The 72089-nt window shown below is 32.2% G+C and overlaps 3 protein-coding genes across 3 annotated transcripts; 2 read left to right on the top strand and 1 right to left on the bottom strand.

Annotated features, from left to right (window-relative positions):
- The first annotated feature begins 28630 nt into the window (after nucleotides 1-28630).
- Nucleotides 28631-37897, top strand: LOC130817582 (uncharacterized). The gene is made up of 5 exons (XM_057683373.1): nucleotides 28631-28753; nucleotides 28905-28964; nucleotides 34908-35860; nucleotides 35942-37010; nucleotides 37180-37897. Exons 4-5 carry the CDS (start codon nucleotides 36758-36760, stop codon nucleotides 37761-37763), a joined length of 837 nt encoding a protein of 278 aa, XP_057539356.1. The 5' UTR covers nucleotides 28631-28753; nucleotides 28905-28964; nucleotides 34908-35860; nucleotides 35942-36757; the 3' UTR covers nucleotides 37764-37897.
- A 621-nt stretch (nucleotides 37898-38518) lies between these two features.
- LOC130818468 (protein MAIN-LIKE 1-like) lies at nucleotides 38519-39190 on the bottom strand. The gene is made up of 2 exons (XM_057684640.1): nucleotides 38864-39190; nucleotides 38519-38770 (listed from the first exon to the last, which is right to left on the bottom strand). The coding sequence occupies exons 1-2, from the start codon at nucleotides 39188-39190 to the stop codon at nucleotides 38519-38521; spliced, it is 579 nt and encodes a 192-aa protein (XP_057540623.1).
- Nucleotides 39191-67490: 28300 nt separating this feature from the next.
- LOC130817581 (uncharacterized) lies at nucleotides 67491-69398 on the top strand. The gene is made up of 2 exons (XM_057683372.1): nucleotides 67491-67737; nucleotides 68938-69398. The coding sequence occupies exons 1-2, from the start codon at nucleotides 67671-67673 to the stop codon at nucleotides 69177-69179; spliced, it is 309 nt and encodes a 102-aa protein (XP_057539355.1). The 5' UTR covers nucleotides 67491-67670; the 3' UTR covers nucleotides 69180-69398.
- Nucleotides 69399-72089: the final 2691 nt, after the last annotated feature.

The raw sequence follows: 72089 nt of genomic DNA, 5'->3' as shown, positions 1-72089 counted from the left end.
ATACATTTCAACATCAAAAGTATAAAACAATCAGAATATTTTAAATAGAGAAACAAATTACTGGTTTTCGTTCGGACGAACTGAGGTCTTCATTCTTCAACAATGGTGGTAGTGAAGGAGATATACCGGTGGAGCATTAGTCGTGGTAGCGGAAAAGGGTGTTGTGTGTTTTTTATTTTTTATTTTTTTATTTTTTCAATTTTAATGTTATAAAGTAATTTCATTTTATCAATTTACCTTTTTTTTTTTGCAAACGTGAGCTATGAAACAAGTCATAGGTCGTCTTGGGTAACTTTTAGCAAATACAATCAAATGTTGAGGTTATTTAAGATTAATTAAAAATTAGAATTATTGTTGAAAAATTTGTAAAAAGTTGGATTATTTATAATAATTTTTTTCTATTTTCTATTATCATTTTCTTTTAAACTATCATAATACTTACCACACCTCTTATGGTGATCCTCCGATCCTATTTTTGCCTATTTCATCGTATTTTATTCTTGGTCACTCGATCTTCCACATTAATACTATGGTAGAAATTTTTCGCGCACGCAAAATTTATTGTGGACCGCACTACAAAAAGCGCTTAAATACCGACTACCCAAACAATCGTGTTGGACCTCTTGAGTTTTGATGATGACTACACTTTATTTAAACAAATGTATTTTTAGAGATTGTTTGCAGGTCAATATCCGGTCTTGATTAAGATCGTTGATGGTACCTATGACTTGGTCTATGAACATGTACTTGTCAAAGGAATCCAAAGAAGTTAGAAGAAGTATATCGCTTAGGATGTCAAATGTAGACAGGAGGTCTATTGTTCTCAAGTTTAATTTGATGTTCTAACGCTGCTGGAATTTGGAGACTGTATACTGTTCCCAGACTGGAAGTCAGAAGATAATGCGTCAGCTGAAATTCTGATTATTATTATATCTTTTATTTTTAGTTGATGTATTAATTAAAATTAATTTGTTGCATTAATTAATTATTAAAGTTAATTGACAAAATATTTTCTAAAAATATTTAACATATGACTTTCTAAAATTGTTTTTATAAACTTTTTATTCCAGATCTATTTATTTTATATTCATATAAAATATTTTATATTTTCAATTTCTGTATTTTTTTTCAATCCCATCAATTTCTTTTAATAGATGGTTTACTCAATTTATTTAAAAAGTGGGAGGCGGATCATCGTAATACTTCGAAGATCTGTTATTAACTAACCATTCCATGAACCTCCCCTCTCAAATATATTGTGTACACATGCAAAATTAATTAATGTGTAATGCAAACCATTTTGGAACCGTCACCTCACATTCATTATAAACACTCCCCTCACGTCACAACCCTTCACTTCATCATTCCAACTTTCCCAACAAGCAAACCGCAAATCTCACACTCAACCACGCTTAATCTTTTTCAACCCAGAAACTAATCATGAAATCCCCAAATCATCTTCTAGCAAAAAGAAATCCAACAAAACATCGAAAATCACCCAACCAAAACCATTGAAAATGGTTCATCCATCACCTCTGATTGCAGCACCTCTGTCATCATCTCAAGAACAATCGGGTACACCCAGTGCACCCACGATGCATGTGAGTAGCAAGAGACCCATTGACATTACAGTGGACAAATCATTGTCAAAATCCGTTAAAAGGGCAAATAATGCTGATCCCAACAGCGCAGAGGAGGTCTCAAAAGAAATGACGGTGGGTTTCAGTCTAGATAAACAAACCATGTTTGAAGTACTTTATGCGAGAAAGTGCCAAAAACGCATATAAAACCGTAAAAACGCAACATAGCACGTAATTTCAAGTATATGACTATGATTTTGAATTCTAATAATTTAAACACAATAGTGTTGTGTGCCAAGTTTCATGCAAACAAACCAAGTAAGTGCCAAAAAAACATAAATACTTCATACCTTGTGAATCACTTAATTAAAATTTATTCCTTCTGTGTAATCTAATCGCGTACAACCAACGTTTACATCATCTTCATCCATAGATTTTGGATTGATAAAGGGCGAGGAGTCTTCAATAGCATCATATTCTTCCTCATCCTCAACATCACCTATACCAATGATACTTATTTTTACCGGTACAACAATAGACCATTTTCTATCAGACGGGTCTACAATGTAGAATACTTGATTGGCCTGTGCGGCTAGTATAAATGGCTCCTCACTATCACGCAAACGAGTTAAGTCTACAAGAGTGAATCCACAAGGTTCATCATTTTTTACGCATCGTCGATTACTATCTACCCACTTGCATTTGAAAACACCAATAGCGAAACTAGAGTAGTCAAACTCTCATATTTCATGTACCCGCCTGTAGTATACTATTTTAGCATCAATCGACGATTGATCCTTGGCACTTTGCAAAAATGTAGATGACACTAAATAGAAACCCCACTATTCTGCAGAGAAGATGACTTCTTATCTTAACCTTTAGTCCAAAATGTGAACCCATTGACATCGTAACCCTCATATTTGTTGACATATGACAAGGACCAAAAGCTAACCACTTAACAGTTTCAAATACACCCTTGAGTTCTTCATATATTACTCGATTATGAAACCAATCAATAAACGTCTGATTATACAACTACATCAATGTCCTATCCCCTTTAGAACGATATTTGGCGCGCAATATATCAAAATGCTCATTCAGAAAAGGATGGACTTCTGGAATATGATGCAACACATACAAGTGTGCTTGTAGAAGACTTTCTCGAGGAGGTGTGATTTATTTAGAGCCAATTGTTCCTTTTCCCTCAAGCCATCCTTCATGTCGAGAGGTGGGAAGTCCAATAGGCTTTGCCATGGCCATATACTCGGCTATAAAGTTACCAATCTTATCGCTTACAGTGCCTTGAATCATACTCCCCTTGGGTTGTGCTAGATTCCCCACTTTGTTTTGTAAAACTCCCATGTGTCTCTCAAAAGGATAACACCACCTTAAAAAAATTGGACCCAAAAGAATGATTTCACGAACGAGATGGACAATAAGATGAACCATTATGTCAAAAAAAGGTGGAAAATACATCTCATACTTGCAAAAAGTTACAATCATGTGGACTTGAAGAGCATCAAGCTTAAAGGGATCAAGGACTTGGCTAAAAATTGTGTTGAAGAACGAACATAGCTCGGTAATAGCATATCTCACATGTTATGGTAGTATTCTACGGATTGCAATTGGTAAGAACACTTGCATGATTACATGGCAATCGTGAGATTTCATGCTTCCCAACTTCAACTCACCATTTAGGGTCAAAAATCTCTTCATGTTGGATGAGTACCCAGATGGAACCTTAGTGCCATACAAAGACTCACAAAATACCCGCTTCTCTGCCTTAGACAAAGTGTTGCAAGATGGAGGTTTATAATTTTTTTCATTACTCATCTTATTCTTATTGCCCTTTGCCTTGTTACTGCCACCAACTTCATCAGTTCTATTTCTTTTTTTACTCACCTTAACCTGTGGCCACAACTCCGGACGAATACCCTTACATTCAAAGTAATCTCGCACGGCCTTAACATCCTTTGTCTTACCCAAAATGTTTATGAGCGTCCCAAGTATGGCATCGCATACTTTTTTCTCTATATGCATAACGTCAAGACAATGTCTTACCTGTAGATCTCTCCAATATGCAAGCTTCCAAAAGATTGATTCTTTTTTCCATAGTCGGTCTTCACCCTCTTAAACATGCCCTGTTTTACCAAATACAGTCTCAACTCCCTTAACTTGTTCGTAAACCTCATAATTGGTCAACGATCGACGAGGTACACGTTCCTCAACCTCCCCATTAAACATCTTTTCCTTCGTGCGATATTGGTGATCTCGTGGGAGGAACTTTTGATGGTGCATGAATATGTGCTTGCACTTCGGAATCCACGTGGATTCCATGTCATTGATACATATTGGGTATGCTTTCTTCCCTTTGTTCTATACCCTGATAAGTTGTCATATGCTGGAAAATCATGTACGGTGCATAAGAACATTGCACGCAAGGTGAACTCCTTATTAGCCTGCGCATTAAATACGGAAACCCCTTCATCCCACATCTTTCTCAAATCCTCATTGAGGAGTGCAAGATATACATCTATCTCATTGCCAGTTTGTTTAGGACCCGAGATAAGAAGCGAAAGCATAATGTACTTACGCTTCATACACAACCAAGGTGGCAAATTATAGTTCTATGTTGAGAACTAAAATTGCCGAATGGGTTCATTCCACTCCGGAGAATCAAATGGATGTGTGAGCAAGTGACCTTTCTTCACCCTATCTACATGCCACCTCAAATTTAACGCATTTTTCTTTATAGAAAACAAGCGCTTGAATCTAGGTATTATTGGAAGATACCACAACACCTTAGCCGGGGGCCGTTTAGCATCCCGAGGCCCTTTACACTTGTAGCGCGATAACCCACACCTAGGACACTCTTCTAAGTTCTCGTTTTCATTCCGATACAACACACAATCATTCGGACACGCATGAATCTTCTGGTACTCTAAGTCGAAAGGACACATAAGCGTTTTGGCATAATATGTCGGCTTTGGAAGTTCATTTCCCTCAGGAAGCATCTCACCTAACGCTTCTAATAACATTGTGAAACTAGCGTCACTCCAATTGAACTTTGACTTAATGTTGAAAACTGTCAACACTGCTGTTAGTTTGGTGAACTTAGTACATCCAGGGTACAAAGGCTTTTGAGAAGCCTCTGTCAACAAGTCAAAAACACGAGGACGTTTTCCTAACTCATCCTCGACTCCTTTCATCATCTCATCAACACGATCCACATCCTCATCGACATTCTCTTCATCTGTCTCATACCCATCAACATGATCTACTACATCCTCATTGACATCGGCCACATTATTGACGTCCTCAACAACACTTTTCTCTTTGTAAACTCCCTCCTCACCATGCCAAACCCAAACATGATATTGACGCCTAAACCCACGTCGAATTATGTGCTCCCTAAGGATATCAACACTATCTACCTTCGATACATTGCCACAATTGACACATGGGCAATAAAAACCAACTCCCCCCCGTCCTAACTGGATGTTCAACCGCAATACTACAAAATTCTAATACGCCATCAATAAATTCCGACGATTCAATACTTTCATACATCCAAGAAGGATCTTTTGTCGTTTTAATTAGAGTGATTAATTGATTCAAAACAAAATTAATACACAACTTTTAAACATATATACTTATTTCTAACAAACATATTTAACCCTAAAAAAATATACTTTGAATAATTAACATTGTATAACCTTAGAAATATAACATTCAAAATATAAATAATAAAATTAAATCATTTAACATTAGAAATATAAGAATTCTAATTCTAATAATTAAAGACAAGTATAACAACAAACTTCATTTCTAACAAAATATGCAAATAGCTAACAAACCACACAAACGTAATGTTTGGTGATTGTTTTACGCTCCATTTCATGATCTGTTTACAGGGTCAAGTTCTTGAAGAACGGAAGTCGTATGGAATGAATATTGCCCCACAAGTTTCATCTTAATCATAAGCGTCAGCTAACAAAGAACATTTCCAAGTTCTTTACGCTTACTGCAGTATAACTTGAGCCATTCAAAAATAATTACTAAATATGCAAATAATTAACAAACCTCATTTTTAACTAAATTACTAAATTACAAGTGAAACTATAACAATATAAACTTGCAAATTTACAAAACAAATAAAACCTAATTTTCGTATGTTATGAACTTGCAAAAAACTTATAGATTTGAGAATTTAAAAAGACGAATAATACCTTAATTCATGAGTCTTGAAGATGAACAAGACCAAATGCCTTTGGTTTCAAACGGTTTTGAAGAATTCGAAGTTTGAAGTTTGATGATGAACAAGAAAAGTAGAATGAAACAAGCATGGGGTTTATGAAAATTCGAAGTTTGAAGTTTGATGATGAACAAGAACAGTAGAATGAAACAGCAGATGGAGAAGAAGAACCGCTGTATGTGTTCGTTTGTGGTATGTTGAAACAGAAGGTTTTCGTCTTATGAAAACAAAGATGAAGAACTTTGCTGTTACCTTTGCGAAGATGAAGAAGAGGAACGAAGCAGATGAAGATGAAGATGAAGATGAAGCGTTTTTTCAATGGGTTTGAGAGAATAACGTTTTAAAGAAAGTGTACTGTGTACGTCGAGTTTCTGAAAAAAGAAAAATACTGAAATGGCGGGTTTTTAATTTTAGTCCAACGGTTATTTGCTGCGGGTCCTTGTTAACCGCAGCAATAAAGTGCTACTGAGTATGCATTGTTGCAAATAGAAACATGCATTGGGACAGTTATTTGCTGCGGTCCCTATAAAAACCGCAGCAATTGATATTGGTACTAAGTATTTGCTGCGGTCACACCATAAAACCGCAGCAATTAATTGTTTTTTTTTCTAAATCTTTTTCCTATTTATTGCTGCGAATATACAAAAACTGCAGCTAATGATAAGCAACAAATACGTTTTTTTCCACTAGTGTACTTTGCCTGCTTTTTTAGAGTTTTATTTCCCTTATGCACATGAAGAGTGAAAGATGGGAAACCCTTCCAAGAAGGGGTGCCCCTCTTTTCATGCTGATGCAAAAATAGGGAGATTATTCTCTTGTTAGAGTAACTATATGTACTGTTTTGTTCAAGATTAATTAAATTTTTTTCTTATTCCAAAAATAATAATAATAATAATAATAATAGTAATAATAATAATAATAATAATAATAATAATAATAATAATAATCAATGTACTAATATTGCGTTGAGAAGAGGAAAATAATCAAAATTAATGGGAAAGAGTAGGAGGAGTACTTCAAAGGGTAGTTCTAATATTTTTGATGTACATACTGAATGTCTATGTGATATAGAAGTACCAAAAAAACGGGGAGGCGATTAAGGAGGGGGGGTCTTGGGCTTTAGCAGGCTGGTACAACGGGGCTCCACAGCCTCTAGTAGCTGTCCCAACCGCAGCCATACGAGCATTCTTTATCCATTTTCACTGGCAGCAGATTAGTGTTACTGGTTTTTAAATCCCATCGGCTGCGATTAGCGTTCCATCCTTTTTGAGGTCCATTGATACCGTACTGGCGACAGGTGAGGGTTAGCCCACTGAAAGCCCTGGTGACGGCCACCAGGGATCGATGGGCCTGGGAAGAGCCACTATTTTGGTTAGCTTCTTGTACACGGGTCAAGAATGTGTTACGGGTTAAGTATCAACAACATAGTGAGTTACGGGGCTACTAGTGAGGTTGTGGGTCATTATTTTGTGTTGAGTTTTCTACCTTTGGTGGTGGTCGTTAGCTGTTGTGCTATTATTTGTTGGGTGTGGTTTGGGTTTTGTGGTATAGGTGCTATTATCTGTTGGTTGTTGTTAGATGTGTTTTTTTTTCGGGTGTTTTAATTTTTAGTTTCTTTTCCTGCTGTCTTTGTCCCGTGTTGTGCGAACGGTGCTTTTTCTTTTGTGGTGCTTATAAATGGCTGCTGTTAGGATTTCGTGCCCATTTAAGGGACGTGATAGCTGTAACAGTGGTGGTGGGAAAGGGCTCATTAGGAAGTACTTCATTGATCACTTAGGGGCTCATCATTTTAGCTCAGATGAGTCTAAGGTTTATCTTAAGGATAATATTGCTGGTGATTCTAACTTATTCTCTTCCTTAGATGCAGCTCTTAAAAAAGTAGGTATTTGGCTTTGTGGGGTGTGCTTGTGTACTCAATCCCTTAGTAAGAACTGTACGCATTCTAACGGCAGGGTGATTCTTTCCCCTACATCGGTTAATGTTTCTAGTGAGGCTTACGAGGCTCCTCCCTTGGGTTCTTCAGCTGGATGTTCTTGCTCTGGTTTTGATGTTGAACTTCTTGGGCGTGTTCTTTTGAAACCCCTTCGGACTGTAAAAAGTATTCCTCCTAAACTGCACCTAGGTGTGCTAAGGTTTTCCTTTCGACCCTGGATGCCATTTTTGCATGTTCTAGCGACATTTCAGCTTGGGTACAACTACTTATCTTGCCTTATTGTGTTTTGGGCACCTTTTTGCCTAAGAATAGAGGTGAATGGAGGTCAGGCATAAGGGAGCGTTGCTAGTTTGATAGTATTTCAAGTGCTGTTTCTAGATGGCGGGATCCTAGCAACAGGCTATGTTTGGTTTTGGATCGTTTGGCAGAAGTACCCCTCTCAAGTGCTAGTGCTACAAAGGTTTTTAACCTTGAAGAGTCCAATTTGTATCAATGCAAGTGTACGCTTGGATATGGACAATTTTATCGCTGCCATTAAGGTTCTGTCTTCATCTGGTGCTACACCTTATTCCCCGGAAACCCTTCAAGCTATAGAATCTAAGCACCCTATCGCACCCCCTTCGGTTTTACCCTATGTTCCATGTTATCAAGGAGCTCTAAGTGTGACCAAAGATGAGGTGTTGGGCATGATTCATAACTTCCCCTAAGGAACTTCTTGTGGCAGGGATGATCTTAGAGCACAACATCTTGTGCATATGCTAGGAGGTGCTACTATAGCAATTGCTGATAGCTTGTTGTGCTCTATCACTCAAGGCACCAATAACTTCAACAATCTCCACCTTAACTTGAGTTCCCAAGTCAAAGCATTCATCAATCCACTTCATCTTACAAGAATATAAACAAGAATAAAACGACATATGCACCTCACATGCCCCAAGGGCATCACATAAAGCAAGGAGCTAGACCAACCAAGTTAACACACAAATCAAACTTGGTTTTAGGCAATGGCTTTGTCATCATCTCGGCTGGGTTATCTTTAGTATCAATCTTCTTCAAACCCACTCCTTTGTGTTCAAGTTCATCTTGAATGAAATTATATTGGATATCAATGTGTTTGGACCTTCTATGAAATGTATTTTGATTCCTAGCTCGCCAAGTGAATTTCACTTTGACTATCACAATACACATTTACCGAACACACCTTGTTGCACATCTCACAAACTAGACGTTTGAGCCACTTTGCTTCTTTAAATGACTCAGCAACGGCTATGTACTCCATTTTGGTTGTTGAAAGGGCAACCACATCTTGTAGTGATGATTGCCAACTCACCGCTGATCTACCCAAAGTAAAGACAAATCCAATTGTGGATTTTCTAGCATCTAGATCACCTCTATAGTCCGAGTCACAAAACCCAGTTAGCTTGCTTGAATTCTTCCCATACATGAGACAAATATTATAAGTACATTAATACCTCAATAACCACTTTAGTGCCTCCTAATGTCCTTTCCCCGGATTAGACATATATCTACTTACCAAAATCACCATATGAGCTATGTCGGGCCTTAAACATACCATGACATACATCACACTACCAACGGCACTAGTGTATGGAATTCTTACAATTTGCTCTTCTTTTGCCTTTGTTTGTGGACACAACGTCTTGGACAATTTCAAATGAGAGGCAAGAGGAGTAGACAAACCTTTTGCATCACCCATGAAGAAGCGTTGCACAACTTTCTCAATATACTTCCTTTGGCTAAGGTACAAGACACCCTTAGCCTAGTCTCTCAAAATCTCCATCCTAAGAATCTTCTTGCCTTCACCAATATCCTTTATATCAAATGCACTTGAAAACAACTCTTTCAAGTTCTCCATCGCAGACAAAGTATTACAAGCTACCAACATATCATCAACATACAAGAACAAATATAACAAAGAACCATTTGCTTGAGTCATTTGAGGTGATAGCCTCCTTGTACGTACTTGGTTCATGCAACCCTTCCACTTTGCTAGCAATATTGAGAGCATATGCAACATAATCATACTCTTCAATGTACCTCCTTGGAGCCACGATCTTCCTCTTTTTCCTTGGTGTGGACAAAGGAAGAGATATTTGTTGAACGTCATCATTTTCATCTTCATCAATATTGGGAGGTTGTACTTCCTCTTATGTATCAATGGGATCAATTACAACATCATTCATATCATGTTCGATGGATTTTTCTACACTAGAGACTAACATGCTATTCTCATCAAATACAACATCTCTAGAAGTGATTATTCTTTTGGACTCATTATTAAAGATTATTTCATTGTTTAATACGCCTAACTTAGAATACTTTTCAAAGTGTTCAACTTGTAATCTCTATTGAGAGATTGGGATTTGCATTTATTAAAGAGAATTGTAAGACGTTTCTTCAAGAGGAAGAACGTGGTGAGAGAAGATAGTGAGATCTTCTAGTTTGTCTTAAAGTCGGATTGATAAAAGGCGTTGAAATCCGACGGGTTAAAAGAGAACCCATAGGCGAGGAGTAGATTGTTTAGAACAGAACCTCGTTAACATATAGTGTGTTATTCTTTAAGTTTATTTTCCGCACATATGTTATTGTTTTAATTACTCGATCTATAAACTGTCTCAGAAAACAGTTTTTGAAAGGTCACTCAATCTCTTGAGATAATCTTCCAGAACAAAAAGTTTAAGCGCCCATACTCTCTATTCACCCCCCCTCCCCCCCTCTAGAGAGTATTTGACCTCCTATTAACTTTCAATTGGTATCAAAGCTGAGTTTCACATATAAAGACTAATATCTTGTGATTTATCCGATAGGAGAAGGTTTGTTTGCTCAAGGACGTTCGTGCTCTAGACCTCCGTTGTTTTGTGGAACAAATTTCTCACATTGGAAAACTTTGATGAAGATGTTCATGATTGATCAAGATTTGGAACTTTGGGACATCATAACTAAAGGACCTAAGGTACCCATGAAAAAGGACACTCAAGGAAATGATGTGTTAAAAACCGAATCCGAATATTTACAAAGTGATTTGGAATCCATTTCCGAGAACTATAGGGCAATGAATCAATTATGTTGTGCCTTGAATGGTACTGAGTTTAATAGAGTTTCTTCATACACAAATGTTAAGGAAATATGGGATAAGTTAGTTGTGAATTTTGAAGGAACAAGTAAAGTAAAGGAGACTAAGATCAACATCCTCATGCATGAATACGAAATGTTCAAGATGAAAAAGGATGAGAATATTAATGAAATGTTTACTCGTTTTACATTGATTATTAACAGTTTGAATTCTCTTGGCAAAACTTTTACTAATGCAGAAAAAGTCCAGAAGGTCTTGAGGTGTCTTTCGAGATCCAAATGGAGTCTAAAAGTCGCCGCAATCAAAGAAGCTCAAGACTTGAGAGTTCTATCACTTGACGATTTACTTGGAAAACTCACAACTCATGAACTTACCCTACATGATGATGGAGAAAGTGATGTAATACCTTCAATGAAAAACCTTGCACTAAAGGCAAAGAAACATCATGAATCTTCAAGCGATGATGAGGAAGATCCATTTGCCTTGATCACAAAAGGTCTAGAAGGAATGATGAAGATGCGCAAAAGATTTAAGAAATTTAAATCTAAAAACGAGGGTAAATCTTCAAACTCTAACTATAATTCTAAAACTAACAAACTTGCTTGCTATGAATGTGGATCTATAGAACGTCTTGTAAAGGAATGCCCTAAAAAGAAAAGGGAATCTTATAAGAAAAACAAGAAGAAACAAGCAATGGTTGCTACATGGAGTGATTCCAAAGGATCAACCGAACCTGAAAGTGAAGATGGTCAAGCTCACTTATGTCTTATGGCTAATGATTATAAAGATGATGATCTAGAACAAAATCATAAACAGGTACTAGAATTTCTTAACTCTTGTTCTAAAGATGAATTAGTTAAAGCTCACTTTAACTTGTTTCAAATTGAAAATATCTTAAAAATTGAGAAAAACATTCTAAAAAATAGAATTCGTCACTATACTTAAGGTTGTGAAGACCTTATAAAGAAAAATGAATCGCTAAAGGCTGAATTAGTAAAATTTGAAAAGACTGTCAAATTCTTGAAAGAACAGAATCTAAGCCAGACGAAACAACTCGTTGATCTTAAGAATGAAAATAATGATCTTGAGACCAAGCTCAAGACTCTGAAACATGAGTCTGAGAAAAATTTACAAGCATTAACAAAGTTAAATGAATCCAAATCTAAATTCAAAAAAATGCTTACACGCCAAAAAGGATTCAATGATAAATGTGGTATCGGATATAACAATATTACACATAACTATAAGAGTAAAACCACATTTGTTAAGAGTGCATACAAACATAGACGTACACCTACTTGCTCATATTGTTGTAAAGAAGAACATATTAAGTTTGCATGTCCGTACAAACGTAAGGACAATTATATTACTAAGAATTTCTTTCCTCTTGAATTACGTGGACAGATAAAGCAAATATGGGTTCTTAACGGGACAAGACCACCCAACATGGTTTACCCTGAATGTGGTCCCAAATTTGTCACTTGGATAGCCAAGTAAAGTTGAGAAAGGTTATTTTTTTGTTTTATAGGTAAAGCAAAAGTGGATCTTAGATAGTGGATGCTCGAGACATATGAGTGGTAAAGATTCTTTATTTTCTGAAATTAAAGAAAAATGCAATGACTCGATCACCCTAGGAGATAAAGGTAAATGCAAAATTTTAGGTGTTGGCAAATTTGGTAAAAATCTGTCTAAAACTATTGGTAATGTTTAATTAGTTGAAGGTCTAAAATTTAACTTGCTAAGTGTGTCTCAACTATGTGATAAAGGTAATCAAGTAATCTTTGATAAACAAAAATGTGCTGTTAAAAAACCCTAACACCGGAGGTACATTTATTACCACCCTTAGACATGATAATGTTTATGCCTTGAATACTAACGAAATTGCAGCTCAAAATTTCAAGTGCTTGAAGGCTATGACAGATGATCCAAACAATGGCATAGACGTCTTGGTCACATCAATACTCACACCATGCATGAGTTGGTAAGTAAAGATCTAGTTAAGGGACTTCAAGCTCTTGACTATAAACACAGTCTTACATGTGACGCATGCATTAGAGGAAAACAAGTAAGAAGTTCATCCAAACCGAAGAAAATGGTAAGTACTTCAAGACCATGTGAACTCTTATATATTTATCTATGTGGTCCAATGCGTATACGGAGCATAAGAGGTAAATCTTACATTCTAGTTACAGTTGATGATTATTCTAGATTTGCGTGGGTTGATTTTTTGAAGGATAAAAGTGAAGCCTTGAAATCGTTCTCAAGACGTTGTAAACAAATGCAAACTTAGTTAATCTTCCAATAGTCTCGATTAGAAGTGATCATGGGAGAGAGTTTGATTAACTAGGCTTTGACTCCTTTTGGGCCAAGGCTGTTAACACAGCAAATTATGTCTTAAATAGATGCCTCAATAGACACATACTTAAGAAAACCCCCTATGAGTTATTCAAAGGAAGAAAACCAAACATAGCTTATCTTAGACCATTAGGTTGCAAATATTTTATCCATAATAATGGTAAAGATAATCTAGGTAAATTTGATGCTAGAAGTGATAAAGGTATATTTCTTGGATACTCATTGAATAGTAAAGTTTATAGAGTTCTAAATAAGCGTACAAGTATGGTTGAAGAAAGTATACATGTAGTATTTGATGAATCTGACAATGGAATATTAAGTGAAGGATTTAAAGAGTTAAACCTTAAATAAACATTTCGATGATATAAGTGATGAAGAATTGGATGCTAATGGTATTAGTGAAGTTAAAAGGAAGAACATGTAGGATACCATACAAACTCTTGATGAGGTTGCAGAAAAACAAGTTGTAAACATTGAAGACTCACAGCTAGGGATGGTCATGGGCCGGGTCTGGCCAGACCCGAACCCTTTTATTTTTTATGGATCCAGACCCGAATCCGGACCTTAAAGGTCCAAAATTTTCAGACACAAACCCAGACCTTATGGATCTGACGGGTCTAGGGTCCTTAATGGGTCTTATACAAAGCCTCTTTGATTTGTCAAAATTGAACCTTTTACGAGTCGTTTTGTATTTTTGTAAGCAACTTATTATCGTATTACAAACACTTCTTCGAGTCCATAAAATTCAAATACAAAATAATTACTAAAACGTAAAAACACTTGTCTAAATACATAATTAAAAATCAAATATAAAAGACTAAATGAGATCCATAGTTAATATTCCATAACATTACAAAATAATTACTAGATTGAGATTAATGAGAAGGCAAATCAGGCAATCAATATTCAAGGCATTATATATTAATAATAAAAAAATTAATATTAGAATTTAGAAATCAGAAATTCATAATATAAAATTTAAAAGTTTAGGGTCCGGGTCCGGGTCCGGGTCTTCACTTTAGGACCCGGACCCGGACCCGGAACCGTCAAATATTTTTTGGATCCAGATCCGACCCGAATCCAATGGGTCTCAAAAATTAAGACCCAGACCCTTAAAAAAGGGGCAGGTCCAACAGGGTCCTGGACTCATGACCATGCCTACTCACAGCCTGATCTTGACACCCAACCTCAAGATCTGGAAAAAGCTCCTGAATGTACTGATTTAGATACACCAATTAGAAACTCCTCAATGGAAGTAGGTACAAATTCTTTGAATGATTACACACCATCCATATTATGAAGAACACTTAGAATGTCATCTCAACATCCTCCAGAAAACATCATAAGTGATCCAAACAAAGGTACGCAAACTCAATCCTCTCATAAAAATTTATGCGCATTTTCTGCTTTTGTTTCTCATGTAGAACCAAAGGATGTTAAAGAAGCAATACAAGAACCAAAGTGGATCATTGCTATGCAGAATGAACTAAATGAATTCGAAAGAAACAAAGTTTGGGATCTAGTTGAAAGGCCTCCAGATCGTACTATTTTTGGAACTAGATGGGTCTTTCAAAATAAACTGAATGAGGATGGAGAAATTATAAGGAATAAAGCAAGGCTGGTAGCTCAAGGTTATAATCAAGAAGAAGGTATAGATTACAACGAGACTTTCGCTCCAGTTGCAAGGTTAGAATCTATCTGTATTATGCTTTCTTTTTGCTTCATACATGAATATAAAACTATAACAAATGGATGTAAAATGTGCTTTCTTAAATGGCTACTTACAAGAGAAAGTGTATGTTAAACAACCACCTAGCTTCGAAAATTCTAATCTACCTAATCATTGTTTAAACTAAATAAAGCGTTGTATGGCTTGAAACAAGCTCCAAGAGCTTGGTATGACAGATTCAGCTTACATTTACTTGAAAATAATTTTCAACGAGGTAAAATTGATAAAACGCTTTTCATTAAAACTAAAGGAAAAGATATTCTTGTTGTTCAAGTATATGTTGATGGTATATGGTTTGGAGCTACTAATGATTCTTTGTGCAAGGAATTTTCTGAGATTATGCGCAAGGAATTCGAAATGAGGATGATGGGAGACTTAACATTTTTTTCTTGGACTACAAATAAAGCAAAAGAAAGATGACATATTTATTTGTCAAAGTAAATATGTTAGAGATTTGCTAAAGAAGTACAATATGGATCAATGAAAAGTTGCTAATACGCCTATGAGTGCAACACTAAGTCTAGACCAAGACATAAACGGTAAGAGTGTTAATCAAAAGACTTATAAAGGTATGATTGGCTCTTTATTGTATTTAACTGCTAGTCGTCCTGATTTTATGTTTAATGTTTGCTTATGTGTTCGTTTTCAAGCTAACCCAAAAGAATCTCACTTAACAAAAGTTAACAGAATCTTTAGATGTTTGCATGGGACTAAAGACTTCGATCTATGGTACCCTACTTGTGGAAATTTTAGTTTGATTGGTTTTTTAGATGCTGATTATGCTGGTTATAAAGTGGATAGAAAAAGTACTTCAGGATGGTGTCAATTCTTGGGAAATTCATTCATCTTATGATATTCTAAAAAGCAAAATTCAGTTGCTCTATCTACAGCTAAAGTTGAATACATAGCTGCAGGTGCATACTGTTCTCAAATCTTATTGCACAACGACTTCGAGATCTTGGAGTTCCTCTCAAAGGTATTCCAATAAAATGTGATAATACAAGTGCAATATGTATTACTAAAAATCCTGTACAACAATCACGTACAAAACACATTGAGGTTCGTCACCATTTCATAAGAGATCATGTTGAAAAAAGTCATATTACTCTATCTTTTATTTCTACAGACATATTTACAAAACCTTTAAGTGCTGACCATTTTGAATATATATGTATGGAACTTGGCATGCTAAATGATGTTGCATGAATTAAGGGGGTGTAATGATATAAGAGTAAAAGGGTTTAATAGTAAATGTTAATTGTTACTTAATACCAAGTATGTGTTAAAGGGGATCATTACATATTAGTTATATGATTTGATTGCGATTATATATGTATGTTTATGCATGTGTTTGAGAATTTTTTTTCAATTTCAATTTCTTAAAAATCATTTATCTTATATGAATATACAAAAATTGGATTTATAATTAAGTGCCTTTAATCAATAAAGGATATTTAATTATCTTAAAATAAAATTGTTTCTTTAATATACATTTTTAGACGTCAACCATGCAATAAAGTCTTGTTCATGATTTTAGTTCAAATCAAATTGAGTTCATGACTACACTTCCAAACCACACATCCCTTCACGTCATTTCTACAACCGGTTAAGCTACACTCATTGTGCATTCCCTATGTTGTCAAATCTCTATTAAATGAAGTACAAGTGCATTGTACTATATTTCTTTTATAATAAATGAAACGCTTTCCTTGTTCCATCACCTCTTCTGTTTCTGTTTTACCCTCTCACACATCTCTTTCACTTTTTCCTTTTCAAGCTTTTAAAACCATTTCCATGGCCCCGAAAGAAAGATGAACTGATCTGCCATAAAATTAAAAAAGGTGAAACATCAAGATCACCAATACAGAAAACTCCAACCCCGACCATTCCCTCACCTCTTACTTCTTTAGAAGTACCTACATCAAGCACTTGTTTGAGAATCACACTGCTTTTGGTCGTTGGATTGATACATTTAAACATCGTTCATTATCATATGTTGATATTCTTGACTACAATTTCTTCTTATTTGAAGATTTTGAGATTAGCTCTTCATTTATCCAATCAATTCCCGGTAAGTTTTGGATCCTGGCTCTACTTCTTACCCTATTCTTGTGAAAATCTTTTATTGTAACTTGTCATTCACATTGATTAATGGCTTTCAGGCCTTGAGAAGTTTTTTAAAGGCCAAGAGATTATTATCTCTAAAACCCTAATCAACAATCTTTTAAAATTCTCAAATGTTGCTGATGATTCTACACCAAACATTTTGGCCCTACAAAATGCCAAGGATATGTTTATCCTTGATTCTTATTCTGACTTCTCTTCTACCAAACAACTGATCCACAATGCCTCTAATCTTCTTGTCATAATCGTCTTCTCAAGGAACTCTTCTTGTAAATTAGTCATAGATGCCTATCTAATCTTGATGTGGAAAATTGCTTCTCTTAAAAGCGTTGATTATGCCTCTCTCATTTTTTCAACAATACGTTTTTGCAGTTCTCATGTTCGTAATTGCTCACTTCCTTATGCTAATCTTTTGACATTGATCTTTGATCATTTTAATTTACTCTCTTGGAATTTTTATATCTTTGTCTTATATCTGGTCTTATATCTTTGTCTAGCAACATCCTTTGCCCTCTTGGAATTTTTAAAATCCATGGCAAGTATGAGTTATATTCACACTTGTTTTCATCTGAAAAAGAGGATCTTCAAAAGATCCATGGTAAGCGGCTCTCTCGTCTTGAACCTCAACTCAAAGAACACACCACTCTTTCACGCTTCCAGTCTCTTGACTTAGAGGTTAGTGAAATGAAAACTTCTTTACTTGATTTGCATGATATGATGTCTACTTTGACTTCTATGTTAGACACGTTTATGAAAGAAATGAAAGGTATGGTAGTTGAAGACGTGGTGGTTGAAGAAGAAGTTGATAAGGGTAATGCTGCTGAGCCACAAGAGGATGCTGTGATGGAGGAGGTAAAGGAGAAAGCTAGAGAACAAGAGGCAGTTGGTGAGGAGAAGCAAGAAGATAACAAGGAGGATGAAGAAAATCCAGATGTAGTTGATGCCACCCTAATTCAGACCATGCAACCAACCATTGAAGAAACCACTTCCCCTGGTAAACCAAAACCTTCCAAGCAAAAGGAAGACTAGGTCCAGGAAGTAATTTTATTTGTTTTTGGTTGATAAAAAAATTTAAATTTCGGCAAATAATTATTTCTTATTTTGATTAACAATCCCAACAATTTACTCCTGATTTACTTTTTGTTGAAAGTCAAAAAGGGGGAGAAATTATGTACATTATTATGCCTTATATGTTTTGCTTGTGTTGCATGCATGTTGCATATTGTTAACTCTGTTAATTGTTGTTGCATATTAGTTTTGCTAGATGATGGATAATGATTGTTCATTGCTGGATGCATTCATGTTTCATGTTTGTTTCTGTTTAGCTTTATTAAAAAAGGGGAGATATTATTTTAATAAAGGGAGAAATACTTATTGATTTGTTGCTTATTTTGTTGATCATTTATCTTAATTCTTAAACATAGTTACTTGATGATACATGTTTGATGATACAATTATAATTACTGATTATTGTTTATGGTGATATGTTCTTAGTTGTTGATTATTGTTGATTATTGATATTCATATTTATTTTGATAATCATAATACATCATGATACATTTTGTTTTTAAAAGTCTTTGCATGTATCGTGATTGGATATTTGTTTGCATGCATGGATAATGAAGCATGAAACCTTATTGGTTTGTGATAATAAGAAGCATGAAAATTTATTGGTTTATACTATCTTGTTTTTATACTGTTTTGTTTTGAAACTGTTTTCAAAGTCTTGAAAACATTCAGGTTAATGATATCTTGTTATTCTTATCATGTTTTTCAGTTCATGTTAACTTAGTAATATGATTTAGGAAAATATGGTTTTCACTTTCATCAAGGGGGAGATTGAAGACTCAACTCTCTTAAATGCTGAAAATTCAAAACACATATTAATTAAACAAATAAATTAAGTAATTACATTTAGTTGTTTAAGTTGATCTAAAATAATATTGGATATAAACTGAATAATTATTATATGTTTAAGTCCGAATTATTGGAATATGCTTAAATGACTAAGTTTATCTTATGGTTAAATTTATAAGTCTTGAAATTAGTTTCAATGTCTTGAAAGTGATTACGTTTATAATAAGATTAGTTTCGTAATTATATTTGAAATATTTTAATAGGTCAAGGTTCATTAAAAATTAACTTTGAAATATTTTAATAGGTTAAGATTTATTAAAATTAACTTTGAATTATTTCAATAAGTTAAAATATTGAAACTAAGTTTGAATATATTATTACACGGTTTGTTATTAACGTTTGAATATTTGAATTTGAATATAAAAAATATGTGCTTAAAATACTTGGATGATTAAATATCTATAGTACAAGCTAATACACGTTTGGTTATATATAGTACACGTTAATATTTGAATTTAAATATGTTGTTAAGCTAATTAAAGACTTTCTTATAAATAAGATGGTAATTTAAATCGATACTAAAAATAGGAAATGACTAAATTTGAATTAATTCTAAAAATAGGAATTAATTTGAATAAGTATTTACACGTTGATTAATCTGGTTTTGCTTAGTTTTCATTATCTTGTATGAGTACTAACGTGACAGCATAGCATTGGTTATTAAAAACAAATTACAACACACAATGACGGAATTATCTTAGCTGTCAGTACACGTCAGTTTGAAATAAAGCTCAAGGTCTTGAAGACTGGCACAAAATATCCAGATCAACAAAATTAACGAATGAAGCTTTCTTGCTCTTCAAGGAGATGTTGAGGCGTAACATCTATATATAAAAGGCTTCATTTCAGAATTAAGGATGCACCTCTTCTTACAATTTTCTCTCTTGACTCAAAATCTAATATTCTCTAAGTATTAAAAAGAGTTGTAATTCTTAGTTCATCTAGCTCTTACAATTTATAATAGGCTTAAGTGTTTAAAAAGAGTTAGATTATTTCATAGTTTAATACGCTTAACTTAGAATACTTTTCAAAGTGTTCAACTTTTAATCTTTATTGAGAGATTGGGATTTACATTTATTAAAGAGACTTGTAAGACGTTTCTTCAAGGGGAAGAACGTGGTGAGAGAAGATAGTGAGATCTTTTAGTTTGTCTTAAAGTCAGATTGATAAAAGGTGTTGAAATCCTACGGGTTAAAAGATAACCCATAGGCGGGGAGTAGGTTGTTTAGAACAGAACCTCGTTAACATATCGTGTGTTATTCTTTAAGTTTATTTTCCGCACATATGTTATTGTTTTAATTACTCGATCTATAAACTGTCTCAGAAAAAAGTTTTTGAAAGGTCACCCAATCTCTTGAGATAATCTTCCAGAATAAAAATTTTAAGCGCCCATAATCTCTATTCACCCCCCTCCTCTAGAGAGTATTCAACCTCCTATTAACTTTCATAACATTATTAAAGTAATTTTTATTTATAAGTAATAATATCCATAATCCCATTTAATATTTAACCATGATTGGCTTAGATAACTCTAATTCCAAGCGTTGCTCCTCACCACCAATCCCCTAGTCTAACTTATAACGAAATCCATATAATTACTCCATAATTTTAACAGTACTATTAACAAACAATCAAGTGATTATTCAAACTGAATAAAACCAACCTATAATCCTGAGATAAAAAAGTAAAATAACGACTGTAACTAGCCATATTAATTCCTAATTCAACCTTACTAACCTAATTAGGTAATTCTCAATTAAACAAGACAAACTCGCAATTCAACTAAACAAATAATCTCATAATCCCAAACTAACAAAATCTGCTCAAAGATTCTAATCAGAAAATATTAAGTATCATAAAACACAAAATTATCAACCAAATTAGTGGCATACCTAGAAAATAAATCATGGGGTTTCGGAATAGAAATACGGAAAAATTGTTGTGAATAATCCAACCTATTTTTAATTATCTGCCAATAATCCCACCTATTGAAAATTTTTTAATAATCCAATCTTTGCTTTCAATTCATTGCCAATAGACCCTTTAGAAAATAACATGCTATATCAAGTTACCTCTTATTTTCAATTTCTTTATAATAATCAAACATATTTCCCATTACCTGCCAATAATCCCATCTTTTAAATTTCTTTTAATAATCCTACCTTTGTTTTTATTTTGTTGCCAATGGACCTTTCAAGAAACTAAATACTCAATTTCTTTGCCACTAGTTTATAATAATCTAACATATCTCATCCATACTTGTTAAGTCTCTTTTAATTTCTTTAACACATTTTCTCTTCAATTATTATATAAAAATCCACAATTTTTAAAATACTCGATTTCTCTTTCCAACGATTAAAAAGGGTATTTTACTTTGAAGGGAAGTGAAAAACTTAGACTATTATTAATTTTTTATAATTGTATTGATTATAAAATTTTAACGTGCAAATTTCAACTTGATAAAGATAATATATAACAGGTCGGTGGGTACCCGACTCAATGTATTTTGTAGCCCATGTCCCAACCCGATAAAGGCGGTTTGGGGATTGTATTATTTTTTAAAAAATTGACACGCCATTTAGTCAAGCAAGCGGGTCAGCAGGTCGAGTCAAGCGGGTCTACAAGTCGGGTCAAGCGGGTTGGATTTTTGAACTCCCCTAGTTGATGGGATAGATATGTTTGTAAAGAAAATTACTAATTGATGGGATATGTATGTAAAGACAATTACTATTAATGCAATGATCAACTTCATAAGCTTGGGAAATAATAGAAATTTTATTTGGTTTCTTGAAGGGTCCATTTGCAACAAACAGAAAGTAAGGTTGGATTATTGAACAAAATTTTAAAAGTGGAATTATTGACAGGTAATGGAAAATAGATTGGATTATTATTAAAAAGGAAGAAGATGAGAGGTAACCAGATATAATAGGTCATTTCTTTGAAGGGTTCATTGACAACAAACTGAAAACAAAGGTGGAATTATTATAAAAATTTCAAAAGGCGGAATTATTGGCATGTAATGAAAAATAAATTGGATTATTCACAATAATTTTTCCTAGAAATAAAGAGAACATTCAAAATTTTTAGTAACTTTATTTTTAAGCCAACAACTCAAATTCGATAAAAAATAAATCAATAATATATGTAATAGTAATACAAAAATTATTAAAGTATTATTTGTTATATAATAATCTAACACCATAATATTGTGTATCGCTATAATCTAAGAACATCAGAATTACTAAACTTGTAATTTTTGATAGGAACATAATACAATACAAGTACACAATAATGGATCCCAAATATCAACTATGAAAATTCAAGATGAACCAACTGTGAGCTGATTTTATAAAAATAATGAATATCGATATTCAATTATAAAAAATTTGCAACTGTAGTACAGGTTTAAATTTTATAATTTTACTAATAAAGTAGCCTTACACAACAAATTTAAATATTATAAAAAAATTAAGAGAATGAATTAAGAACAAAAATATTATTCAATTTATTTGTAATACTTAAATAAAATCATACTCATATTAAAGTTAATTGAAATTGTATATTAATCATAATTGTATTCAAATAAGAAAGTGCATTTAAGGAATTAGATTTTATTCAAATTATTGGAATTTGGAGCAATTACAAAAAGCATAGAAAAACAAATTAATTAAGTGTAATTATATAATAACGGATACAGTGTTTAACAAGGAAAATGTAAATGGCTTAGTCGTAATCCAATTGATTTCCTTACTACTCCTTGAGGCTCTGAGTTCAAATGATTTTTTTTTTTTTTTTTTTTTTGATGGGGTTATACATGGAACCCCTTATTTCAAGCTAGGTCCACCACTAAACTAAATAAGAAAGCACCTACAATATATCAACTTTATAAAATTTGAACAGTAGTATACTTCATATCAAAAAGTTACATTATTTTTATTCAGTTTGAAAGCCTTTTCATTATTGTTCATAATAATAACAAAATTTTATATATAATTATATTTCCTGATAATAAAATTTGTACTTTTTCTTTCTTAGTTAGATTTGTTTTGACTTCGAAACTATTTATCAATCAGATCGATTTTCTTATCATCGTTAATGTAAGTTAAAACATAGCTATGTGATATATTTATTGAATTATCTTGATCCCAAATTTTCTAATATACTTGTTTTTATAATTTTTTAATCTGCATAATTAGAAATATTAATAATTAAAAACGTATATTGGAGAGTGTAAGATTTGATTCAAAATTAGAATAGCTAATATTTAGGTGTTAGTAATTTTAGTAAGTTACTAGATTATCCCCGTGCGATGCACGATTTTTTTATGTAAAAAAAAAAAATTGAATAAGTCTGGCATAATATAACATTAATATAAATTATTTCTTAATACACATTTTATTACATTCATGAAAAATGAAATTAAAACTTTTGTACAGTTATCATTATAATAATGATAAAACAGTGGGCCATTGTAAATTATATCTATAATATAATTAGCATTTTAGTGAATTTTTTCAAAATATATCTAAAAATAATATAATTAATTTGTAAATGAATGAATGTTTTTTTAAATAAATATAGATCAATGGTGCATTGTAAATCTAATATCAAAGATAATATTATGTGCATCTTTATTACATACTAGTACACTATTATTTACTACATTGTTTTTCAAATTTATTAGTATATGTTATAGTCCCAACTAAAGTTTTTAATGATGTCAAATTTATCATCTTATAATCATCTTTAACATTTGATATTCTTATAGTCATTGTTATTCCTTATTCAATGACATCATCTTTGCTTAAAGGAGGGAAAAAATCTTATGAGAAGATGGCACCTCATTAAATTTTTGAGTTACTTATGTCAGTTGTGTTTTGTTTTGATATATTATATAGATTAGTAGTAGTGGGTTATATACGTTCACATATTTAACACTAAGTTAGTGGCTGATTTTTAGGAAATTTAGTTATTTGCATATCTATTTAAAATCTCTTTGTTACTTTTCATCAATACGAAGAAAAAACAATGTTGTAATTTTAAGTTTTATGTTTCTCATTCTATTATACTTTCTTTCTTTAATGTTCTTTTTATAGAAGAGAGTGTGAAAAGCAAATGTATAGTGCAACTGGAAAAACAAAGCAAGTAATATACTAACCAAATTGATATTGAATCTTTAATGACTTTACTTAATACTACATTGGATTTACATTTGAGTCAATTCAATTTCATAAAACAATTATTTTATATCTAAACTGTATTGATTTCACCCGATATAACCGGAGTCTAAATTATTAACATGATCCAACCTAATATCCAACTGGAGTATGTCTTATTTAACGCGATGTGAATTACTGTAATACACAATTGATAAAGATCAATAGCGCATTGCGTGAGCAAACAATTTGTAATGTTGTTGTCGACTAAAAAATAGCGCATTGCATAATGAGCAGACTGTATTCTTATCGTCGACAACGTATAATTGGACTATACGATGTGGAAGATTCCTGTTAAATTTGCATTGCGCTTTCTATCAATTTTTTTTTTTTTAAAAAAAAACACCTATATAAATCTCCACATATATATATATATATATATATATATATATATATATATATATATATATATATATATATATATATATATATATATATATATATATATATATATATATATATATATATATATATATAGAGAGAGAAAATTCTATAAAACTACCTTTTCTATACCTGTTTTTGCAAAAAACTACCTTATGTAATTTTTTTTCCAAAAAACTACCTTATGTAATACTTATCTTTGCAAAAGAGTACCATTTGACGGATTTGAATGTTTGACCGTCAATATAGACGTTTGACTTTCACGTGGCAAGCACGTGCCCCTTTTATATCTATCCCTTCCTTCATTTCAGAAATTCCATGCCATTTTTCCCCTTCCTCCTTCGAAAAAAGCCCTAATTTTTCCCTTTCCTCTTCGAAATCCCCCAAATTACTCCCCTTATTCTTCAAAAAACCCTAAATTAATCTCGTTTTCCTTCGAAAAACCTTAAATTTTTGCTAGTAATTAGTAATGTCATCTTCTTCCTCAACCCAAAACTCGAAACCTGAAATCTGTGGCTGTGGAGTTCCCTTTACGATACAATGTTTTGGACTCAAACATATCGCCTAAAAGTAGACTCTCGTGATGAAGTTATTTTATGGTATGTTAGGAAATGATAATTTTATTTAAAAATATAGATTTGACTTAAGTTTAGTGTTTGACAAATAATAAAAAGAAAAATTACCCTGAATAATACAACTTTTACTCAATTTTCCTACAATAATCGATTAGATTGAAAATTAATATAAAGTTAGATAAAGATTTAAAAAATTTACATAAAAAATTCTAAAAATATTTTAACATTTTTTAACAATTTTTTCGACGTTTTATTTTGATTAATCTTCTTTTTAAACAATAATCGATTAGACTGAAAATTTATATAAAGTTAGATAAGCATTTAAAAAAATAAAACTTGATAGCAGGTCATGCGGTTTACCCGAGTTTGCTCCAAGAAAATACCACATAAAGTTAAAATTATGCATGGTTAAACAATAGATGAGATTATTGAAAAAAATATAATAATAAAGTATTAAATAGTGGTTGACTTTATCACATTAATAAAAAATTAATCATTGATTAATTGCAATATGAAATTTGAACCATATATTTTCTAACCAGTTAAATCGAATAAATGACAAATTAATTTTTAAAAAATAGAAAATGAATTGTTAAAAACTTAATTCATCTGTTCCTATTTGATATTCTCATATTCTCATAAAAAATAGGGTTGTGTACAGATCGTTTCAACTCATTTGGCAGCTCGGGTCAATACTCATGTTAGCCGCCTGTAATTTTAACTTCATACCATCTTCCTCCCTTGATGTGCATGAATAACCAATATATGTTTTTAATGGTGATTGTCCTTGGACCTAGCTATTCAAAACATAAGATTGACTTATACCTAAAGCCATTGATACACGAGTTGAAGCTATTGTGGAAAGATGGAGTCTACACATTCGATGTATCTAAGAGGGAGAACTTTCTACTTCGTGCGGTGTTGATGTAGGCAAGCAGCTCAAATTTTCTGTTTAACTTTTTCGACTGATTTCCTAGTGATAATTAGTCGGAAAACATTCGAAAAATAAATTTAATATTTAAAATTTAAATAGCTGATTTTTGGAAAATCAACTCAAATTTGGATTTTGATACTTTCCGACTGTTTCCTACTTAAAGTTAGTCGGGATTTTCCGACTAAACTTTAGTAGAGAAACAGTCGGAACATCGACTAAATTTCTACTAAACAAAACAGTCGGACTTTCAAGTAGTACCTACCAACTAAAAGTTAGTCAGAAATCCGTCTAAATTTACGATTTTTAATATTTACCTTCCAACTCTATATCCACTAACTAGTATAGTCGGAATTTAGTCGATATAGAGCTATATCGACTAAATTCCAAATGTATTGGCTAATCGGTGGACACAAGTTTTTTAGTTGAACTAATATTATCAAAGATAATATTAATATTTTCCAAACTTTTATTTACTTACTAAATATTACCCAAATAAATATTACTGAAAAGTAATTTATTGGTCATTTAATTACTCCTACTTCACAGGAATATTTATTGAGGAACTAAAATTGCAAAAAAAATAAAATAAAATAAAATAAAATATCGTAACGTAAATAGTCTAAAAAATCATTGTGTGTTTTTTATTCATAGGATATCTAGTTTAATTAATTGTGGCGACGAGAGGATGATGATTCTTCAACCAGCACTAATGCAATAATGCTGCCTGTAATCATGCATAAAGGCCGATGTGTACATCAGGTTCCTAGGCCCTGTTTGTACAAAGATGGAGATGTGAGATAGAACGGAGCCATATGCAAATCTTTTCTAAATTACGTGTTTGTGTTTAGATCTACTCTTCTTTGTTGTTTCTTCTGTTTTAGCATTTTTGTTGTGATCTGTAGTTTTTGCTTTGATTAAACTCAGTGTCTATAATCAACGGCTTTATGTATTACCTGCTCTGATTTGATCAATGGTCGTGGATTGGCATGTGAAAAGTGATCTACAATGTACATTATCTTCGGAGGAAAACCTAAAATACCCTTTTTATATTTATTTAATTATTGTTTTAATCATCTCAAATACATAAATACTATTTTTCCGAGAGTAAACAAATAATAAAAGGCCAAATATATTAATTGTTTCAGAATCTATGAACCAATGAGAAAGATGTTAACAACTTATGTTTCTATTAACTGTTTCAGAATTTATTTTTCAAAAATCTATTGCCTAGTTTGATTGTAATTTTAATTAAGAAAGAGATTTTATCATGAATCATTATTTAAAGTTTTTTTCTTATAAAATGTAAGGGTCTATGAGATAGAATGGCATAGAGGCACCAAAATTTTCGAAACGGCCTGCTTGGATCTCATATCTTCACGTGATAAATGTTCTTTTTGAGAGGCGCTAATTAAAAATTTACTCCTAAATTCAAATTGAGTTATCCTAACGCATATGATATTCAATTAATTCAAATGCTATTCTAAATGGTTGTAATATCTAAATTAAAAGATAACCAATGTTGGGAAAATGTAAGTCGTATAATAGTACCAAAATCTTATAATCCAAAATATTATGATTCTTCAACTTTTCTATGCCTTATTAAACGCGACCTGATCCCGTCGTCAATTATTGTACTACATTACTGCTGCTCAGTGCACATCATTGGAAAGCTTGATAGAGAAAGGCATGAGCAATTATAAGAATTATTTGTACCCCATGACGGAGAACGAACGTAAATTTGGCCTATATGAGGAAGGCTTTATTCACCATTTTTAATTAACCTCATATATTCATCTTTAATATTTTCTTTGTTTATTCACCATTTTTTAAAATATTAACATTAGAACATTAGGGTTAAAGATTATTTTATTTTTGAAAATAAGTTTATAACATTTTGTATATTTTTTATGCATTTTAAAGCAGCTTACAACTATTTTTATTTTAAAATATTGTCATGTACTCAATGATGAAATCTGTTATGGTATTTTAATCCCTAGTCTTAACTTAACTAGGGACTTATGTTGAGTTTTAGGATAATATTTTCGGCTAAAGTGAAAAGTTTAGGCAAAGTCTTATAATGATTCATTGGGGTGAGAAACATCCAAACCCTAGCCTCTCTTTTTCTCTATTCCCCGTTATTTTGGTTTGATTTTGCTGAATGAAGTACTTTCTCAGTTTCTAATACTCGCTACATTTGAATAGTATTACTATTTTTCTTCAATCTTGTTTTGGTAATTTCGACTCATGTATAAGAAATACTATTCATATAAGATCTTGTTTTATTCTTCTTAAAACCTAGTTTTTTAATATGTAATTTTCATAATTTTTTGTTTAATCTTATAATGTAACATCTGTTTTTTTAAAATAATAATAATAATAATAATAATAATAATAATAAATAAATAAATAAATAAATAAATAAATAAATAAATAAGTAAATAAATAAATAAATTTAAAAAAAAAATCCCCATTAACAAATAACTTCCCACTCCTCTTTCTAAATCTTATAAACAACCTCACTTACCTACTATAAATTAAACCAATTACCCTTAATTCATTCATATTATTACTCACACTTCCTTTTTCTCCTACAAACTACTTCCTCCATCCTCCAATTACTTAAAATTTAATCAAGAAAAGGCAAGATTTTGATATTAAAGGTATGTAATTTCATCTCTTTATAATATTTTTCTACCAATTTCAATCCAAATTACACATTTTGTATTTGATAAAAAAAAAGAGCCTTTTAATTTATTTATTTCGATGGGTTTATCGGGGTATTAAATTAAAATATATTATTTTCTCGTGTAGACAGCGGATTCGTAGACAGAGATTATCAGGAGCGTACGTTGTCTAGGATCGCGTGACAAGGTAATTCTCAATGTCCATCTAATTAGGATTATCCCATTAATATTATGTGCTAAGTGATAATTAATGTGTTTAAATAGAATGCATGATTTAATATGATATTATTTTGTATGATATTATGTTTTATATATTCTCAAATTATATTTACTATTATTTTTGTCAAACTTGAATTTATAATTACTATTTTGATAAAATTTATATTAGTAACAAAATTAGATACGGTTTAATTTGAAAGAGAAATATTTATAATATTATTATTTTGATGAAAGTTATATTATTATTTTAATAATGATTTTAAATGCGATTGAATTTGGGAGAAAAATATTATGATATTAATATTGCAATTGAATATTCTTGAGATATATATTTTTCTTGGGAAAACCTATGATCATAAAATAAAATATATAATGTATGTTTGATTATATGTTTGTGTGCTTGCGACTAATTATTAAAATATATTAAATCACGTAAAGTGTAATACGAGGGAAATGAAGCTCTTATATTTGTTGTGATCCAAGTATAAGGGTGATGAACAGGTTGTCCTGTTTGGTTAGTATAGCTGCCGACAGGTATTATTATTTCTGATACTTGATACGATGTTTGGTCTTCCTTCTATTTGTTGTGATCCAAGTAGAAGGGGTGTGCACACTAGGGTTTCCTGAGAATACTTCGCTGGCCTTGAATTATTTGGGAAACGACCTCTTGATGAAGTAGGTATAGGGGTAAAGCCTCGGCCTACTAGCGTTCTCGTTCCCTCAAATTAAAAAAAAATTTATTTTGTGTTTGTCATTATTAAATATCAAATTAATAAATTGGTTTATGTCATATTATATATATTGTTTTCTCAAATTGTTTTTCTTTTAAACTTAGCGATATGTATATTTTTTTTCAAAATTATTTTCAACTCAAATTATGTTTTATTTTCTTAACTATTTTCAGGAGTGAGGATCACTTAGAAATATGGCTTTTATTAGAGTCGTATTTCAATTTAATTTTTTTTTTAGTTGTTTAAATTTTATATAGATATAGATTGCGTTTCAGTCTTCTTTTATGTTGTAAGACCCTTTGTTGCATTTAAAATTATTAAGATATTTCTTAGTCGTTAAGCCTTACATTTATTTTATTAAAAATAGATGTGGCGGTAACACTCGCATAAGTAGGTTTTGGTTAATGTTTTTCATTAAAGGTGTTTTCAATAGTTCGACCTATTTTGAGGGTGTTACACATAATTATCATCATCATCATAAACCCAATATATTCCACTCATAGGAAAACTATGATCAAGGTCTAGAGGGAAGAAAGACGATAATTTATACTAATAAAAGAGAATGTGGTCAAAGAGTTTTTAAAGGAGTGAATCTATCCGGAAACCTGCAACTTACAACACATCCTTACCATTAACAATAATTAAAAAAAGAATAAAAATAAATAAAATACACAACAAAGAAAAAGAAGTAAAAATAAGAAGTAAAAAAGATAGAAAAAATAAATAAATAAAAAAACGACATGTAAAAGATAAGGAACAATAACAACGATAGATAAGAGAAGTAGCAAGTAACGGGTAACGGAGGAAGTACAAGTTATTTGCTCCCATCCCTTCAACTAATGATGAGTCTCAGAAATGATGCTATTTGTATAAGGGTGATTACTATTTTATTGATATTTTAGATCTTATAAAGAATGATTAGTGTAGGTACAATAATATTTTTTTTTTGTTATTTGAATGAAATTCCCTTTTCCTATCCCCTCCAAAAAAAGTTTTATAATGAGTCTTTGATTTTCAAGACTGGAATTAAGACTTTTGTGGATCCAAGACTTTTTTTCACAATAATAACTCATGTACAAGCCATAATTTTATACTAATTTAGTTTTTTACATAAAAATAATTGTGAATTTGTTCAAGAAAAGGTGTAAAATTAAGAAATGTTTTTATGACTTTGAATAATAAAAATTGGTTGAAAGTTAACAGAAATTTAATGTGTAGTCTCAAAAAAGGATTTTGAGTCACGAGATATAAATTTAGTATTTCATAAATGACCATCACATGAGCTACTAACAAGACTAATTCTATTATTTAATTTACATAAAAAAACCATCTTAAATAACCAATTTACTTTTCGATTATCTAGTTTTCACAACAACAAAACATAGACTTTTTAGATGATAATCTAATAGATTTTTGATGGATTCACGCGTCTAAAAGTTTTTTTTCACTTCAACATAAGTTATTTTTAATGGAATATATTTAGTAACATTTAATTTAGATGTTACTACTTAAAATTTTTTTTTGGTATATATAATGAATTTAGTGACATTTATTTAGACTCTTTAACAGTATAATAAAAAATCATAGTAAAGTTTTTCCCTTCATAGGATCTAGTGACATTTTTCATAAATATCACTATATGCTATAGTAGCAATTATATATGTCATTAAAAATCAAATAAAGTGTCATTAAATCACTTTATAGTGAAGTTTAAAATAAAAGCAAATATTTATTACATTAAAAATATAAATAAATGACATTTTTTTAATTGTCGCTAAAAGTTAATTTTATTGTAGTATTTCAAGGTTTCTAATATCTTCTAAAAACTTTTCTTCACAAATCTTTCGATGCCATGTTTTAGAAAGTTTTTTCCGTTTAAATTAGGTTGTTTTATCATTCTTTAATAGTGTTTAAAATGTGTTTACGCGAATAATCAAAACAAGGTAATTCTAAGCTTTGTCGCTTAGGTTTTAGACGTGTTTAAGTTTAGAAAGAATGAAATTTTATACGTTTATATGCATCTCTAAGATTTTTAGACATTTATTGGTGTTGAATGAATTTAGGGTTTTTCTTTTATGTATCTTAAAAAATTATTGAATTTTTTTGGCGTTTGACAAATTTAGAGTTTTAAGACGTTTATGTGTCTTAAATTTGTGTAGACGCTTTATTGCGACAAAATAGTTCTACAAGAATCACTACTACGCCCTTCTGATCTCTTTGATCAACAACGCTGTTTTAGTTATCCTCCTCGTCTTATTGTCAGAGATGTATAAAATCAGTTAATGAAAAATATAAATGTGAATTTCCCTTTGCAAAGAGTATGAAAAATAGAATAGAAATATAAATTGTGCAACTTTAAAATGAATGAATACAGTTATATTATGTAGATTTTGAAAAATATTTAATGAAAACGATTTTAGTCGGTAGAGGAAAAAATTAACTAAACACATATTAAAAAAGTTATGTTCTATTTCATCATGCTATTTATTATTGTAAATTATTAATAATAAACCAATATTTACTTGATTTGTTGAAAATAAACTCACCTATTAATTATTTTTGAATAAACCAACCTTTTAATTATATTTGTTATAAGTAAAGCGACTTATTGTTTATAATAAACTACAAAGCTTCTTTAAAAGTCAAAAATTATGAACAAAAAATAGTTAAATTTATTTTCAGCAGTTGCACTGAATATGTAGAATTATTTAAAAATAAAAAATAATTGAGTTTATTTAAACGCATCGAGCAAATATTATTTTATCTTTTACAATTTTTCCCTATTCATTATTTACTCATTCGTTTCCCTGTGTGTATTCACAAAGAAAAAATTGCATAACTGTTGTGCGATTAAACCCTAGTAAAATCGCATGATATCGCAGGGGGCCCAATCACATAACTTATGTGGTATTGATGTTGTGCAAATTGCAATCTTACTTTTCATGCAACTGCTGAAGGTCAAAAATAGCATCAACTATTCCTTTTTGTCCTTTCCATGTTTTTATCCATTTTCTTACTCCCTCCTATTCAGCTTATGTGTCCCATTTTTTATGGTTAATTCACATTAATTGTCCCATTTCTATTTTTGGTATGGGTTTTTGACTTTTATATCCTTAGTAACTTTATCCTATTTTCAATTATACCCTTCAGTACCCATACTAATTTTCTCCTTTATATTAAAAACTCATAATACCACTCTTTTTCCTACCCTTAGGGTCCCACTTTTGACTCTCTTTAAAATCCTTGAAAAGTCAAATGAGACTCCTAAGGTGAATAGGAAGAAATATTATTTTTTAATTCATTAATTTCACTCTTATTATTATTATTATTATCAATATTGTTGATGTTGATGTTATTTTGTGCTATTTTCATTAACATTATAATATATATATATATATATATATATATATATATATATATATATATATATATATATATATATATATATATATATATATATATATATATATGTATATATATATATATATATATATATATATATATGTATGTATATATATATATATATATATATATATATATATATATGTATATATATATATATATATATGTATATATATATATATATATATATATATATATATATATATATATATATATATATATATATATATATATATATATATATATATATACATATATATATATATATATACATATATATATATATATATATATATATATATAAGTTCTAGTGCGAACAAAACTTATATGAGAACTGTGAAAATAAACCAATCAACATGATAAAAAACTAATACTTTTTTACGGAAAAATGTGCTACTTTTGGGCAACAAAATGTTACTTTTATTAAAAAAAAAAGTTGTTACTTTTTAGCAAAAAACTGTTACTATCAGAAAAAAAATTTTAAAATCAAATTACACAAAGTAACACGTGTTTTTCCGAAAAGTAACACTTTTTTAAGTAAAAAGTATCACCCTTTTGTTAGTTTTGTTCAAATTTTTTTTAAAGTAACACTTTTTTGTCAAAAAGTATCATCTTTTTTTAACAAAATAGTAACACTTTTTTGGTGTAAAAGTAACACCTTTGTAATAGAAAAGTAACATTTTTTTGTTCGATAGATTGGTTCTCATATAAGGTGGTTCTCACTGGAACTTTTATATATATATATATATATATATATATATATATATATATATATATATATATATATATATATATATATATATATTATGGGTTATTTGAGTAAATATTTGGGTAGTGTATTATGTGATGGACCTCCATATCATAAACTTGTGGCCTTGGCTCGGGTAATAATGGTGGTTGTGAAGGATGTATAGATGTCGTAGGACCTTTTGGGTGTTAGTAGAAGAAAGATGGTGATGTTAATAGAATTGAAGCAGATACCAATCTAATGGGTATTATTAAACTTCACCACCATTTTCATTTTATCGCCACCCCTTGTATAATGAATTTCCAATATTGCCTTTGCATAATTTACGAACTCAAAAACACTAAATTACGAACTCAAAAACACTAACATCTCTCTAAAAAGTCTCTAAATTAAAGGAAGCTAAAACTTGAAATCCATTCACAATGTCGAACCTTAATGAAGATGAATACTATTCGGTAAGTAAAATACTATGCGGTAAGTAATTCAATCCATTCGATTTTTTTTTAAAAAAACAAAAAGATGTACAGCAGTCACACGCGACCCAACCGCGGTCCAGTCGCACGTTTCATGCGACTCATCCGCGGCTCGTTCGCGTGCGACTGACCCCTTTTTTTCTTTATTTTAATATTATTAATATATGTTGTAGTAAATTATTTTATTTTATAATTTTATAATATTATTATTTAATTATTTTTTATTTTTTATTTAAATTATTGTTGTAACTTATAATTTATGTTGTAGTGATTTACTTAATTTATAATTTATGCTGTAGTAATTTATTTAATTTATAATTTATGTTGTAGTAATTTATTTTAATTATTTTATATTTCATTATTATGTAAATTATTTTATTTTATATATATTTAATTTAGTTGAAATTTTAATTATTAAAATAAATTATTGCTTTTTAATATTGAATATTTTTATTATTAATGTTTATTTATATAATATTTTATTAATCTAATCTATGTTTTATTTTATATTTTAAATAATATTTATTAACGATCGAAAATTTATTTTATATTTGTAGGACTTTGAAAACTTAGGGGACAATGTAGATTACTCTGGTAGATTTGTTACGGATAGAAAATTTGATTCCGTAGATGAAGTACTTGCTTGGGCCAACGAGATAGCAATAGGAATTGGTTTTCAATTTACACGTGCTTCATATAAACAAAAAGAAGGACATTATAGAGTTAGTTTGTATTTAAGATGTCACCGCTTTGGTAATATTATGGGTGATTTTCATAACTTAAATAATGCTACCCGACCTGGTTCTAAAAGTAGAACATGTAGGTGTAAATTTATGATTGTATGTTGTAGTCGTAAACCAGGGGAAAAACCTTGGACGATGAGGGTGTGTCCTGGTGAAAAAGAAACACATAACCACCCGTTCTTAGTTTACAGAGATGGTCATGTAAGGGCAAATAGGTTGACTGGAGATATTTGGCAGCACATACGAGAACTTAGTGCAACCGGCATGCAACCTGCGTTTATCATGACCTCAATTAAACAAAATTTTTCTGGTTTTTTTTGCTAGTATGAATCAAATTTATAATGTAAGACAATCAATTAAGAGAGAAGAGATGGAGGGTAGGACTCCGCTTCAACACTGTCTTTATATGGCCATAGAGGATAATTACGTGGCTTGGACAGACTTGGATAGTGAAGGGAAATTGAGTAGATTATTAGTTGCAAATCCTACATCCATCCAGATGATACGTACGTGGCCTTATGTTTTGTTGATAGATATAATTTACAAAACAAACAAACAAAAGTGGCCACTTTGTGAAATAATTGAAATGATGCCAGCCAATCACAACTTTTTGGTTGTATTTTGTTTGATGCGAGATGAGGCGGCTGTGTCATATGCGTGGGTGTTGGAGGGATTGGGAGATATTTTTGGCAGAGCTCAGACTCACAGCGTAATCGTAACTAATCGAGATGAGGGTTTATCTGCAGCTATTCGTGATGTCTTCCCAGGTAAAAGGTTGTCTTGATTAATTATTGTCATTCTATTTATTGAATATATATTAATTATGTTCAATCTTTTGTTTAATGTAGATGTGCGACATTTATTATGCGTATGGCATATTGCCAATGATGTAGAGAACATGGTGGAAAAATTGTGTGGCGGGAAAAGAATTCAACAAGGGCAGATATTTAGGAAAACTAGATGGAACCCCCTGGTTAACAATTCTACATACGCTCGCTGAATTTGAAAACAGATGGGAATCGATTGTGGCTACTTCGTCGACTAGGAATACTAGGGTCGTTTGATATTTGCCTGGAACATGGATTTCACACAAAGAGAAATTTGTACGTGCATGGACGAATGACTGTTTACACATGGGCAACCAGACTACCAGCAGAGTTGAAAGCCAACACTCGTCTTTCAAGTACTATCTTGGTAGCGGTAATAGCTTATTTGATACCCTGTTTGAAAGGGCACACACACAAATAACAAATCAGCAATCGAGGATCCGACAAACGCTATAGGAATCCATGAATTCTGTTTCAAGGTTTTTGCGATATAATTTCTTAAGACCGTTATATCGACATGTATCCATTTTTTCCTTGGAACAATTACTGCTTTAGCATAATCGTATGTTAGAGTTGGGTGATTATGTATTTGACAAATGTGGTTGTGCACTTCAAAGCATCCATGGATTGCCCTGTGCTTGTTACTTCTTTTTTTCGATCAAGATACAAGGTTCGTTGTATTTGGATGACATTCATCCATTCTGAAAAACCTTAACGTACATAGAGGTAGAAGCTGACACCAACTAAGGAGTACGGCACGCAAACGCCGATGATAAAGAGTACTTTTAATCGTTGGTTGATGAAGTGTTAAAAGTCGATCCTGCAGTTGTACGACACATGTCTCGGGTACTTTATGATGAATTGCATCCTGATGGTGCTGATATACCTGAGTCACATGCAAGTCCACCAAGAAAGGGAAGACCAACGACAAGCAAAACCCTCAAGAGAAACAAAAGCGCTTTTGAATACAACAAATCGTCCTCTAGGTGTCGCGGATTGAGATCTTCATCACACGGGAGATCTAGTGGTAAATCTAGTGCTAGATCAACGCAATCGTCTGTTGGAATTAACTTTAGTTTCAACTTATCTGGTATCTGACTTTCCTTTCTATTATTCACTTTAGTTTGTTAAAATTGAATGTTACTAACCTTTTTTACTTACAGATGGTTTAGCAGGTCGTGATTTTTCACTCTTTTCATGCCCCAATCATATCCCGTATATTCTTCCTTCTTATTTGTTTGATTGGATTAATGTTATAGGCGATGGTAACTATGGATTTAGAGCTATTGCCATCACAGAGTTGGGAGGCGAGGAGGAATGGCCTCTTTTACGGCGTGCAATGTGTATGGAAATGCAAACGAATAAAGAGCAATACCTACATGTGTATCTATCGACAGAGATGCTAGATAATGCTATATTCAGAATTGGTTCACATAGCAAGGGACCTGCACCATTTATTCACTGGTTGGAAGCACCAATGGGATTGTACTCTGCAACAACGTTTCTTCACATTGGCATGGCATATTATGGTTCTCCTGACGGTAATCCAAACTATAGATATTTAGTTCTTCCGTTAAGGAGAACAGCGGGTGTGCATGGTGTAAATAAAGTTATACATATGTGTTGGGTGAATAGAAATCATTATGTTCAACTTTTAATGAACGATGATTCATCTCCACTGCCGCCAATCCAGCGATCATGGAGAGAAGCAACTAACAATTCATGTACACATTTAGAAACACATTTTCGAAGCAGGATTTCTCTTTGGAATAGACCATACGGGGTTCAACCACCACAAGGTAATAACACTGCTGAAGATGCAGTCAATTTAGATAGTCCATAGTGTAATTATTGTGTACTTAAATATTTAGGTTACCTTTATATCTAGATAGCATTGAATATGTATAAATAAATATGTAAATAAAAAAAATGTAAAAAGCATTGCTGTAAATTAATAGAAGCAATCCGAGTAGTTTAAAAATACAACACTACTCTAACAATTAGTTTTTAATTACAAACACAATTAGTGTATGAAGGGCCTTGCCCTTTAAAAGCTTTCCATTAGGAAAATAAATCTCTAAGTTCTTCAATGTATGGATCGGTAGTCTGTCTTTCCTGGGGGCTCATATCCACGATAGCAGGCATCCTCAGCAATGGCGTTATTTGATCACCAACGCGGGCATAATAAGGTAACCTACTCCATGCCTCTGTGTAAATAGACAGAGAAGCAAAGGTCACGAAGTAGGTACCTTGGTGCCGGTCGCGGAGCATGGGTAGGTCTCATAGGACAGGGGGAATAGCCTGCACAAAACCCAACTATCTAGCTATTCTCGTAGGCAAATACACCTCGACGATATCAAAACAGGTGATACCCCTGATATAGGCGGTGCGATGGTACTTATTTAATAATGCCCTAGGAGAAGTATGTATGGAGTCCATTCCACCTGCTCACAAGCAAAATTTACATAAACAAAATAATCTAAAATTAAAATAAAATGTATAATAATGTGTGCTGTGATGTGCAAAAACTTGAGTTTTCGTCATGGAGTCCAATATACTTCTACAGTCTCTCAGCTTGCTGAGCTTACAAACTGGCTTCTACGTGGACCACATCTCAGCCCTCATCTTGTTAGGCATATCAGCTTGACGAAGATGGGGGCGGAAGGCCGGGAAGTACCCGTAGATCCACGTCTGCAACAATGTAAGACAACAAGTAACAGTCTTGCACCCAGCCCTAGACACCATACCCAGTTGCCAATACAAATACGCAAGAGTGACTGCACCCCAAGCAATCTCATCCTTATAGGCATTCGAAGTTAGTGTAGGGTGAGGTCGCATCCCAGTTCTAGTCTAATCCACCAACAGTGTCGAACCCACAAGATCCATGTAATAGGCTATAGAATGTGTCTTTAAATCTTGAGACCGACGGCACATGTGCATAACTTCACTAAAGTTGATGGTCCCGCTAGTAAAGTACCCCTTCCTACGCAGCTCGAACATTGGCTCACTAAATAGACCGGCCAGCGCGAGCTTCCAATCACCCTCAGTGGGTACAGCCGAGAGTGAACCTTCGATACTAACACCTAAAATGCGTTGCACGTCGTGCAACATAATGGTCATCTTCCCCCACGGCATGTGGAAGGTGTTGGTATCCGGCTGCCACCTTTCCACAAAGGCCGTAATCAAAGCACTATCATTGTGCTGGTGCATAATATGTGCCAGACGACCAAGGGGAGTGGCAGGTAATACTCCGTACAGCTCATCAGACATATACTACATTCTGATAATCGCGTCCAACGGCTTCTTTCTACTACGGCACTCTAATATCGGAGGCGTATGCTCAGCGCCCTCAAAAATTACCTTAGCTATGTGCCCCTCGTAGCTGGGTATCAAGCGGGCTTCAGTGGGGCCCCCAGGTTGGGGTGATGTTATCAGCTAGTCTGTTTCAGCGAACTGTTGGCGCTTCCTCCCTAGTGGAGCTGCATCGTCAACCTGGTTGTCTTCTGTATGATCAGAAGCGTCTGCTATACTAGGGCCTGCCTGTGTAAACTTATCGGCATGCCCTCGCACAACCGTCCAGTCAATTGGCTGACCAACAGAGCCGATGTAGTCACTATCATCATCATTAGAGCCCCTCGAATTACTCTGCAAGCTCGTCTGGTCCTCATAATGAGTACATACTTGGTGCAGCGTACTCGAACGTTAGACTTGACTATATCTAGCCGCCTCTTCATGCCTAGCCCGCCTAACTGAACCTGTAACCCCCCTATATTGAGGGTCCCCTCTTAGTAAGATCGGCCTAAAACTATTTCCGCTCAACATGCCTCTAAAAAAATCCTTTCTTCTTCCTTGGTTACCAGCCATTTACTACAATTTTGATAATTTAATTAACTATCAATAATAAATTACAATAATAAAATATTACTTTAAGTTAATTAAATGAATAAAAATATAATAACTAATGACCATATTAATTCATGATTGGTAACGATTACGTAATTAGCATTAATAAAATCCAGGCTCTAAAAAGATTAATTTAATATACATTTAATAATCTAAATTATTAACAAATTATATAATTCATACATATAAACTAATAAGCAATCAAAATAAATATTATTAAATTAATAAACATTTAATTAATATATTATGTAAGTTAATAATTATTAATTGAATATTATTATTATTATTATTATTATTATTATTATTATTATTATTATTATTGTAATTAATTTTTCTAAAATAGTAATAATAATAATAATAATAATAATAATAATAATAATAATAATAATAATAATAATAATAATAATAATAATATTAAAAGCAAAAATATATAATTATTAAATCAATATTCTGATTATTATTATAATTAATTTTTCTAAAATAATAATAATGATAATAATAAATATAATATTAAAAAAAATTAAAAAAATAAGAAGATTTGCACGCGACTCATCCTCCTAACTGTTTTTTTAAAAATTAAATTCGTTTAGAATTCGTTTAGAAATTACATCGAATAATTGTTTGCATATTGAATTCCTTAGCTTTAGCCCCACAAATTTTAAGTTTTGATTTAGTATTTTTAGAGTGATAAAGGTGTTATTTGGTGAGATTGGAGTGTATATAACAAATTTTAACTCCAGGGGCATTTTTGTCAATTCATTAAAATAGGGGGGGCGATAAAATGAAAAGGGTGGTGAAGTTTAAGGATTTAGAAATTGCAAGTTTGCGTTTAGAGTTATTACTTTGTTTTATTTCTTCTGTACTGAGATTAAAAACTTAGATTTTAATGTTAATATTGACGATGATCAATGATTGCTATGTTTTATGCGTTCTGATTGTATCTGTTTTAGCTCTATAAACTTCCGTTTCAGAGGCACATAGCCACCAGCTTCTCCTCGTCTCCTTCATTTTATTATAATTATTAAATATAATTTGCGTATGATCAAAACTATAAATCAAATCTCATATTTCTGAGTTATAATGATTTAGTCATGTGCATCGATAAAATGAGAAATGGGTTATTTGGTAAATGACTGTTGGCTGTTAGTTATTTTTTTTAATTTGTTTATTTGACTAGCTAAATTGTTGGTTATTTAAGTTGGTTTTTAAATTAACAGTACATATCATCTGTCTAAGGAGGTATTTGGTAAAATTAGATATTGTCAAACATGTTTTATTAGAGGAAAAATGTATCAATTACCCAAAAATCATCAAAACAAATTGAGGGCAATTCGATGTGGTAGCTCTAAGGTATCGATTTTCCACGTGGTAACCAAAGCTTTTCAAAATTCACGTGGTAACTAAAGCTTTTCAAAATCCACGCGGTAACCATGTGGTTTACAAAATTCTTTCTCCGTGAGCTTTTTAACCCAGAAAACTTTTAACAAACATTAATTGCAAAGCTTAGTGTTCCAGTACAGCAATTCAATCCGATGAGATTTTATCTTTCCATATGAACTCTCTCTCTCTCTCTCTTTCTCATCATAACATTTTCCCCATTTCCCTAAAGACCTAATCTTGAATCCCAAAATTTGATTTCAAATACAATGAAACCTATCCAAAAACATCACAAAATAAAGCTTTAGATCGATAAAGGTTAGTAACTACTTTTTGAATTTTAATGAACTAATGAATTTTGCACTCAAATTTCCATGAACAGATGAAATAAGATTCGAATTTCATTGCATTAGTATTCGAATTTCAATAAAATGATGAAATTGTGATTCCATATCTGTATGTCAATTTTTTCTTTGTATTCGAATGCCAAATCGATTTGTTGTGAAGTTTGTTTAAGTGATACTAGATGAAGAATTGAAAAGATGGTAGAGTTAAGTTTATGTTTTGGGGGAAATTTATAAAACTGGTGCAATTTCACATGTTGAAACGCATAAATAGGCATACAACACGGTTTAAGCTTCAAAATTAACGTTTGCTAACATTTTCTGTGCAAAAAAGTCACGGTAAAAGAATTTGGTAAACCTCAGGTTACACAAGGATTTATGAAAAGCTTTGGCTACCATTTGGAAAACCTAATACCTCAAGGTTACTACGTGGAAATTCCCAAAATTTTAATTTAAAAGTTAGAAAAATCATTATAAATAATTTTTTCTGGATATTTTTACTAACCAAAAAATCAAAATCAAAACCAAAAGTCAACTAAAAAATCATTGGTCAAAAGCAGGTCAATAACTTTATTTACCGGTAGTAGGGTTGGGCACAAGTCATTGGTCAAATATTGTTTATATGGGTTATAGGTTACACGTAGACCAAAAAAGATATTTAACTTTATTGTTTCCCATCATAACGATATTTGTTCGGAACGACGTTAAATATCTTTTTCGGTCTACGTGCCGAATATAGGCAAGTTTGTACTTGTTTCGACCGAATTTTCGAAAGAGTTACCCTATCAGCATAAGCATGATGTTCGTTTTTGAAAAATATTGTTATGATGGTAAAAATGACGTTAAATATCTATTTCGGTTGACGTGCCGAAAAATAGGCAAATAAGTACTTGTTTCGAAAGGATTTTCGAAAGACTTACCCCATAAGGATAATTGTGACGTCCGTTTTATGAAAAAATATCGTTATGTTGGGTAAAAACGATGTTGAAGTACTAAACACAAGGAAAGTATTGGTAATTAGGAATGTTAAATGTGATTAAGATGTCAACAAAAGTCAAAGGTGATTAATAATGGTCAATGGTCATTTAGACTGGCCAAAGGTCATTTGGGTTGGTTAAAGCTCACTTGGTCTAAATGGTGTAGACTTTAATACTTTGGTGGTTGTAATTCGTAAAAAAAAACTTTGAGGTCGTAATTTGCAAAAGTTCTAAACATGAAGATTGTAATTTGCGAATTACTCTTTTATTATACATATATAGAAATATTAAAGATTGAATTAGTGCATTTCATTGCGTGAAAAAGCAAATCTTGCAAGTATTTTGGAATTAAGGAAGTGAGTTACAATTATTTGTCCTTCACTAATTTAAACGTTAACTAGTTTTATATTTTGCATTGTTTGATTCGTTTCGATGTGAATTTTATTAAAGTCTATTATAATTTTTAATTAAATACAATTTGAGATATTTACGATGGACTATGTGCATTAACAAACATTCAAAAATTAAATGGGACAATTATAATGGATAGAAGGAATTATAATACTTTGAGTACATCTTAAATTATTGTTTTTCGAAAAAAATAAAAAAATACAATGTCAATTTAAAGAATCACCATTACTTTGCATCGTCAAGTAAGAGATTGAACCTTCATTAGGGAAAAACAAAGTCCTTTATCATGAAAAACAACTTGATAGGTGTGCGTATGGCTTAACAAAGGATTAAATGGCTTGCAAATTTGTCGCCTGGTACAAATGAGAATTCTCATAACACTGTTTTATTAGAGCAAGTACCTAATTAACCAAGAGTGAAGGTGATGGATTGATCACTCAAACAACACACAAGGTGTTGTTAGCAACACAAGAGGATCTTCGGTGTGTCATAGTGATGGTGCAATGAAGAACATGAGTGTCGTGCATAAGGGATGCATTGGGCAACGCAAGGGGGAGCTTGATCAATGCATAAGAGTCACTAGTGGAGAAAAACGTATATGCTGTGGTTTTTATTAGACGCAGCATTAAATAGCATAAAAGAATCACGCAATAGTGCAAATGTTGCGGTTCTTGTATGCCTGCAGCAATTAACCTTCCTCTAAAAAATTAAACCCGCCTTTTAACGTTCCAATATTGCACAAAACCTACTGCATACGCTGCTGCTTCATTCTACGTACTGTTGTATTCCAAAGCCCTCCTTAAACCTCTGCTTCATCATCATCTCAACGCGAAAAAACTGCTGCTTCATTGTTGTTCTTGTTCTTTTTTAAGCTTCATTCTTGTTCAACACGAAAAAACCCACTCTGCTTCTTCAACCCACACCAAAAAACCCATTCTGCTTCATCATCATCTTGTTCTTGTTCAAGCTTCATTCTTGTTCGTTCTTGTTCAATCCACACGAAACTCTGCTGTGTTATTCATCCCACAAAAATTCTCCCATTGTTGTCTTCTTCAAGTTCTCAAACCCACGAAATTTGGGCTTAGTTCTTATTCTTCTTCAACGTATAATCTTTTAAAGCTTATTTTTAGTTGTTCTAGCTTCATTGTGTTTTAGGGCTTAGTTTTTTTTATACTAATTTTGATTTTGCTTTTTATTGTATAGGTTACATAACCCAAAACCCATGAAAATTCAAGGTATAATTTTTATTTCGATTTTGTTTGATATGTTTATCTGTTTATATATTTGATGTTATAATTAGTTTGTTGATTATTTTTTAAGTTTTACATTTTTTAAAGTTCTTCAAGTTCTTAATTTAAGTTCTTTAAGTTGTTTAATTTTAAAGTTTTACATTCTTTTCATGTTGTTATATTCAGTTTGTTAATTATTTTGGTATGTGTATTTTGTTTACTTATGCATGTAGTTTGTTAATTAATTATGTATGTAGTTTAGTTATGTATATGTATGTAGTTTAATTAATTTTATATGTATTTTAATTATGTGTGTAGTTTACTTATATATGAATAATCACAATAGTTTACTTATTATGTATGTAGTTTGTTAATTAATTAAAATACACATAATTTGAATAATTTAAATAATATAAAGGTTAAATAGGGTCAAATAGGGTAAATTTGGGTTAACTAAGGTTAAGTATATATATAGTTATGTATGTAATGTGTATTAATTTTGTTTTGAATTAATTAATCACACTTAGGATGACAAAAGCTCGTTCTTGGATGTATGGTAACATTGAATCATCAGAATTTATTGACGGCGTATTAGAATTTTGTAGTATTGCCGTTGAACATCAAGTTAGTATGGGGGGAGTTGGTTTTTATTGCCCATGTGTCAAGTGTGGCAATGTATCAAAGGTAGATAGTGTTGATATCCTTAGGGAGCCCATACTTCGACATGGGTTTAGGCCTCAATATCATGTTTGGGTTTGACATGGTGAGGAGGGAGTTTACAAAGAAAAAAGTATTTTCGAGGATGTCAATAATGTGGATGTCAATGAGGATGTAGTTGATCGTGTTGATGGGTATGAGACAGATGAAGAGAACGTCGATGATTATGATGGGTATGAGACAGATGAAGAGAACGTCGATGATGATGTAGATTGTGTTGATGAGATAATGGAGGGAGTTAAGCATAAGTTAGCAAAAGGTCCTCGTGTTTTTGACTTGTTGACAGAGGCTTCTCAAAAGCCTTTGTACCTTGGATGTACAAAGCTTACCAAACTAACAGCCGTGTTGACAATTTTCATCATTAAGTCAACGTTCAATTGGAGTGACACTAGTTTCACAATGTTATTAGAAGTGTTAGGTGAGATGCTTCATGAGGAAAATGAACTTCCAAAGTCGACATATTATGCCAAAGAACTCATGTGTCCTTTCGGGTTAGAGTACTAGAAGATTGATGTAGTGTCCGAATGATTGTGTATTGTATCGAAATGAAAATGTGAACTTAGAAGAGTATCCTAGGTGTGGGTTATCATGTTACAAGCGTAAAGGGGTTGGGGATGCTAAAGGGCCCTCAGCTAAGGTATTGTGGTATCTTCCAATAATACCTAGATTTAAGCGCTTGTTTTCTATAAAGAAAGATGCGTTAAATTAAAGATGGCATGCAGATAGGGTGAAGAGAGGTCACTTGCTTACACATCCATCTGATTCTCTGGAGTGGAGGAGTATTCATAGGTTGCATAAGACATTTGGGGATGAAGTTCGTAATTTAAGGCTCGGACTGTGTACGGATGGAATGAACCCATTCGGAAATCTTAGTTCTCAACATAGTACTTGGCTGGTACTGTTAGTGATCTATAATTTGCCACCTTGGTTGTGTATGAAGCGTAAGTACATTATGCTTTCGCTTCTTATCTCGGGTCCTAAACAACCTAGCAATGACATAGATGTATATCTTGCACCGCTCAATGAGGATTTGAGAAAAACGTGGGATGAAGGAGTTTCCGTATTTAATGCACATGATAATAAGGAGTTCACCTTGCGTGCAATGCTCTTATGCACCGTAAATGATTTTCCGGCATATGACAACTTATCAGGGTATAAGAACAAAGGGAAGAAAGCGTACCCAATATGTATCAATGACATGGAATCCACGTGGATTCCGAAGTGCAAGCACATATTCATGCACCATCAAAAGTTCCTCCCACGAGATCACTAATATCGCAAGAAAGAAAAGATGTTTAATGGGGAGGTTGAGGAACGTGTAGCTCGTCGACCGTTGACCGGTTATGAGGTTTACGAACAAGTTAAGGGAGTTGAGACTGTATTTTGGTAAAACAGGGCATGTTCAAGGGGGTGAAGACCGACTATGGAAAAAAGAATCAATCTTTTGGAAGCTTCCATATTGAAGAGATCTACAGGTTAGGCATTGTCTTGACGTTATGCATATAGAGAAAAATGTATGCGATGCCATACTCGGGACGCTCATAAACATTCTGGGTAAGACAAAGGATGTTAAGGCCGTGTGAGATTACTTTGAATGTAAGGGTATTCGTCCGGAGTTGTGGCCACAGGTTAAGGTGAGTAAAAAAAGAAATAGAGCTGATGAAGTTGGTGGTAGTAACAAGGGAAAGGACAATAACAATAAGATGAGTAATGAAAAAAATTATAAACCTCCATCTTGCAACACTTTGTCCAAGGCAGAGAAGCGGGCATTTTGTGAGTCTTTGTATGGCATTAAGGTTCCGTCTGGGTACTCATCCAACATGACGAGATTTTTGACCCTAAATGGTGAGTTGAAGTTGGGAAGCATGAAATCTCACGATTACCATGTAATGATGCAAGTGTTCTTACCAGTTGCAATCTGTAGAATACTACCAAAACATGTGAGATATGTTATTACCGAGCTATGTTTGTTCTTCAACACAATTTGTAGCCAAGTCCTTGATCCCTTTAAGCTTGATGCTCTTCAAGTCCACGTGATTGTAACTTTATGCAAGTTTGAGATGTATTTTCCACCTTTTCCTTAACATAATGGTTCATCTTATTATCCATCTCGTTCGTAAAATCATTCTTTTGGGTCCAGTTTTTTTAAGGTGGTTTTATTCTTTTGAGAGACACATGGGAGTTTTACAAAACAAAGTGAGGAATCTAGCACAACCCAAGGAATCTAGCATAGCCGAGCATATGGCCATGGCAAAGCCTATTGGACTTCCCACCTCTCGGCATGAAGGATGGCTTGAGGGAAAAGGAACAATTGGCTCTAAATCAATCACACCTCCTCGAGAAAGTCTTCTACAAGCACACTTGTATGTGTTGCATCATATTCCAGAAGTCTATCCTTTTCTGAATGAGCATTTTGATATATTGCGCGCCAAATATCGTTCTAAAGGGGATAGGACATCGATGCAGCTGTATAATCAAACGTTTATTGATTGGTTCCATAATCGAGTAATATGTGAAGAACTCAAGGGTGTATTTGAAACTGTTAAGTGGTTAGCTTTTGGTCCTTGTCATATGTCAACAAATATGAGGGTTACGATGTCAATGGGTTCACATTTTGGACTAAGGGTTAAGATAAGAAGTCTTCTTCTCTGCAGAATAGTGGGGTTTCTATTTTGGGGTCATCTATATTTTTGCAAAGTGCCAAGGATCAATCGCCGATTGATGCTAAATTGGTATACTACGGACGGGTACATGAAATATGGGAGTTTGACCACTCTAGTTTCGCTATTGGTGTTTTCAAATGCAAGTGGGTAGATAGTAATCGACGATGCGTAAAAAATGATGACCCTTGTGGATTCAATCTTGTAGACTTAACTCGTTTGCGTGATAGTGAGGAGCCATTTATACTAGTCGCACAGGCCAATCAAGTATTCTACATTGTAGACCCATTTGATAAAAAATGGTCTATTGTTGTACGGGGAAAAAGAAGTATCATTGGTATAGGTGATGTTGAGGATGAGGAAGAATATGATGCTATTGAAGACTCCTTGCCCTTTATCAATCCAAAATCTGTCGATGAAGATGATGTAAATGTTGGTTGTACGCGTGTAGATCACACAGAAGGAATAAATTTTAATTAAGTGATTCACAAGGTATGAAGTATTTATGTTTTTTTGGCACTTACTTGCTTAAATTAGTTCAAACTTGGTTTGTTTGCATGAAACTTGGCACACAACACTATTGTGTTGGAATGGTTAGAATTCAAAATCATAGTCATATGCTTGAAATTACATGCTAAGTTGCGTTTTCACGGTTTTATATGCGTTTTGGCACTTTCTCGCATAAAATAGTTCAAACATGGTTTCTTTTCCATGAAACTTGGCACACAACACTATTTGGTACATATGATTGTGTTGAAATGGTTAGAATTCAAAATCATAATCATATGCTTGAAATTACGTGCTAAGTTACGTTTTTACTGTTTTAAAAGGGTTTTTGGCACTTTCTCGCATAAAGTAGTTCAAACATGGTTTGTTTTTCATGAAACTTGGCATACAACACTATTTGGTATATATTATTGTGTTGAAATGGTTAGATTTGAAATTACATTCCTATGTTCTAATATATTTTTATTCATATTCATTTAGGTACTCATCTACAATGCACCGTTTTAGAGATGAAATTGTCCCCGAGATCGAGACATCTGATAATGAGCATCATAGTGAGTTGGATAACGACTATGACAATCCATTTGTTAGACACGAGAGGATGGCTGAAGACGCCCCACCATATCTCTCGGAGATTGAATTAGTACCAACGAATGCTCCCACTACCAGTACTAGCGTTGGTTCTAAAAAGAGAAAAGGACGATGTCCTACGAAAAGCCTCAAAGTCACAAAATCCATGCACTTGGAATACAATGCATTGGGTCAACCCTGTTGCAAATGGCGTAGGCAATATGGAAAACAAATCGGCATATGTATCCGTAAGATTTTGCATATTGTACGCAGGGAACGCGGTTTCAGAGGGTTTGAAAAACTCTCTATGGGATGATACTGTGGTAAGAAACTTTACTATTTTTTCTTTTGTAGAATCTTTTTCACATTGAGAACGATGAGGAGAAGAAGAATGTTTTTCTTTTAGCTGTTACTGAAAGATTCATAGATTTCAAATCCAAGCTTGTAACTGGCTGGATTACCAAGAAATGTGCCCGTAAGACCAAGAAGGTCAAAACCGGAAACCAAGGTGGATACCAAGTACCTTCAAAGATGCCCTATGAAATATGGGGTCATATATCAAAGAATGAATGGGAAGCGTTTGTTACCCAAAAAACAACTCCCACTGAAGTTGTAAGTATTATATTATAGCTTTTGATTTAATTTTACTTTGTTCTTTTGATTCAATCATTAAACTAATATATGATATTTGATTTCTATTAATTAATTAGGAAAAGCGTGGTAAAGCTTCTGAATCAGCAAGCAAAAGGAATTTTTACCATTGCTTGTGCCTAGAAACATACGATGAGCCCCTAAAAGACTAGGCGGATGCGGGTTTATACCCCAATAAGAGCCCCACGGCTACCTCATCTACGGCTACCTTTGCATCTGTGAATACTCTTGCTGGAGAATGGGTGCGGGATCGGTACTGCGGACGTCATTGCCGAGATTCAAATGGTAAATTAACCATTACTGATTCGGGAAGGAAGAAGGTTGCTAATGCTGTGGTGAGTTTTGAAATTATTAATTATAGGCTTGATTTGTTTTGTATTTTTTGGCTTTGATTTACTATACACTAATTATTTTATGTGTCACTTTTTATTTGAACAGATGAGTTGGAAGGAAAAAGAAGCTTTGGGGGAGTTCACCTCTAGTCTAGAGGCAATGTTGATGCATTGCATATAGTCTTAGGGTAAAACCATAGAGGGCGGGTAGTCGGAAAAGGAGGCGTCCGCGTGGGGTTAAAGAAGGCCTTCGGCAAAGAGTGTGTCTCTACTCAATCAAGAACGATGCTACCTGAAGAACTAGTGACCCTCAAAAGGGAAATTATGAAGGACGTTCTCTACAAAGTTGCATTTGTTTTACAGAAGATGGGAGCACCCATTGTAGACTTGGCAAATATGATTGTCGAGGATCAACAAAGTCAACATGGGGATCCCAAGGCTTCGGTCGAGCAAACACTCGAGCCCATTACCCCCCTAGCTCAAAATATAACACCCCAGCCCATTACTACCCTCGAGCCAACACTAGAGACCGTGAACTCCGTTGCTCAAAATCCGTAGCCAACACCTAAGCCTGTGGTAAAGGTACATAGTTTTTAAATATATAAGCACCTATTAATTTAAATTGCAATGTGTTTTAAGATTTTATTATAATGATAATTATACTAAATGACACAATTTTCAGGAAGCAACTCCTTGTTCTCTTTTGCTGCCTCAGTGAGGTGTTGCCAGTGGTGGCGACTTAACTGAGGTTGCATTTGGTGTGGCACAGCCAACCAAAGAGGGCCAAACAGTGCATTTTATGCCTGTTATAGGTGGCCACATAAGTGTAACCGTTGAAACTATTGTAAAGGGGTTTGAAGATTTCTCACTCCCAGTTCCAATGCCAGAATGGAGCCTTGAGAAACTATCAGACGCCCAACGTAGTTTCGTCACGTGGCCATATACATGGGTCCGATTCACTACCAAGGTAATAATCATTTGTATCTTATTTATTTTTAGTATTTTAATTGTATGTTTACACTAATTAAATTATATAAATTCAAATAACAAAAGAGTCTAAAGTGCTCTAAGAGAGATATCTGTTCCTCATCAAAGGTTGGTTCAAAGTCGATGGCAACCAATCCAAATTTGACTAATACTGAGCTAAAAGATCTCTCTCCAGATTGCAAATGGCTGCACACATGTGCATCTCGCATGTGTGAGGAGGACCCAATCATGCTATCCCTACAGAAGGACCAATTTAGCTTTGCTTAAAATCCTTTTGTAATTATCGATCCTAGTGATATTGGCCAATTTTTTATAGGAGACATATTCAATGTAGCTCTTATCCATGTCTACATGAGGTGATGTTCATAATCTTACAATTTGGGCATTATAGTTTAGATGTTTTAATAATCGAATTACTAACAAAATTTTCTTACCTGTGAGTTTAGTGCGGCTTACAAGGAGCTAAATTGTTGTGATCCTTCAATAAAAATTGGATGGTTTTGTCTAGAAACGATTTCAGGTATTAGATGCATAAATGTGCCAGATGACGTCAAAGCATATATTAAGACTGCTTTGAAAAATTTGCTTGCATCTAAACACATATTCATTCTGGCTCCATATGTGGAAGAGTAGGTTTTATTTTTGAAATTGAACTTATTTTTTTGATTTTTATCTAAGTTCACATATTCTCTAATTTGTTGATATTAAATTTGCGTTTGTAGTATGCATTGGATACTTTTGGTCATATGTCCTTTGACTGATACCGTGCACGTCTTCGACTCGTTACATAAAGCTCAAAGTCCGCCTCGCAACACAAGATTCAAATCCCTGTTGAATGCGTAATTTTATAGATTTTACCAATTTCATTTAAGCTTTCATACATATAGTACTCCCTCCTATTCACCTTATGAGTCCCATTTGACTTTTCACGGATTTTAAGGAGAGTCAAAAGTGGGACCCTAAGGGTAGGAAAGAGAGTGGTTTTATGGGTTTTTTAATGTAAGGGAGGAAAATTAGTATGGGTAATAGAGGGTATAATTGAAAATAGGATAAAGTTACTAAGGGCATAAAAGTCAAAAACTCATACCAAAAATAGAAATGGGACAATTAAGGTGGCTTGACCATAAAAGGAAATGGGACACATAAGCTGAATAGGAGGGAGTATTACATTAATATAATTACAAGCATTGATATATAAATAGTTGTTTTAGGCCTTGACCACTATATCTTAGGTTAAGGTGTATATAGGCTGATCTTTTTTTGTTTTGACTATTTGGTTATGATCTTGTCAAGGTGGACATTTCCTCCTGACATAGATAGCTTAGTTTATTGGCTTCACTTTTATGTATAGCTTTTTGAGGCTTCCCGCTCATCGCCCATGCACATAAAGAGTGACACTCTGAAACCCTTCCTAGAATGTGGGCTCTGTGTTCATACTGATGCAAACATAGCGAGATAAGTTGGAAACCTATGGGTCTTTGATCCCTTGTATCCCGTTTTTTTAATTGGGTAATACAAAAATCATTTCTTCAAAAAAAACAATAGGCGAAAAGAAAGAAAAGTATAATAATAATAATAATAATAATAATAATAATAATAATAATAATAATAATAATAATAATAATAATTTTTCTAAAAAAACTAATAATAAAAAATTAAAAATGGAAAAAAAAACGAAAAAAATCAAACAACACCAATAATAAAAATAATTTTCAACACAACATACAAAGTTTATTAATAATAATAATATTAATTATAATAAACATATTCAAAATAATAAATTAATAATTAAAAGAAAAAGAATAATTTAATAATAAAAATAATTTGTATACTTGTAGTATGCTGGCAAGTTTTTATACTCGGCTTATTAGTTGACTGCTTCTAATCGACTATTCCCTTATAAAGGAATTTGAATCATTTGGCCAGCTATATGGAGAATAAGGGGGATTTGTAACTTAAGCAAGATATATTAAAAGATTAAGGAATTATTGCCTTCCATAAGTATTGCTTTAATTTTTCTTAATTGCCTTATTTCCTTAATCTCTTAATTTTCCTTACATCTTTTCATTTCAAGCCATTGCAAGTAAGAAAACACTCCCAAAACCCTCAAAAACCTCACGCCTAATCCTCCATTGATTCATCAATTTTGGTGTTTTGTTCTTGAGCAATTGTGAGTAATTCTTAATCTAGTTTTTATTTTTAAGTTTTAATTTAAATTTCTATGATTTTTATGTGTGTTATTTTATGGTTTATGACTTGTTCTTGATTTAAAAATCTGTGTGAAAGTATGATGTATTTTTCTATCTAAATTAATGTATGGTTTTTTTTAGGGTTTTAGATATGTTACATGTGTGTGAAGAATTTGTTTGATGGATGATCGAAATTATATATATATATATATATATATATATATATATATATATATATATATATATATATATATATATATATATATATATATATATATATATATATATATATATATATATATATATATAGAAAAAAATGTATGTGGTGTTAGAAATTTATTTATTTTTGATTAATAGAAGGAATTTATAATGTTGGTAAAAAAAAAAATATACATGTATATATGTGATGTGTATGTGTGAAAACATTTGTGTAAAAAGAATTATATTGAAAAAAATATATAATAATAATTCATTAAAATTTTTTTTTATGTAAATTTTGTTGTTTAGATTTAATAGGACATAAAGCATTGATATTTATACTTTTGTGATAAAAAAAATGATGGAATGACAAAATCCCGTAGGTTTTGAAAATGGTGAAAAAAATGTGTTTTTGGAACATTTTTGGCTTTGAAATTAAGATAAAAATACTTATACTATGTTATAAATTATGAAAATTGGTACCCGGGGGTTTTGATGTCTTCCGGACGCAACGGTGAAGTCGGATTTTCAATTTGACAGTTTTAAGTTGAGTTTCTGGACAGATTGTATAGGCTGTCCTGTTTTGTGTATTTATCATGTTATAGTATCTGATAGATGTTCATGATTGTGTGTAGTATTCTAGGTATGGATGTGATTGAATATGTGTATGTTGGATGATTTGAGGAAAATGTGTATGTGTGCTTATTTCCCGAATACGATTGAACCTTGTAGGAAGTCGATTCGTGACCGGGAATTGATTAAGACGCTTGTGAGTTGGTTATCTTGCTTAAGGTATGTACACGCAGCGTGGTTCGCATTAGTCCGATGTATCATATAATAATGGTATACAAAAGTAAAGTATGGATATTTAGTATGAATAATGTTATCTTTCGAATCAATAATTTTTATACATTGTTTTGATAAGCAGAGGTAGTATGACCTCACTAACTTTAAAGTGGACGTAGTATGACGTCAATTGGTGGAAAAGAATTACTCGCGGTATATGAGGGCATTATGAGCCACCGCGGGGGTATGCATACTTAACCATAGGCACCGAAGTAAGGCGAGTGTCTATGGTAGAGACTTGCTTACGGGTTAACTCCCCCTAATGTATTGTCTCACTTATGGAGTTTGGAGTGTACCGGCAGTATGGCTGGATAGTACAGCAGTATGGCTGACTAACCTTTACATGAAAATAATTATTCTTAATAAGCATGATCGAAGCGTACGGTTCTGTGAAATGTCAGCTAATAAATTAAAACTTTCTCTTGTGTTATTATTTATTTGATATGTGACGTTTGCTGACGTGTACTTTTGGTCTTAACGACCCTGCGATGATGTTGTTTCCTATCTGGGCAATGACTAGCAGTAAGTTAAGTTGTAGGTTTGGGGAGTGAGGATTGACCCTTGAAGAAATAAATCATTAGAATTTTCTAGTTGAGTTTGAAGAACATTTGGTTTTTATGACGCGATTTTCGTTCTCGAGTTGTAATAAGTAGATTTAACTTTTCGTTCTTATCCGCTGCTAAGAATTTCTTATTATCTAGTAGTTCATGATAACGCTAATAGAACTCGATCCGCACGCTTTTCCTTAAGTTCAAAACCGTTTTAAACCGTTTTCTAACATCCCGGTTTGACTCGGATTATAGTTGTCTCGTTTTTAAAAGGTCATCTTCTCTTTTCGTACGACCCGAGTTATTCCGAGATGTTACAGTATGTAATTTATATAATGGGTATGTAATAACAATAATTATGTATTAAAGCAAGATGTAATATGTAAAATTATGTTTTAATGATTTAAGTTTTATTTGGTTTTTTTTTTTTGTTTTTGAAAATACTGTTTTGTATAAAAATATTATATTTTTTTTCGCAATAATCACGGCTCGATAGACTTCTGCTTTAGCATTACTGACTATTATATTATATTAAACCTATATTTAGAAAAGAACAGTTCGTTACAACGCACTAGTTGCAATTACTCAGCTTGGCTGTTGATAAAGCCACTGAGTTGTTTCTTTGAATGCCATGAGTTAAAGATGATCCCAAGAATTGACACGATTCTTACGTGCTTTTCCTATCCACTTAATATCTTGCATAATCTACATTTAACAAACCAACCAAAGAAAAATCGCTAATACTATGGTCCCATGGGCCAAAGTCTTTAGTCAAATGTAGATATCTAAAATTCTCTTAATTGCAGTTAAATGAGATTCTTTTGGGTTAGCTTGAAAACATGCACATAAGCAGACACTAAACATAATATTTGGACAATTAGTTGTTAAATATAATAGTGAACCGATTATACCTTTATATGACGTTTAATCAATGTTCTTACCACTAAGATCTTGATTGAGGCTAAATTTAGTACTCATGGGAGTACTAGTACTTTTGCACTGATCCATATTATATTTCTTTAGAAGATCTCTAACATACTTACTCTGACAAATAAATACGCCATTCTTCTTTTGCTTTATCTGATGTCCAAGAAAGAATGTTACGTCTCCCATCATGCTCATTTCAAACTTTTTACAAATTATTTCTGAAAATTCTTTGAATAGAGAATCATTAGTAGCTTTGAACAAAATATAATGAACCCATAATTGAAAAATAAGAATATCTTTACCTTTATTTTTAATAGAAACTGTTTTATCAAATTTACCTCATTGAAAGTTATTCTCAAGAAAATGTTAGCTAAATCTATGATACCCAGGTCTTGGAGCTTGTATCAAAACGTATAAAGCTTTGTTTAACTTCAATACATGATTAGGCATATAAGTATTTTTCAATCCAGGGGGTTGTTTAACAAAGAAAAATTCTTCTTAATAACCATTTAAAAATGCACATTTAACATCCATTTGATATAAATTATGTTCATGGAAGAAGAAAACCAAGCATAATTCGAATAGATTCTAATCTAGCAACAAAAATAAAAGTTTCATCCTAATCAATACCTTCTTCTTGATTATATCCCTGTTCTACTAACCTTGCTTTGTTTCTTTTTATCTCAATAGCCTCATTAAATTTATTTTAAAAGACCCATATAGTTCCAATGATGGTCGATGGGTCTTTCAACTAAGTCCCAAACTTTATTTCTTTCAAACTCGTTCAATTCACTTTGCATTGCAATGACACACTTTGGTTCTTTTATAGCTTCCTTAATATCCTTTGGTTTTACAAGAGAAACAAAAGCAGAAAATGCACATAATTTTTTAAGGGAAGATCGAGTTTGTATACCCTTAGTGGAATCAGTAATAATATTGTTTGGAGGATGCTTTGATGTTAATTTGAAACTCCTTCTTAGAATGGATGCATGGTGTGTTTCCATTAAGAGAGCTAGTTGATACTTCATTTGGAGAATCATTAATTGGAGTATCAATAACAGTACGTTCAGTCTGTCTCTCTAAGTCTTCAGCATTAGTCTCTTGATATGGTTGTGAGTCTTTAATGTGCTCAACCTGTTTATCCTCGACATGTTCAAGACTTTGTATTGGCTCTTGCATAATTTTCTTTCCATCTATAGCTTTTTCATTAGCATTTTCTTCTTCACTTACATCATCAAAGGGCTTATTAAGATTTAAGTCATTAAATACATCACTTAATATACCATTATCAGATTCATCAAACATAGTGTGTATACTTTCTTCAACCACATTTGTACATTTGTTTAGCACTCTATAAGCTTTGCTATTTAATGTATATCCTAGGAAGATAACTTCATCACTTTGTGCATCAAATTTACCTAAACTATCTTTACTATTATTATGTATAAAACATTTACATCTGAATGTTCTAAGGTATTAAATATTAGGTTTTCTTCCTCTAAGTAGCTCAAAGTGTGTTTTCTTTAGTTTTGCTCGCATAAGACATCTATTAAGCACATAACTAGATGTATCATCCATTTCATCCCAATAGTGTTTAGCTAATCCAATTGCAGTAAGCATAATCCTAGTCATTTCTTCTAAAGTGTGATTTTTCCGTTCTACCACACAAATTTGTTGAGGTATCTAAGAGTTGAGAAGTTGTGAGTTATACCATGTTTTTCACAAAAGGAATTACATGTTAGTTGATCAAATTCTCTTCCATGATCACTTCTAATCGAAACAATTGGACAATTTAACAGCGTTTGCACCTTTACAATGCTTTGACAACGGTGTTAAAGCTTCTCCTTTTTCCTTTAAAAAATCAAGCCATGTAAATCTTGAAAAATCATCAACTGTAACTAATATATAGGATTCACCTCTTATGCTCCTTATACCATTGGCCCACACAAATCAATGTGTAGAAGTTCACATGGCCTAGTAGTATTTACCATCTTTTTCGATTTAAAATAATTTCTTACTTGTTTACCTCGAATACATGCACCACATGAAGGACTATGTTTGTAATGAAGGGATGAAAGTATCTAAACTAAACCTTTATCAGCTAGTTGATGCATGGTGCGCATGTTTATGTGGCCAAGTCTTCTTTGCCATAACTTTGGATAATCAGCTTTTAAACACTTAAAATCTCCAGATGTAATTTCGTTAGTAGGTAAAGTATAAACATTATCATGTCTAAGAGTTGTAATGAATGTATTTCCTATATTAGGGTATTTAACTATACATTTTCTTTATCAAAAATTACTTGAATACCTTTGTCACACAATTGAGACACGCTTAACAAGTTAAATTTCAAGCCATCAACCAACTAAACATTATCAATAGATTTTGAAGAATCTTACCAACCTTACCAACGCCTAAGATCTTACATTTACCTTTGTCTCCTAGAATAATAGAGTCGTTGTATTTTTTCTTCAATTTTAGAAAATAATGAAGCTTTACCACTCATATGTCTCGAACATGCACTATTCAAGATCCATTTTTGTTTCACCTACAAAACAAAAATTAATTCTCAACCTGTCTTCGCGAACAAAGTTTCAAATTTGGGTGTGTGTTCAGGATGAACCATGTTTTGGTTGCCTAGTTCCATTTGGAACCCATATTTGACTTACTTGTTCTCGTAGTTCAATAGAAAAGGTGTTCTTAATAATATAGCTATCATTACGTATATAAGGCCATGCCAACTTTAGATGTCCTTTCTTGCAATAATAGGAACAAGAGGGCATATATCGATATTCGGTTGAATTTTTAAAAAAAGGTGGTACGACTCTTGTAGTTATGTTTAACATTGTTAGAACCTATTCCACGTGTGTCTTTTGATGCCTTTAGACGAGTTAACATTTTATTAAACATAGATTCTAAATCATTTAACTTATTAGCGATTAGTTGATTTTTCTCAAACTCTGATATCAAGACCTTGAGTTCAGATTCAAGCAAATATTTTTAATTCTAAAGATCAACGATATGTTTCATCTGGCTGATACTTTGTTCTTTCAATACCATGAAAATATCTCCAAACTCTGATTTTTCAGCCTTGAATTATTTGAAATATATTGAAAAGAGCTGTTACCGATTCATCTTTTGAACAAGAGCTAAGAAAAGATAATATCTCTTTAGAATTTACTACTATTGCATCCTCTTTACTATCATTAGCCATAAGACATAAATGCGCTAGTCCATCCTCATTATTCACTTCACTTGACTCCTCGGAATCACTCTATTTAGTAACCATTGCTTGTTTCTTTTTGTCCTTATAGAATTCTTTCTTCTTTTTTAGATATATAATTAGAGGATGACTTACCTTTGTAGTTGTTTTGATCTAAATTTTCTAAATTTCTTCTTCATCTACATTATGTTTTCTAGTCCTCTTGTAATTTGAGCGAAAGGATCTTCCTCATCATCCCTATCTTCGCTTTCCCCGGATGTTTCTTCTTGGTTCTTTGCCTTAAGTGCAAGGTTCTTCATGGATGGTATGACATCCTTTTCTCCATCGTCATGAAGTGTAAGTTTATGAGTATTGAGTTTTTCAAGAAGATCAAGTGGTAACACTCTTAAATCTTATGCTCCTTATATAGCAATGACTTTAGGACCCTACTTTGATTGTGGAAGACATCTTAACCCTTCTATACCTTCATTGCATTTGAAAAATTTTTACCACGAGAATTTAAAATGTTAGTAATTAATGTAAATAGAGTATACGTCTCTTTAATACTCTCATCCTTTTCATTTTGAACATTTATATTGGTGCATAAGGATATTGATCTTTGTCTCCTTGACTTGGCTGGTTTCTTCATGTGTGGAAGGTATATATTGCTGATTGTTGAAGTGGTGAGGCATGAGGGAAGCACATGGGTGTAACGTGGGCTACAAGTAGGCATGATGTGGCATATCTATAAAAAAGATTTTTTCCGACCAACCTGGTATTCGAAATTTGGTCGGAAAAGTGGTCAGAGAGTTTTTTAAAACCTTTTTCTTGTCATTTTGGGATAAGTTCTGAAATAGTATTTTTCCGACTATTAATTCGTAGGGAATTAGTTGGAAATTTCTTACTATTTTCTGAATAACGCTAGTCAAAATTTCCGACTAACCAAGGTTAGTCCGAAATTTTGTCTGTTTACCTACTAAAATGGAATTCCGACCATTTTATACCAACTACCCCAAAATAGTTGAAAATCACTCGGTATACAGCTATACCGACTAGTTTCCAATTTGTAGACTGAGTTAGAGATGTGAACAGCAACAAGAGGGGGGTGAATTGTTGTTGTTACAAGTTTAAGCGTTTATGCCCTGTTTTTGCGGAATTAGATTAAATAAATAAAACTTAAACTTATTGCGAAATAATGAAAGAGACAACACGATTTTTACGTGGAAACCTTCTAGGCCTAAATAGAAGGAAAAACCACGACCCCACGGGATTTCTAAAATCTTCACTATGTTTAAGGCAACTCGTTAAAATTACATTAAACACCTTGCTTCACTCGAAGCGTTCTCCACTAGGCCAACTTCTCTCTCCAATTGCTTCACTCAAAGCAACTCACTTAGCTTTACTCCAAGCTAATCTCTTCACAAGCTTCACTAAAAGCTATCTAATCCTCCCCTAGACTCACCCAAGTCTAGTTCCAATTACTCTCTAAAAAACCCTTACAAAAGGATAAAATTCTCTAAAAATAAAATCAATGAGTTGCACAAGAAAATATTATAAGTTAATTGGAAATTTTGAACAAAATATTTCTTGTTGATTTTCCAAAAATATCGCATGAATTAAAGAGCTCATACGAATGCATACAATGAGGAACAGCCAAAAGCCTCTATTTATAGGATCAATTTCCCTAATAAAAAAGAGATAACTAACCACTATTACCTTATCCCAAATAATAAGGAGAATAATGTGGATCTTAAAATCCAAGGACAACCTACGGTTAACATCTAAAATTAGGTATACACTTTGACAAATTCAAGTCCACGGTTTACCTAATAATAACCGTTGTACCTTTATGCTAACAATAGGCAAATCAGCTACTGTTCCCTTTTACTAACAATAGCAGCAGTTCCCATAGACTAAAATTAGTTGCGGTTCCCTTTTCCAACAATAAACACGGTTACCTTAAACTAATTTTAGACACGGTTACACCTAGCTAATAATAGGGACGATTGCCTATTTACTAATATTAGGGATGGTTACCTAATTACTAATATTAGACATGGTTATTCTAATAATAGCTAAAGCTCCCTAAAAATCAGCTGTTGTTCCATATATTAAGTTATTCACTAAATATAGGTTCGGAATAAAAAGTTTATAAAAACAATTTTAGAAAGTCATACGTTAAATATTTTTAGAAAATATTTTGCCAATTAACTTTAATAATTAATTAATGCAACAAATTAATTTTAATTAATAAACATAGAAAATATAATAATAATCAGAATTTCAGCTGACGCATTATCTTCTGACTTCCAGTCTGGGAACAGTATACAGTCTCCAAATTCCAGCAGCGTTAGAACATCAAACTTGGGAACAGTAGACCTCCTGTCTACATTTGACATCCTAAGCGATATACTTCTTCTAACTTCTTTTGATTCCTTTGACAAGTACATGTTTATAGACCAAGTCATAGGTACCATCAACGATCTTAATCACGATCGGATATCGACCTGCAAACAATCTCTAAAAATACATTTGTTTAAATAAAGTGTAGACATCATCAAAACTCAAGAGGTCCAACAAATTTCCCCTTTTTGATGATGACAAACTTTTAAACAAACCTAAATAAAAATAAAGTAAAACCATTATTATAGAGCATACCAGAGATTAAATCAACTCTACATAACTTAGTAAATTAACTCGTTACAATATAATTTACCAAGCATATATCAAAAATAGATTACTCTAACAATTTAGAATTATTTAAAATAACCTAAGCATAGTCAATGCATTGGAAGTAGTTTATCGCTTAAGGCATTAAAATAAATCTAAAATAACATAGCTTATAAAGATTCTTAGTCTAAGCATAATCAGAACTTTATCATATTACTGAGTATCAAAGCATTTAGATAATAATAAAAATCAGAGCATAAGTAATCAAAATGATAATACAGAGTAATATTAGAGCAAACATCTAATAGCAACTAATAGATTAACTGACTTACTGACTTGAATGATCAGAGTTTCAATAATCAGTTTCAATAATAAGCTTAACTAATTCATTACTAATCATAACTTAATTTATTTAGAACATATATATAACAATCAGATATTCATCACAATCATCAGATTATATATGATATTCATTAGATCAGATATTCATCACAATCATCAGAGCATATATGATATTCGTTAGAGCATAGCATTCAGAGCATATCCACAATCCTAAGGTAAAACAGATTTTGATATAAACCAAGCCTACTCAAGCATCCTTTAAGTTTGTGCCAAATATTCCCCCTTTTGACATCAATCAAAAAGAAGTAGGATAATCAAACCACAACACTAATCATATAGATATAGTTAAAGATAGAATCAAGATGCAGCAATCAAAAGTAAATACTAAGAGATGCAAGCAAGATGAGCAATGATAAATTTTCATAGACTATGAGCAGCATAAAATAAAATAAGATGTTCATCAAAATAACATATTACAAAGTGTTTACCCCAGCTGGTACAAGAAAAGAAATTAGAAACATATTGTTTGAATAGTTGAGAAACAGATGGTTGCAACAATTAAAATATTAAAAAAAACAGTAGGAGGAGGGATCATTGTGCAGTCTGTTCTTCAACAATGTATTCGGTCTGCACCTCTACCGTATAAAGTTTAGCACCAAGACGGGCTTCCATCTGGGTCATTTGATGAGTAAGTGAGGCCAAAGAGACACGAATCTCATCTTGAAATGTAAAGAAACGAGACTGCAAATCGTTAAGCTTTAGGAGAATAGAAAATAAAGGAGCTTTGGGAACAGTGGTGTAATCAAAGCCATGGTTGGTGGTAACTGGTGGTGGTGAAGATGGTATAGGTGATGGTGGTGGTGATGGAAGTTGATAGGATGATGGTGTGGTTGGCTTTGGTGAAGAATGATTGGTTGGTTCAGCAGTTTTGTAAGAGTTAGAGTCATCATCTAGAATCACAACCGGTCTTTTCCCTTTAGAAGCCAGCCTTCTACTTTTTCTAGGTGTTGCACTGGGCTGCTTTTGATCCGGCACTGAGACTTCCTCTTCATTAGCATCATTTACCTCATTTTACACTTCCACATCTCCACCTTCTCTCTCAGCTACCCCCTTACTAGGTACTCCCTCCTGTTCCCTTGTAGAACATCCTTCTGCCTTCTCAGTGGCAGAGGGAACAGTCTCTTGATCCTCTTTATCAAACACTTCCTCCTCTTGTTCCTTCTTTTCCTCATCAGCATTCTTTGTCTCCTCTTCTTTCCCAAAATGGGCATCAACCTGTTCAGTAGCATTCTCCAAGATCCCATTATCTTTAATTTCAAGTGCATGTTATTCAAACACTTTGCACCAATTTTATTATTAGGACCCATAGGAAAATATAGACCTTCAAGAGGAACACCAAATTTTCTAAATATCCAAGTCAACAAGCCTCCATACCCTACCATATACTTCTTCACAATACAATCACTTAAATGAGAAATCATCAGAGAAGGAAAGTTTATTTTTATGTGATTAGCCATACAATAAATTAAAGTAGCATCACGTAGGTTTACGTCACTACGCTTGGAATTGCGAGATAAAATAAATCTACGTGCTATATTGTAGAGCAACTTATGTAATGGGGACAGTACATTATGACTAATTTTTCCTCTTTTTTCATGGATTCCCAAGAATTTCAACACAGTCTTCTCATCTATACCCGAAAAAACAATCTTAGACCCAACATGGTAAATATCAAATTCAGTGGCTGGCACTCCAAGCCACTCACCCAACATTAAACTATTAAACTCAATTTTTATCTCCTTGATTTACTCGAACAAACACCATTCTCAATTGAAAAATTCGAAAAACTCACGCACTAAGTCTGGGTAAATGGGGTTACAACAGTGTTCAGCCATTAAAGTTTCCTAGTATTGATTTTGCAAAATTGCGTGGAGTTGAGAAAAGAGAGTGGATTCATACCAGTGTTTATCTAGACCCAAACCCACAGTCATTTCTTTTGAGACCTCCTCTGCGCTGTTGGGATCAACATTCTTTGCCCTTTTAGCGGATTTTGACAATGATTTGTCCACTTTAATGTCAATGGGTGTCTTGCTACTCACATGCATCGTGGGTGCACTGGGTGTACCCGATTGTTCTTGAGATGATGACGGAGGTGCTGCAATCAGAGGTGATGGATGAACCATTTTCAATGGTTTTGGTTGGGTGATTTTCGATGTTTTGTTGGATTACTTTTTGCTAGAAGATGATTTTGGGGATTTCATGATTAGTTTCTGGGTTGAAAAAGATTAAGCGTGGTTGAGTGTGAGATTTGCGGTTTGCTTGTTGGGAAAGTTGGAATGATGAAGTAAAGGGTTGTGACGTGAAGGGAGTGTTTATGATGAATGTGAGGTGATGGTTCCAAAATGGTTTGCATTACACATTAATTAATTTTGCATGTGTACACAATATATTTGAGAGAGGAGGTTCATGGAATCGTTAGTTAATAACAGATCTTCGAAGTATTACGATGATCCGCCTCCCACTTTTTAAATAAATTGAGTAAATCATCTATTAAAAGAAATTGCTGGGATTGAAAAAAAATATAGAAATTGCAAATATGAAATATTTTATATGAATATAAAATAAATAGATCCGGAATAAAAAGTTTATAAAAACAATTTTAGAAAGTCAATGTTAAATATTTTTAGAAAATACTTTGTCAATTAACTTTAATAATTAATTAATGCAACAAACTAATTTTAATTAATACATCAACTAAAAATAAAAGATATAATAATAATCAGAATTTCAGCTGACGCATTATCTTCTGACTTCCAGTCTGGGAACAGTATACAGTCTCCAAATTCCAGCAGCGTTAGAACATCAAATTAAACTTGGGAACAGTAGATCTCCTGTCTACATTTGACATCCTAAGCGATATACTTCTTCTAACTTCTTTGGATTCCTTTGACAAGTACATGTTCATAGACCAAGTCATAGGTACCATCAACGATCTTAATCAAGACCGGATATTAACCTGCAAACAATCTCTAAAAATACATTTGTTTAAATAAAGTGTAGTCATCATCAAAACTCAAGAGGTCCAACACGATTGTTTGGGTAGTCGGTATTTAAGCGCTTTTTGTAGTGCGGTCCACAACAAATTTTGCGTGCGCGAAAAATTTCTACCATAGTATTAATGTGGAAGATCGAGAGACCAAGAATAAAATACTATGAAATAGGCAAAAATAGGATCGGAGGATCACCATAAGAGGTGTGGTAAGTATTATGATAGTTTAAAAGAAAATGCTAATAGAAAATAGAAAAAAATTATTATAAATAATCCAACTTTTTACAAATTTTTCAACAATAATTCTAATTTTTAATTAATCTTAAATAACCTCAACATTTGATTGTATTTGCTAAAAGTTACCCAAGATGACCTATGACTTGTTTCATAGCTCACGTTTGCAAAAAAAAAAAAAAAAGGTAAATTGATAAAATGAAATTACTTTATAACATTAAAATTGAAAAAATAAAAAAATAAAAAATAAAAAACACACAACTCCCTTTTCCACTACCACGACTAATGCTCCACCGGTATATCTCCTTCACGACCACCATTGTTGAAGAATGAAGATCTCAGTTCGTTCGAACGAGAACCAGTAATTTGTTTCTCTATTTAAAATATTCTGATTGTTTTATACTTTTGATGTTGAAATGTATGTGTATTCTTACTTCTCATGCTATAATTCTATTCTTAATTTTATGTCTTTGGAAATATTTCTTGTTTTAATTTAACCTTTAGTTTGTTACAATTTCCTCCATTAATGCTTGTTACGTTGGTTCTCCAGCTGCATTATTTTTATTAGTTAAAATAGGAGTATTATTAGTTTCTTAATTTAATACTTAGATCTCATCCTCCGAAACTTGTCTTTGGTGCAGTTAATAATCAAACTCTGTTACAAAAAAGATAAGAGTGAGGCTTTGCAGGGGTGAGGGGACAGTGGGCGTTAAGGAGGAAGTGTGTCAAAGTCAGAGAGAATATGAGGTATTGCAGCGCATGTGAGGAAGGGAAAGGGTGGGCAGTAATGGGGCATTGGAAACAAATTGAGGTGTTTTTTTATTCTACCTTTTTTTCGTTTTATAATAGAAGTATTATTTAATTTTCTTTTTTTTTTCATTAAAATATACCTGAGACAACATGTTAAATTTTTGCAAGTGGTACTCTTAAAGTTCAGATTATGCAGGGTTAATTGAAAGGTGCATTATTGTAGGAAAATCAGTATAAAATTAGATTATTTTATGTAACTTTCCCTAGAAAATATTTAATGAGGAAGATTAAATAAACATTTTGAGAAATTAACTATTAGTGATATGAAAAAAAAGAGAAATTTAGTAGGTTAGTGAAGAGAACACTAACAAAAATCTAAAAATAGGGGAGGTTAATGAAATAAGCATTAACATGAAAAAATGACAACAAATTATTAAAAGATATTATGGAAGAAGAAATAATGGAGAATGTTGATGACATGAGCGTTAACAAAAAAATTTGAAGAAGTTTTTTTAACAGAAAACATTGAGAAATTAAATATTATAAAAGCAATATGAAAAGTTAGTAACATGAGTACTAATTAGAAAAAGAAAGTAAATGAAAATTAAAAAAACAGTTGGTCGGAGTTAGACCTGGGAAAACGGTCGGCCGGTCGGGTATTGGGTCGGATCAATTTCGGTCGGGTCATTTTCGGGTCGGGTCAGTTTCGGATCAGGTCAGTTTCAGGTCGGATCACTCTGGGTTTCGGGTAGGTTCGGATTGACCCAACGGGTTACCATAAAACATTAGAATATCCAATCGACTAATTCAACATAAAAAAAAATCATTAAAATGTTTTAAAAAATCATTAGAGAAATTACATGTACGATTTTCAAAAAATAGTTGGTATCTCAGGTTCATTTAAGTGCAAGAAAAATAGGGGAATTAATACTTATTTTGAAAGACTTGTAAGATACGCGCTTTATAAAAGTTATTTTGTTTATTATAATTGTAACGTTAGATAAAAATGACGTTAAAATTATCTTCACAATTTTCATGTTGGAAAGATATACAACTAACTAAGTACTTATTTCGTCTTATAAGATACGCGTTTTATAATTTAGGGTAGCGACATTAGTTTTTTGAAAAGCTCATTCAAACGTGCGAAACGTTCGCATAAATTATATTGATTTGCTTACTGAAATGTAGAAGAATTAAAAACTCATTTGATTGATTTAACAAGATACATGTATTCAATTAAGATGATTATAACGTCCCGTTTTTAAAGAAAAATAATTACGATGGCTAAAAAGACGTTAAATACGTGTTTTTTGAGATCTATTGATGAGTTTTAGGGTTCAAGTGATATACTCAATATGTTGAGATACTTTGAAAACTAAAATTTTATTTGAAATGAATTCTAACATTGAAATTACTCTAAAAATTGATATTAAATCGGTCAAAACGGGTCGGTTTCCGGTCGGGTCATTTTCGGTCGGGTAATTATCGGGTTCGGGTTTTGTCGGGTCGGGTCCCGGATTCATTTTCGGGTCGGATCAAATTTTCCTCTAAAACACAATGATAATGTTATTGTATTTATTACTAATGTTTATATCTTTGAATTTTTTATTTTCTAATTATGACTATAATATTATCAATATTGATTAATTTTTTATTTTTAAGTCACATCATTTAATATATTAGAAAATCATATATTTTATGTTATTTTCTTTCATTATTTATAATATCTTTATAATATTATTTATTAAATGAGTATAGGACATTTTGAGATAATTAAAACATAAAATCATAAATTTTTAATTTTTTTGTTCAACCAAATATAAAAATTTAATAAAATCGTATATCGTACGGGCATTATCTATTCATATGCTATTTTGAAGGTGTGATAATGTGGGGTTAGAAAAATGGGTCAAATACAATATTCTAGTAAGTTACCAAGTAAATAATGATGTTTTAATCTTCCAAAAAAAAAGAGGTTATTTGGGAAAGATAAAAACAAGTAAGTTGATGTGGGGATTTTTCATTATAAATAGAGGCGTGTATTGGTTCATTCCCTCACATCCCATCAACAAACAAATTTGATAAATTAACTCTCAAAAGAAATCTTCCATTCAATCCTGCGACGGAGCCATGGACAACCGTTCATCCATTTCTAAGATGGTTCTCATTGTACCAATACTTTTTTTAGCTATTTCTGGTACAATTTTATTTTTTCTCCCTAATTATAAACTTGAATATAATTGTTAAGTAAAATTAATTACTATTTTAATACCTGAAATACTTTGAAATAATATTGAGTTTACTCTAATATTAACATTGTTATGCTCTTCATTGATTAAACATTGTCTTTGTTATAACAAGTCACACTCTAACAAGGATACCTTCTAGGTGATTATTAACTAATGTTGTATCAACACTCTTATGATTATTAACTAATGAAAGAAAATTATTCATAATTTTGAATCGATTAATTTTGTTACCCAATTGAATTTTAACGCTAAAATATTATGATACATTTAATAAGCTATATATTAATAAAAAAAATAATTAATATTTTCTTTTATTCAATCTATTATAGTCTTATTTGTTTTTATTAACGTTTTTCAGTAATTATTTTTGATTTATATTTATTATTTGTTTATTGTTTGAAACATAGTTAATTATCATCTTATTTGATTCATCTCAATTCAAGAATTATTACAATAAAATTTAAATAATTTTAATTACACCCAATTAGATATATTGACGGTAGAATTATAAGACTAACACATATGCTAAAAGAAATTAGACTAATAGTATTATTGGAGAAGGTATTAAATTTGTAAATATTGACTTTATATTAAAATGAATTATGAGTTTGTGTATAAGTAAAATAGAAAAGTTTTTAATGGTGATTTTTTATTAGGATATATATAATTTACATTTAAATAATTAGAAAAGATAGTAACTCAAATTTTATGATAATACAATGAATGATTAAGCTTGAATGATTATAGTTGAAACAATTACAAGATCATATAAATTAATGGGATATTACACGTGCTAACCCAATTTTTCTACGTGGTATACAAAAGAAAAGTTTTTTGGTTAACTTTAATTACTTTATATTTTGCCTAACATAATAACATTTTTTTTCAAAAAATAAACGTCATGATCACCCTAATGGACCACATATTTCGAAATTCAGCGGTAATAAATACTTAATTTAACCAAAAACTTAACATTTTGTTTACCACATGGAAAAGTTAGAAAAACTTAAGGTCACCACGTGAATTTAAAAAACAATTTGTGAAAAAGCCAAAAACTCAGAATACCATATAGAATTTTCCCTAAATTAATTTATACATTTGTAATTATATAAATGTTACGAATTAAGAATTGTGAAACCTGGATGCAGCTTCAGCATCAAGCATTACTGAGACCAATCCAGAAATGGAGAAAATAGTATCAGCAATGATTGAGGATCCACTTGTGGCTGTTGCTGCGTACTTACGTCAGCAAGAAGAAGGTATTGAATCCAGAATTAGGTGCAAGGCACACGGGCAATACTGTACTGTTGGGAAGGAGTATGAGTGCTGTTCCGGGACTAAATGCATCCATTACAACATGTCTTGGGGACTCTGCATCAAACAAGGTTAATACGCCTTACCATACTAAGCTAGTCAGTCCTGGGGCCGGGCCTGCTCAGTCTTGCTTTTTTAAGATCATCATCTTCATAGTGCTGCTTCCTGTTCTCTTCAATCTTTTTACTTTCTTATTTTACTAATGTTTGTATTACTTACTTATTCATCATCTTTGTTCATAAGCTGATGCTTGTCTACTTGTTCATAATAAAGCCTCCAGGATTTTATGTTATTATTATTATTCTTATTTGTTGATTATATTTCTTAAATTACTTACTTGAACAAAATTTAATAATCAATATAAACAGTGCGTGTATAACAAAATAATATTTTGGTAGTTGAATGAATAACAAAATAATCATAATGAAATTATTAAAAAGGAAAAATTATTTCTAATAATCCAATCTTTTACTGATTTTCTTACAATAATTCCATGTTTTGATTAATCATAGATAATTCATAGTATAATGTCATTTATCCATTAGCATTGTAAGTTAACTTATTACCCCGTTAACATTGTTAAATTTTCTTTTAACCTTTTGTTTTTAATTTAATATAACCGTTGACATGTACTCCTCTCTTCTAACTAGGTTAGGTTCTCTCCCCCATTCTTTCTATCTACTGAATTTCTTTAAACAAATGAAAAATTTCATCTCCACTTCACTCCACCATTGAAATCAATAGAAAAATAGTTAGTAGGTATGATTTTTTCAGTAAGGACTATGGATTATATGTTATACTCACCTGGTATAAACTTCGTTGAAATCAAGACAAAATAAACTGTGTTGAACAATAGAGGTAGGCACTTGTATCGGAAGAATGTATAAAAAATCTGTATGGTCAAATAAAGTTTAAGTTTATGTTTTATAAGTTCAATTTAATGGACATTCAAAATCTTTATGTGAGTTAATTAATTAATTTTCTGATCCACATTTATTCAGAGATAAAATTTACATAATTCAAAATTTTAGAATTTACATAAACATATATATATATATATATATATATATATATATATATATATATATATATATATATATATATATATATATATATTTATATACATATATATATATATATATATATATATATATATATATATATATATTTATATACATATATATATATATATATATATATATATATGTTGGCCTCTTAAGGTTTTGATGATGACTTCATTTTTAAATAAACAAACATATTTTTAGAGATTGTTTTGTAGGTATATATCCGATTTAGTTTGAATCGTTGATGAAGCCTATGACTTGGTTCGTGGAAGATGTACATGTCTTAATATGTCCAAGATGTTAGATAAGTGTTATAATGTTCAAAGTAGACGTACAGTCTACTGTTCCTAAAATGAACATTCTGATTGAAGTTGAAGCTGGAGACAGTACGTTGTTCCTACGTAGCAGGTCTGAAGAATAGCATCGACTGAAAAATTGCGAATGTTGGTTTTGATACATACTGTGTTGGTACTAAGATAGTTTTTTCTGGAATAAATGAAAAAACGATTTTTAAGTTTTTAGGGGTTGAACAAAAAAGGGGTAAAATCAGTCACAATGTCTTGTCTCCATTGCATAAATTACTCTATAATGTAGCACGAAGATTCATCTTGCCCCGAAACTCTAAGAGGAGTGAGGTGAGTCTACGTGATGCAACTTTGATTTATTGCATGGACAATCAAATAAAAATAAATTTTCCATCTTTGATGATATCACATTTATCTGACTGCATTGAGAAGAAGAATGTTGTGGGCTATGGTGGGCTGTTGACATGGATTTTTCGTAAGCTTGGGGTACCATTGGATGGGTTGGAGTTCCCAATGGGTCCCAATATGAAAATTGGTGCACGGTGTCTGAAAAATTTGCATCTCAAATTAAATGATGAAGGGGTGTTAGTAAATGAATCAGAAGAAGTAGTTGTTATAGGTTCTGATGAGGAGGAAATAGAGGAAGAAGAAGAAGAAATTGAAAAAGAAGTAAAAATAAAGAAGGAAAAAGAAGAGGAAAAAGAAAAAGAAGAAGAAGAAGAAGTAAAGGAGGAAGAACAAGGGCCTGTTCCCAATGAAGAAGGGGAACAAGAGGAGGGGACAAGAACAGAGGGGGAACAAGGAGAGGAAGAAGCTTTAGGAGAAGAAGTGCCTCATGATCTCTGTCATGATTCCAGTGATGAAGAGGTTGTGATTGCCTTAAGGAGGAAGGGTAAAGCTATTCAAAGGAAGAGTAGGAGGCTTGCTTCAAAACAAAAGGCTGTAACGGTTGATGATATCACTTCTAAAACCATTCCTGAGCCTACTTTAAACGAACCTCTCTCACCCAAGCCAACCACTCCACCACCAAATCAAACTTCATCACCACCTCCATCACCTATTCACTTTACACCACCACCATTTCCATCATCTCCTGGTATTGGTAATCTGATCCTATTCCTACAGCATCTTCACATTCTGTTCTCTCCAAGCTTAATGATCTACAGTCTCAATTCAGTGCTTTTCAAGATGAAGTTCGTGTCTCACTCGCTTCAATTGTTGATCAACTGACCATGATGGAGCATCGTCTTGGTGCAAAGTTGGATACAGTAGAAGTGCAGACCGAATATGTGGACGAAGAAGAGACTGCCCCTTGAACCCTCTCCCTATGTTTTTTTAAGATTTGAATGGCTGTTACATTTCACAAACAATTTCACCTTTTACTTTGTACCATCTGGGGTACATTGTTGTTGTAATGTTGAACAATTGCTACTTTTCATTCTTTGCTTTTATTTCTGGTCTGTGATGACTAACTAAATGCAGGTTTGATTTTTCTTCATGGCACTTACTTTTATTATTGTTTCTTGCTTTCATCACTGACAAATCTATATGGTTTGTGCTGAGGTTTGATAACCCCTAAATCTTTTTGATTGATGACAAAAGGGGGAAGATTATGCA

This window comes from Amaranthus tricolor, chromosome 7, assembly GCF_026212465.1.
Source record: "Amaranthus tricolor cultivar Red isolate AtriRed21 chromosome 7, ASM2621246v1, whole genome shotgun sequence".
NCBI lineage: Eukaryota > Viridiplantae > Streptophyta > Magnoliopsida > Caryophyllales > Amaranthaceae > Amaranthus > Amaranthus tricolor.
The sequence above is the reverse complement of the archived record's forward strand: the minus strand, read 5'-3'. Positions and strand labels throughout refer to the sequence as shown.

What these genes read in the sequence shown, in the direction of transcription:
- LOC130818468 (XM_057684640.1), bottom strand. Translation starts at nt 39,190, where the DNA reads ATGTCTGATGAGCTGTACGGAGTATTACCTGCCACTCCCCTTGGTCGT. An exon ending in GGACCATCAACTTTAGTGAA is followed by an intron (nt 38,771 to 38,863) that starts GTTATGCACATG and finishes TTGGTGGATTAG; the next exon opens with ACTAGAACTGGGATGCGACC.
- LOC130817581 (XM_057683372.1), top strand. Translation starts at nt 67,671, where the DNA reads ATGGACAACCGTTCATCCATTTCTAAGATGGTTCTCATTGTACCAATA. An exon ending in ACTTTTTTTAGCTATTTCTG is followed by an intron (nt 67,738 to 68,937) that starts GTACAATTTTAT and finishes ACCTGGATGCAG; the next exon opens with CTTCAGCATCAAGCATTACT.
- LOC130817582 (XM_057683373.1), top strand. Translation starts at nt 36,758, where the DNA reads ATGTCTCGGGTACTTTATGATGAATTGCATCCTGATGGTGCTGATATA. An exon ending in CTTTAGTTTCAACTTATCTG is followed by an intron (nt 37,011 to 37,179) that starts GTATCTGACTTT and finishes TTAATGTTATAG; the next exon opens with GCGATGGTAACTATGGATTT.